The sequence below is a fragment of the Miscanthus floridulus genome, chromosome 10 (assembly GCF_019320115.1).
Source record: "Miscanthus floridulus cultivar M001 chromosome 10, ASM1932011v1, whole genome shotgun sequence".
Taxonomy (NCBI): domain Eukaryota; kingdom Viridiplantae; phylum Streptophyta; class Magnoliopsida; order Poales; family Poaceae; genus Miscanthus; species Miscanthus floridulus.
The window spans coordinates 98,619,641-98,691,729 of NC_089589.1; the positions used below are offsets into that span (position 1 = coordinate 98,619,641).

General features: G+C 43.7%; 1 pseudogene; it reads right to left on the bottom strand.

Annotated features, from left to right (window-relative positions):
* Positions 1 to 27,867: 27,867 nt before the first annotated feature.
* LOC136487353 (extensin-2-like) lies at positions 27,868 to 36,313 on the bottom strand (annotated as a pseudogene).
* Between the last annotated feature and the right edge of the window lie 35,776 nt (positions 36,314 to 72,089).

The window sequence follows — 72,089 nt, forward strand, 5'->3', positions numbered from 1 at the left end:
AAGATGCTGACTGAAACTAAGGATGTGCTTTCGCTAGCTCCTTACGTAGCCGATACAACGTCTTGTACTATCTATGTGATTGTCCAAGATGGAATTGACTTGATAGCACAGGTTTTGGAAAACAAGGTAGTAGTTGCATTGCTAAACGGCTTGTTGTTTCATTGCTTAACATTGCTCTGCGAGACATAGCCTTCGTAATTAGCAAAAAGTTGTCACCTAGTTGGAGGTTAAGCTTCCTACTAGTAACTAATCAGTTGTCTCTCAACACTAAAAGTTCTCAATCTTCACTGTTGCCAACAATAGTTGTGATTGACGCATAACAGATGGTCGCCATCGAAGTCAGCAGACAAGGGGTCACAATAGAGATGGTTGATCTCGACTGTGCGATCCGCATGCACATAATGATCTAGACTTGGATAGCCTAGGTCATAATCATAATGTGACGTTCAATTCTTATCTGACTAACCATTTTTCCAACATTAAGTGTTGTGTGCCTTTCTGATCCAATGACAATGACATAAGTTTTTCACTAGATGACCGATGTCATTATAGGGATAGCCAAGTAGAGTCACTTGTCTACCATCTCTTCTAGTCTATTATTGTTTATGTCAGTGACCTGTTCTTCAAAGGTTATCCTTTGGACTGACTCCAGAAGGAAGTCCTATGGTATCTAGTTCGACGTACAGATCTTCTGACATGATAAGGAGAGATAACCAAGGAAGAGCTCACATGAAAATAACACATCGGTGCTAGTTTCGGCAATGGATCCTGACTAGGAACCTCGATACTAGCGCGTGCCGAGCAGCACACCCTTGTGTGTGCACCCACAGGAGGCTCTCGGTTTCGTCATGGCACCGTAGATCGCTAATCATGGCACCATTACTGAACATACAACCCACAAGAATTCTCACGGAGCATAAATTTCATGGCATAGAAGCAAGCACCATGCTAAGGAGGAATAGCAAACCAAGATAGTCACAAGGTTAGGAGTCAACAAGGAGGCGTTCTGAAGATCAAAACACAGTGCAAGAGAACATAACTTAATTGCCGAAGATAACTGAGCAGGGGACTCCTACATAATTTCATATATGCCTTGGGTCCACCAACGTGACTACCAGATAAAGATTAACATGAGATTTGGTCTTGCCTGAGGAGCAACATGAGATTAAGACTAATAAACATCCAGAGACTTGAAAGAGTTGGAGACAAAACAAACGAGGCTCGGGGGACAGAGCCAATGCACTGACTAGAGATTCAGTTGATAAAGCAATGACATGATCTGCGAGGAAAAGGTTCCAAAGCCAGGGTAGATAGCGATTAGCATTGCACCAGATCATCTGTAAAAGAAGGAGCAATGAGATCTAACAAGGATTTTTGCAGCAGGGTCCTCCCACACAGGAGCGGGACATCCACGAACATGCAAGCAATTAAGGAAACTAAGCTTGGGCCTAAGGTCAAGCAAAGGCATGGATAAAGGTCTTCGTAGCACAACATCCAAGGGCTACACTAGTAGAGAACAAACCTTTGATCCTCGACCAAAATGGGCTCTAGTCCCGGAATTTTTTGCACCCGGGACTAGAGATACCTTTAGTCCCGGTTGGTGGCTCCGACCGGGACTAAAGGTCCCTGCCCAACGGCTACTACGCCAGACAAAGGTGGCAGGGACCATTAGTCCCAGTTGGAGCCACCAACCGGGACTAAAGGTATACTTTTACTCCTAGTTGGTGGCTCCAACCGGAAGTAAAGGTCTACTCCCTGGGCCGTGGCTGCGCCCAGGGTTGGAAAGTTACCTTTAGTCCCGGTTGGAGCCACCAATCGGGACTAAAGGTCCCTCCTTTACATATCCCAGGCCGTCTCCTTCTTCCCCGAGCCCAAGCTCAGCACATTTTGAAGCTCACTACAGTAGTGTTCTTGCTTCCTCCCTCCCTCCATTGTTCCTCCATCCATTCTTCGATTTCTTCGATTTCTCCATCGATTCTTCAGTTGTAAAGGTTACCAATCTCATACTCTCATTTTTCACCATTGTCTTATCTCATTTTGTTCACTATATATATATATATATATGGTTCTTTATTATGGTTTTTTTCATTTGTAAGCAATTTGAGCTCAAAATCACTTCAAGCTTGCATATTTACATGAAAGAAGGTTAAAGTACCTAGTTGAACTTGCGGACCGTGTTCATCTCGGTGACCTATACTTTTTATTTTAACTTTTTATGAAATGAAAAACTTAGAAAATAGTTAGAAAATTATAGAAAATCCGTACTAGTTGAACTTGCGGACCGTGTTCAGCTTGGCGAGCATGTTCTCTGTCGAGCAGGTAACAGGACATCAAGGAGGAGCTTTGATTCTACGAGGGAGAGCGACAACGGTCGTGGAAGACCGTGTTCCCTTCCTCGTAGAATCAGAGCTCTTCCTTGACCAAGTACGGTGCCGTCCGGTGGAGAAATGCTCGCCGAGATGATCACGTAAGCAAGTTCAACTAGTACGGATGGTTATTTATTCACATGTCCCGATATCGTCGCAGTAGTCTGTCAATCACCGTACTTTTTATTTTAACTTTTTATGAAATGAAAAACTTAGAAAATTATAGAAAATCCGTACTAGTTGAACTTGCGGACCGTGTTCAGCTCGGCGAGCATGTTCTCTATCGAGCGGTAACGGACATCAAGGAGGAGCTTTGATTCTACGAGGGAGAGCGACAACGGTCGTGGAAGACCGTGTTCCCTTCCTCGTAGAATCGGAGCTCTTCCTTGACCAAGTACGGTGCCGTCCGATGGAGAAATGCTCGTCGAGATGATCACGTAAGCAAGGTCAACTAGTACGGATGGTTATTTATTAAAACATGTTTTTGAGCTATAGTGTATTAAAAATGAGTATAGAGATATAGATAATTTTATAGTTTCATTAATTTTATTTGTTTATGAAATAAGAAATTTATAGTGTATTAAAAATGAGTATAGAGAGAAGATGGCAACTGCTTCATTGTTTAGAGATATAGATAATTTTATAGTTTCTTAATTTTATTTGTTTATAAAATGAGAAATTTATAGTGTATTAAAAAATGAGTTTAGAGAGTAGATGGCAACTGCTTCCGGGTCCTCGGCCTCTCATGGGTTTCCAAAGCGACTTAGGCCGGGCCTCCCTCTCATTCCATGCGGCAAGTGTCGTGATGAGACGAAGATTGTGATGGAGTACCGAGTGAAGAAGGAGGGTCCCAACAAGGATCGTATCTTCTACAAGTGTCCTGGATCGCAATGTGAGTTATTTTATCGTATTTAATGATTATGGTTAGTCTATACCTATTTTCATGATGGTTGTGATTAAAGTTCTATTTTTTTGTTTTAATTTCAGTGGGATGGCAAGTGGACGATGTTCAGGCTTCTACTGGGAGGAAGTGTATGTTGAACTCGTGCAAAAATATCTTGCACAACTAGGCAGATACGGCTGGCTAATGAGGCAGTGATCTAGCCGAAGAAGCCCAAAGATGTTGCACAATCAGGGGATCTGTCTGTTTTAGTTGAGATTGGTCGTGAAATCCTTGTGCTCCTGAAATGTATTTTAGCTTTAGTTCTTTTAGTTGTAGTTGGGATTGTCTACATTGTAGCGATGCTTTCATAAATTTGTACCTTTTGTGGCTGGCACACATGTTGTATAAATAATTAATTATGATCTAGGTTTTAATATGGTATTTATGTCATGTAATGCAGATGAGCCGGCATTAGGATGTACAATGCTGATCGCCGCTCCCAAGAGTTCATTGACGGTGTTCATTCTTTGTTACGTGTGGCCTGAGGCAAACAAACGCGACTGGTTTCATGTGCTACCCATGTGCCATATGTAAGAATACGGTGGAATATCCTTGCTCAAGGACTCTTCATTCACACTTGTTCAAGTTAGGGTTTCATGCCAAACTATATTTGTTGGACGAAGCACGGAGAAACCGGCGTTGTAATGGAAGAAGGTGAAGAAGAACAATGGGACGACAATGATATTATTCCCGATGGTGCGTGCTTCAATGATACTACAATGGGAGAAGCTGAAGAAGAGGTAGCCATAGAAGATGAGCCTGCTGATGATCTTTGTCAGGTCATTCAGTGACGCACAAAGAGAATGTGAAAGTGAAAAGGAGAAGATCAAGTTCGAGCGGATGCTAGAAGATCACAACAAATTGTTGTACCCAACTTGTGATGCAGGGCAGAAAAAGTTGGGAACCACACTAGAATTGCTGCAATGGAAGGCAAAGAATGGTGTATCTGACAAGGGATTTGGAGAGTTACTAAAAATCCAAAAGAAGATGCTTCCGAAGGACAATGAATTGCCCGCCACTACCTACGAAGCAAAACAAGTTGTCTGTCCTATGGGGCTAGAAATCGAGAAGATACATGCATGTCCTAATGACTGCATGTTGTACCATGGCAAAGAGTACGAGAAATTGGATGCATGCCCAGTATGCCATGCATCGCGGTATAAGATCAGACGAGATAACCCTGGTGATGTTGAGGGCAAACGTCCGTGGAAGAAAATCCCTGCCAAGGTTATGTGGTATGCTCCTATAATACCATGCTTGAAACATCTGTTCAGAAACAAAGAACATGCAAAATTGTTGCGATGGCATAAAGAAGACCGTAAGGTAGACAATATGTTGAGACACCCTGCTAATGGGTCCCAGTGGAGAGCAATCGACAGAGAATTCCCGGAGTTTGCAAATGACGCAAGAAACTTAAGGTTTGCTTTAAGTACAGATGGTATCAATCCTTTTGGAGAGTAGAACAGTAGTCATAGCACTTGGCCTATTACTCTAAGTATCTACAACCTTCCTCCTTGGTTATGCATGAAGCGAAAGTTCATTATGATGCCTGTGCTCATCCAAGGCCCGAAGCAACCTGGCAATGACATCGATTGTGTACCTGAGACCACTTATTGACTGAACTTCTCATTTTGTGGAATAAAGAAGGTGTACGTGTGTGGGATGAGTACAAACAGGAACACTTTGATCTGCGAGCATTGTTGTTCATAACAATCAATGATTGGCCTACTCTAAGTAATCTTTCAAGATAGTCAAACAAGGGATATAATGCATGCACACACTGCTTCGGTGATATAAGAGGTGTATTCTTGAAAAAAATGTCGAAAGGTCGTGTACCTTGGCCATCGTCGATTTCTTCCTGCAAATCACCCCGTAAGAAAGAAAGGCAAGCATTTTAAAGGGAAGGCAGACCACCTGACCAAGCCATCGCAACCTGAACTGGTGAGGATGTACTCGATATGGTCAATGATGTGAAAGTCGTCTTTGGAAAAGGACATGGCAGCCAACCTATTCCGAACGACGCTAACGATCACTGCACCCATGTGGAAGAAGAAGTCCATATTTTGGGACCTACCCTATTGGCAAGTTCTAGAGGTCCGTAGCTCGATCGATGTGATGCACCTGACGAAGAATCTTTGTGTGAACCTGCTAGGCTTTATGGGTGTGTATGGAAAGCCTAAGGACACATTTGAAGCACGACAGGACCTACGTTGTTTGAGAGAAAGAGACAACCTGCATCCAGAGAAGACAGATGATGGACACCATTACTTACGTCTTGCCAGCTACACTCTAAGCAAAGAGGAGAAGGAAATCATGTTTGAATGCTTAAACAACATCAAGGTACCATCTGGATTCTCCTCGAATATAAAGGGTATTATAAATGTGCCAGAGAAGAAATTCTGTAACTTAAAGTCCCATGACTGTCACGTTCTCATGACGCAATTACTTCCAGTTGCATTAAGAGGAATTCTACCTCCAAATGTACGTCTAGCCACCGTGAAGCTATGTGCATTCCTCAATGCAATTTCTTAGAAGGCAATTGATCCAACTGATCTAGCTAAACTATAGAATGATGTGGTTCAATGTCTCGTCAGCTTTGAGTTGGTGTTCCATCCTTCCTTCTTTGATATCATGACACACCTCCTAGTTCACCTAGTCAAGGAGATTTTCATTCTTGGTCCTATGTTCCTACACAACATGTTCCCCTTAGAGAGATTCATGGGAGTCCTAAAGAAATATGTTCACAACCGTGCTCGCCCAGAAGGAAAGCATCGCCAAGGGCTATGGAACAGAAGAGGTCATTGAGTTCTATGTTGACTTTATTCCCTGACCTTGACTCGTTTGGTGTTCCTGAATCGAGACATGAGGGGAGACTAAGCGAAAAGGGGACACTATGGAGGAAAACATATATTGGTACGGAGGATGATTATTTCAATAAAGCACACTACATAGTTCTACAGAACTCCTCTTTGGTAGATCTGTATATTGAAAGACACAAGGATCTCTTACGATCCGAGTTTCCAGGGAAGACTGAAGCTTGGATTACGCGTAAGCACATGGAAACTTTCGGCGGTTGGTTGCGAAAAAAATGTCAAGGTGATGAGAGCATCCATGAGCAACTGTATTTATTGGATATGCAACCATCATGGCATATCGTAACATACAAAGGGTACGAGATAAATGGGAACATATTCTACACAGTAGCCCAAGATAAAAGGAGTACCAACCAAAACAGTGGTGTCCGCATAGATGCCACAGACCTAAATGGGAATAAGCAGACATATTATGGCCGCATAGATGAAATATGGGAACTAGAATATGCACCTACTTTGAAGATCCCATTGTTCAAGCGCCAATGGGTCAAGGTGACCGGAGGCGGGGTAACAGTAGACAACGAGTATGGAATGACAACAGTAGACCTTAGTAATATTGGGTACAAAGACGAACCATTCGTCCTTGCCAAGGATGTGAATCAGGTGTTCTATGTCAATGATATGTCTACCAAACCAAAAAGTGGGAAAAATGATAATGACTCAACCAAAGAGTCAAAGAGCCAAAAAGTGGGAAAAATATTAGTTACATTATGTTTTACAATTATAACAAAAAATAAAAAAAGTTAGGTTATAGATTTTTCCTATGTGCAATAAAGAAAAAGAAAATCCATATTTTTAACAAAATAATTTTATGCCTTTTATTTAATTTACTATGTATTTAACAAGAAAATCCATATTTCTATTAAAAAGTCTGCTCAAAACAGGCAGGAAACGAAACTGCAGGCCACCTTTACTCCCGGGTGCCACCCGGGAGTAAAGGTGGGCTGTAGTTTCGTGGCCCGCCAAAAAAAACCCTTTACTCCCGGTTGGTAACACACACCGGGAGTAAAGGACTTTTACTCCCGGCTGGTGGCTGGCACCGGGAGTAAATCTCCCTGGTACATAACCTCCAGCGTCTGGCACAGATCGATTCGCTCCTCTTCTTCCTCGCGCCATCGTCCGTTCGCCTTCCGTGACACCGCCGCCCTCTTCTTCCTCGTGCGGCCTCCACCGTGCGCGCCCGTGGCCCTCCTCCACGCGCGCCCGTGGCCCTCCTCCACGCGCGCCCATGGCCCTCCACCACGCCCTCCTCCACGCGCGTCCGAGGCCCTCCACTGCCGAGGTGATCAGTTCGTCTCTCTGTACATTCTCAGACGGTGGAAAACTTCAAAAAATGTTATATTTTGTTGTGATACCGAATATAGATGTTTTAAAGTAAATTACAAATGTCCTAGATTTTATATACGCAAATATCATATAAAAATGAAGGAAAACTTCAATGTTTCTTCATTTGTGAACTTTGAATACAGATATAATATATTAATGTTGCTAAAGTAATATGAGCATTACATATTTTTTAGGAAGACTATCTTCAAACTTTATATCATAGCATCAGAGATGAAGTACTGTGCCTGTAGAAGAAGAAAATAAATTCTTATCATTTCGGAAATAGTAATGGTTATATTAGCAATAAGACACATATACTTACATTTCATAATGACTTATACTTACATTATCAGCATAGAATTTTCTCATATGATGAATGACTACATGGTTCACATGGTACATAGGATCACAACACGCACCGACATCAGCCTCGGCCCAGCCTCACGTCGTCGTCAGTCAGCACGCTGGCCCGCCTCACATCGTCGTCATCAGCACACCGGCCCCCTGCGCCGACATGTATATATACGTCATTTGTATTCATATGCATGTATATATACGTCGCGGAGCACCGCCTGCCCTCGTTCGCCCATGCAGTTTCTATGTATACGGCGGAGCACCGCCGCCCTCGTTCACCCATGTGTACAAACATATATACGGCGGAGTGGAGCACCGCCACTCTTGTCACACCGCCCTCTCTCGCGGCCTAGTCGATCAACATTCGTATTATCATTATCGTTAACGCTAAACAATCACACCAGGGCGAACCGCGCTGTTGATGTCACCGATGTGGATCGCCCTAGTCACCGACGCAATTTCGCCCTCGGCCATTTATGTATAGCCCTAATTCGCCCTAGTGTGGCGAATTGCAGTCCGTGACCGAGGGGCAAGATTTAATAATGCATATTGTTCAGTAGATTTTACGCATGTAAGCAAAGATTTGACGTACTATATATTGGTTTTGTTTTTTGAAGCTAGATGGCCTGACCCGAGAAACATGGATGAGGAGGAGTTGATGATGAATTTGATCAACATTGGCACTCAAGTTGCCGGTGATGATGGTGCTAACAATAACGTGCAAGAGGATGTAGATGACGGGAGTCCAGTACTTAGCTCTTGAACAAAATGAGCAACAACATATTGGCCAAGTATATATTTTTTTATTATTAGCTATATATATTATCATATGTCTTATGTGTGCTCATGACATTAAAAATAATGTTTATGTTTTGTAGCCCTCTGGATCGACATCAGCAACTACAACGAAGAGTAAAAATGTTCGAGGTCCCAAAAAGCCATTGGAGGGCCGCTTCATCATCTCGGAGTTCAATGTGGATATAGGCGAACCGGGGGGCCAAATAAAACGAAATTCGTGCACCACTATGGTTATCTTGTACGGGACCGGCTCTCGATCAGTACCCGCGAATGGAAGAAGAAGACCAATGCTCTTCATATCAGTTTTGTCTCTGATCGTGACAAGACGTTAATTTGGAATGATGTCTTGGAACATTTCACGCTCCAAATAGATGGTTATGGTGATATAATAGATGGTGATGAATTGAAGGAGCGAGTTAGGGATTGAGCAATGAAGAAGATGGCCACCCTAGTTTTCAGACTTGGAAGAAACACTTATACACGACGTATGTCAAGAAGAACATAGCACCAGATTTTACTGTCCTAGGCCCGAATCTCAAAGCAGAGGCCCTATTAGGGATGAGTTTGTACAGTACAAGACTGTCGGAAGAGGGTGTGAGTCAGGGTGATAAAGAACCAATGTAATGCCCAACAGAAGACATACCACCATAACTTGGGATCAGGTGGCTACCCGACTGTCCATGAAGAAGTGGAACAAAATGGAAGCAGACCTTCTTGCCAAGGGTATCACACCAGAATCACTCGAGTGGGGAGAGTGTGCAAAGAATTGGTTTTTCGCTCATGGGGGAACACTGGACCAGGAGATAGGGAAGTGCATTTATGGTGCAAGACTGCAAGAAGCAGCAGAAAGATTGTTTTATGCTCAGAGAGCTACTGCTAGTGGTGCGTTCAGGCCCAACAGAGAGAAGGATGAACTCACATACGCAATCGGGGACTATTGAACATGGTGGTCGAACTAGAGGCAAAGGAAGTGTCTCGTGGGAGCATGGATTCCCTCAGGATAGACCTTCCTACAGAAGCCGCCAGAGAAAGAAGGAAGAAGAGGCACAGCGGCTCCAGAGGTTGGAGGAAGCGGTGCGTGAAGCATAGGAGCGGGAAAAAAACCTTGAAGCGAGAATGCAGGAGGAAATCAGAAGGCAAGTGCAAATAGCAGTGAGTGCAAGCAAGCAGACATCAGAGCCAGGAATCAACATTAGCCAATCTGTTCAGTTGAAAAGTAGCTGCGCTTCCATAGAGATACCAAATCAAGGGGACACAGGACTGTGCTTCCCTATGGATGACAGTCACTTAACCTTTTACATCGTGTGAGCTACACATTTCGAAGGGGAATTCCACAATCAAGGTGGCTATCGGTCTTGTTAATCCTATTGACCGAACCAAGACACCAAGGATTCATGGGAATATAATCCAAGAAGGATATGCTACCATCTCGGTAGATAAAGCTGAAAAAGGTTTTAGTGATTTGCCTCTTGACATTCCTGGAGGTGATGGCGAGAAGACTCTAGGAGAAGCAGAGAAGACATTCATTCTATGGCGCAAGCGCTACATCATCATTCCCGGGATGTCGCCTCCACCTCCTCCTGAACTACCTCACCATAGGTGCGGATGAAAACACTACATCATTAATTTATAATGGCTTAAATAATTAACAATCTGCTCATAATAATATGTCATTCCTTTTTTTTGTAGCAGATCCTCCCCCAACCTAAATCCAATTGTTCAATCGCCAGATCATCATAGTGCTCTGTACGATGACAATGTGTTGGAAGGCGAGGCTGCATCCACACCATCTCCAAGGAGGTCTCCAACTGCCGCAGCCGCCACCTCCAAGGAGGTCTCCAACGCCGCTACCACCACCTCCAAGGAGGTCTCCAACGCCTCCCCCGCCCCTCGCCTACCAAGAAGCCAAGTACCAAGAGGCCTAGCCCCGCAAACGAAGAACCAGTCCCCACCAGTAAAGAAAGCCACCGTGAAACCAAGGGCTATTCCCAAAATAATATCTGAACAGAAGGAAGAAGTAACTGATGCATATAAAAAAGATATGTCTAGATTCTATGACAAACTTAAAAAGAATCAAGAAGCAAGGAGAAACCCGAAGAAACCGTACTTCTTCGTAGCTCTAGATATTCTAAGAAAAAAGGTGGCTTCTTACCAGCAACAACAGCGAGAATCTCGTAAGCCGTCCAAATCAACGTTAATGAACTATGACCTGCACTCTCACCAAGTCAATTGATGCGGCACAGAAAAAGAAGCAAGGCAGGGAAAGGAGTTGCCCAACTCGGACAACAAGCACACCAATCAGTCCCCCCGCTAGTTGTTGGTAATGAATATGGTTCGAAATTTAGGATTAATGCATCAGGCAAACATACCTCCGGAATGTTGATTTGGATCACCTTGGTGAATTTATTGATGAGACTGGTCTCGACCTTTACCAGATGTTTGGTGATGGAAACATTGAGAGTGCGGCGGAGGTTGATATTTGGAAGAAAAAATTTGTACTAGGCCAGAGTCTATACAACCCTCAAGCCTTATCTGATCTAGGGGACTGCAAATGTACCTGCTAAATAAGTGGTACATGCAGGCAGTCTACCGGTGGAGACTTCTGCAGTTGGTGTCAGAATTAGAGACTGAACATTGGTTCCAGTGGCGATGATGTTATGTATGTTGACTTTGCAGAATTTCATCAACTATGCCACCTGACCTCTCTAGGACAAAGTTATCATTAGCTGCTATTGCCTGTAAGTAATAATTCTTTAGATCTATTATTAAACTCATCATATGTGTGTCTATGCATATAAATTATCCTAACAAGTACTATATATATGCAGATTTATAATGACAGAGCTCAGAAAAGGAAGGCTGCAATGAAATTGGTTTTGTTGATCCCCATATAGTATTCAAAGACCTAGTTACTCCAAAGACTAATTGGAAGTCTGAGTCAGAGAGTAACCTCATGAACTTCTTAGTGAACCAATGCCACAAGAAGGATATACTCTTTCCCTACAACTTCAAGTGAGTGTTAATAATGTCGATCATCCTTAATGGCTCATATGTTGATTCTAGTTAATTAATGAGTGTTATGCGTTATATCCTATAAACACATGCAGCAATCACTGGATATTGATGGACATCGATCTGGTGAAAAGTCACTTGATAATCTATGACTTCGATGAGAAAACCACAACAAGACTACCAAGATATGATAGATATTATCCAGAGGTAATTTCGGTATCTCTAGCAACTATATATACACACAAACATGATGATTAACTATATCTGATGACAGTGGCAAATTTTTTATTGGGCAGTGTTTGGAAAAGCCTTTATTGAGAAGCAACACATGGAAAAATGCAAAGCGCCACTGAATGTAATCCCTTTGAAAGTAAGTCCCCTGAATCGCATCATCTTTATTAATTAAACATATAGCTTTCACCAGATCACCAGATTGGATGACAAATCTTTTTCTCGTAAAGTGGTGTCTGAGGCAGGAACAGGGGAACAACTACTGTGGTTACTATGTTTGCAAGTTTATCAAGGTAGGTCTCCCAAAGAACTCCTACAGAGAGACTCAAAGTACTGTTAAAAATAAACTATATATTCATTTAATTATTATTATTGATTGTGTTACTATGTCTTTATATATATATATATCTTTTTTGTACATATATTAATTTATTTTCCTTTAATTCAAACCTGTAGGCTCGATGGTTGGAGGAAAAGGTCATACTGGCAAGACCAAATCAAAGCAATTCAAGAGTCTATAGCCGGATTTTTTAATGAGCAGGTCATCGATTCCAAGGGCGAGTTCTACTTCGACCCAACACTGCCATTGAAGCCAAGCTAGAGGATGAGAGGAAACTTGTTATATCACAACAACTGTAATGCAATCTTTTGTAATATATGCACATGAAATAATATAATGTAAAATACACATATGCATGCATGCATGTAAATATATATATGATACATGCATGCATATATATATATATATATATATATATATATATATATATATATATATATATATATATATATATATTTCTATGCTTGAATTGTGTAATTTAATACGTTCATTGTGCTTGAACCGAAACATACTATGCGTGCGTATAAATGTATAATTAGCAGTGTACAATACGACTTCGAAAACCTATTTTGAAAAGAAAACAAAAAAATGAAAAGAAAAGAAAAAAGAAAAAAACCTTTAGCCCTGGTTCGTATTACCAACCGGGACTAAAGGGTGCCGGCCATCGTGGCATGTCAGGAGGCACCTTTAGTCCTGGTTGGTGTTACCCACCGGGACTAAAGGTCCCCCTTTAGTCCCGGTTCCTGACCCGGGACTAAAGGACCACCCTTTAGTCCCTGGATGCTTGCTCCTGGGTGGGGAACCGGGACTAGAGGGGGTTCCCCACCGGGAGTAAAGCTCTAGTTGTCTACTAGTGCTAGCAACCTCGTGTACATGATCAGGCTCCTAAAAGAGAACTTAATTGGAGATGACAACCATGAGATCATCAAAACTTGGACGTTGTTCTAGGATAGCACTCTTCAACACTCAGTATGCTTACCGAGGACAAAAGGGGTGACAACTACAGCACTACCTAGATAATGAGCATCCACACATACATCATGGTCTTAAGCAAGCATTTCAAATATACTCAATCCGATTAGCTTAAGCGACTATTACTAAGCACAAAGCTCGCACATAACAAGTAGTCACCTACAGCAACACCACTACACATAAACTTGGTAGTAAGGTGCTGTTATCTTTTATTTCCTTTTTACTGAGTAGGTGGATATCTCTACAAAACAAGTCTTACATTTAGCAATTTAGTCTTCCAAGGGGTGAAGTTTTTACTAATTAATAACTTGTCATCTATTTCCTTTGGAAGCAAACATACAAGATGAGCTAATCACACACTATCTTCAAGCATAGCTATTCAAGCAGCATGGGACAAGACATTTTATCTAGCATCACACAGGGAAGATAGCAACATCACATTGATCACAAGTTACTTAGTATTAGAACAAGGTGAGGGAAGCATATTTATGCACAAGCACAATCATGATGCATGCTCGTCCTATTCGTCCTCACGAAATTGCTAGCCTAAGGTGGCAATCACGTTCTATGTCGGTGGCATAACACGTACTCTCTCGATATATAGCTAGTCAGTCAGCTGCATTCAATCTACGCATTCGTGGTTAGCGTACCTATAGGCAAATTCATTGCAGCCCATCCCCACAAGAGATAAATAAGCACACAATGAAAGCAGTAAACTAAGATACTCTTCATATATATATCCCCAGATATATATACTTCAGTATCCATAGCTACACAATAGATATACCCACAATTAACTACCTTCATATATACATGTGTGTAACATGTAAATATTCCAGTCACCAAAGCTAACTCTCCCCTAGACCGACAGTTGGACTGGTCATGCTCTCACAACTCACACTTACCTGGGCGTAGAGGCAATTGATCCTATACATTACCATTCAAGCGAATGGCATCCATACAATAGCACGCCGTATGGACGACGAAAGTAAAAACCCCCATGTTAGTACTTAGATAGCTACCTAATAGTCCTTAACTGGGCATAAAGGAGGATGTCGCTAGCATAGTTTTGCAAATTAATTTTTGACAAATTTGTTAGTAGCTAAAGTTTTAGTCAAAATAGGCTTTTTAAAACCAAAACTTCATTTTTAAAATGACGTACATGACAGTATTATGCTTAATCTTGATCTGATGCCAGCTGTGACAGAACCACCCAATTTATACAAGATCAAGTACGGCTAGTCCCCGCTAACACGTTGACACGTGCATACTTTCACTTATATAAACCCGGTAAATCAACATCACAACCAAGATCGCGTGATTAAGCAAATACACATCACATACACAGGGTTGCAGCGGAAATAATATTACAAATGGGTTCACAAATAATAGTACAAGTTTGGGTTTCAAAACCTGATGATTGAAAACAACATAGCTTTCAAATGATTACATTAATATAAGTTCTAAATACATTGCTAGCATAAGTGACATCATCAGACAAAAGCATATATATAAGAAGTAACTATAGAATCACCGAGCCCACCGGCGGTTATCCACCATCATCAGCAGGCCAATAACCTCACCTGCAACAAGGTGGGATAAACCCTGAGTACTCGAATATACTCAGCCAGACTTACCCGTCGGAAACCAAAACAAATGACACCAAGGATTATGCAAGGCTTTATCAGTGGATCTGGCTGGACAACCTTTTTGCATAAAAGCTTGAGTAACCATTAGCATTATTCACCTGTACTAGCAGTGACTTTTAGCCATTGCCTACCATCTATATTAGCACCTGTACTAATCAATCACTTGATTAAGTTGCAAACAATAATAATCATATCAGGTATTTCTTAGCTCATTGTCATTATCATTATCATCATCATCATTTAACCATATCTTTAAATTTAGTGAATCTACGTTGCCGCTGCTCAGTCAAGTTCTCACTATCCGGGAGAGACGGCGATTCGAATCAATTCCTATCCAGCTGGAGGGGTATTCCTAACATAGACCCTGCTTCCCCCGTCAGGGTCGCAATCAAGTCACCTTTGCCACAACTCCGGAGTCGTGAGTCTAAACAGATCAGCATTCTCAGAGAACCACTCTACCAAGGTTGCTCAGGACTCTAACCCACCTTGGACTTATGCCAATGGCTCTCCGCACATCCTTACTACCTCTAGAATGCGCGCCACTGCTCGCGTCCCTGGCCTAAGTCAAGCTACTAGGCTTCGCGGTTGGAACGAGTTATCCGGCCAGCTAAGTGTTAGGCTGCGTTCAACATGACATGAGGACGTACAATGTATCAGTCCTAAAAAGACATAGATGGGGATAGATTCACACCCGACCTCCATGCCTTGTTGCGACACTACCATCATCCCGTCCGGTCTCCATTCATTATTAACACATGGTTCTTTTCCCACGATAGCAAATATAGCCAACCTGTGACCAGAGCTCATCCTACATCTCACAGGTGACAGGAAATCACCCGACTTCTACCGGTCTATGCATAGCTAAGCATCATTCGATCCTACACTTAATTAGGATTCATAGGATTTTATCTGGATAAGGTAAGGATATAATGCAACAATTGGTTCCAACCAATTCCTATACTTAATGCATCATCAACAATAAAAGATACTCAAGATATTTGTAAAAACATGGGAGACTTAGAATGCTCCGGGGCTTGCCTGGGATCCAACACTAGGTTAGTGTTTGTTAGACGACACTCGCTTGTTGAGCATCTCCCGTCCTAGCACTTGTCCAGTCCTTCCACCTTTGGGATAGGTCCACAATACACCGTCTTCGGGTTCGTCTCCAACATCACGTCCTTCACGTGGTTCATCTAGCGCACCTAGATGAGATGCAAGATGCAAGTGCATGAATATGAAGAATGATAATACAAGATGCAACACATAAACATACAATACAAACACAAGATTATGCAACACCAATAGCTATTTAACTAACATCACACAACTAACTATAGAGAGCAAGCACATCAAGCATGACACAAGTTTAATAAGGTCACAAGTATCATAACTTGACCATCAACAAGGGCATAAGCCACACTTAGCAACACATGGTGTAAACAACCACAACTAGCATATGTCTATTTCTGGACTAGAAACAATAGCTTCATGTTTGGATCATAACTAGAGTTATACAAATCCAATAGCCATGCAACTAGACATTCAGGAAAGCTTATGAAATTCTCTTCATTTCATCTATAACCATCACAGCATCATTCACAAGTTAAGTGGGTCGAAATTATATATTTACATAAACTGGTCTAAACAAGACAGAGAGCAATCAATTCTGTAACCCAACTTTAAACAGCTGTAACTCTTAAAGTACTTGACCAAATGACACCAAATTTTAACAACAGCTAGATAAATGAATTATCTACAACTTTTGTATAAACAAGTTTCACAACAAAGCACATTATCATGAAGAACTTTGCTAAGTTCCCAGATCTGTCCATAAACCACATCCGCAAGAAAATAATTATTGACTTATAGTTGCAAACACATAATTAGGCAAAACCAACTTTACCAACATTTCACACATGACTAAAGAACACCAGAAAGCATGGTGCTCACCTCTAAATAAATTTTCTTAAAGCATTTCTTAATTTATTTAGACATCAAGGTGTATTTATGAACATATACCAAAAATACACAATCAATTCTACAAATATTACAGTAGCTCACCTATCCTCTTAATAGTCTACTGTACAAATTTCATACCATTTTCATAAGTATAGCTGCCTCTACGAAAAAGACAATTTGCTATTGCAAGAAATCATGTGAGAGCGAGATAAACCAATAACTCACTCATACTTCATCCAATACTCATGAAATTTTTACCACACATCAACTATCACATGAGTAGCATGCCACAAAAATTTTACTTCATTTGGAGGCCTAGATCTACAGTTATGGAAAATAACATATTCAACTAGCATTACAACCTTACTGCACAAATCTATTTTTTTGCAGCTAAAACTTTAACTAAAACATGCCATATTATAGATCAACTGCATAGAGAATTTCACAAGGATTCGAAAAAGTCCATCATTTTCTATTTTACGATTTTTCTATGATTTTTTATGGATTTTCCAAATTGCAGCTAATTTCCTGCAAATAGGTCCTTATTGGCACTATTCATCTAAGTCTACTGTTGCAGTTAGGCCCCTTCCCTTTGTTGAATTCTTGCATGGGGTCCCTGAACGCGAACTTGAAACAAGGGACGTCGGGGAATTGGACGGTGGCGGCCGGAGAAGGGCCGGCGGCGGCGGGGGAATGGTGGGGAAGCCCTAGGAGGTTGGTGCGCACTCGTAGGTGGCCGCAGCTTGCTCCGCGGAGGCCCAACGCGGCCTGGCCACGCACGCCGGCAGCCTAGGCGACGGCGGCAGGCGGCAACAGCACTGCGGGGCATAGCATGGCCAACGGGGTGTGGGAGGGGCGGCGTGGTGAGAGGAAGATGATGGTGCAGTCGGCTTGGACAGAGGAAGGGCCAAACAGCGGGGAGACGACGAGGCCGAGCTCAGCCATGGCGGACGCGGCGCTCCGGTGGTTCGCCGCGCACGTGGGTGAGAACGGCGGTGGCGCGAGGCGGCTATGAGGCCAGGGAGGCCGAGCTAGTGGCGACTCCTGACTTGAGGCATGCAGCACAGCAACGGCAGCGAGCTCTGCTCGCTTCCATGGTGGACGTGCGCCCCGGCGCGAAACGGAGTGAGGCGAGGGAGCGGCAGGTAATTAGAGCTCTTTATCAGCAGGTAATTAAGCCACAAACTGCTAGTGTCAAGACATTGATAACGGTCATGAAAATTCGCTTTCGGAGGTCAAAACTCGGTCAAACTCAGTGCAACTTTTTGCATGCTCTTCTCCATAATATAACCTTCAACTTTCATTTTTGGACCAACTCAAGTTGCTTAACGAATTTCAGAGAACGCGAGACGCCAATGCTGCTGTCAATGAAATTTGAGACTTAGAATATTTCCAAGCGCTGAAAACTGCAGTAGATTCAATCTTGTGACCTCTGTTTGAATTATTTTCAAGCTGCTCTAGGTCTTAGTGCAAAAACAAAGTTTCTTTTACATAATATGAACTACAACTTTTATTTAAGGTCCAACATCAAAGCTTGTATAGAACCTACAGTTCTACTTTGACCAAAGTAGGATCACGATAAAGCTTAGATTATCCTTTTTGATCCATTGGAGCATTTTCTTGGCATTTTTCCAACATGAACCTTTCATGACTTTTATTGTAGAGTTCATCTAGAGTCATTTGGGCAAGGTTGCAAGGTTTGGTTGATGAACTACATTTCCATTCACTTAATAGTGCAATTCAAGCACTTAGTAAAGCCATTCCAATAAGGATATAACTTATCATTTCGTATGACTTTTTTATTCCAAACTTCATTGGAACTTTTCCAGGGATCAATATAGATGGATATTGATGTGAGACACATGAAAGAAGCACCTTCAACATTACTTAGGTATATATCTGAAAATGGCCAATATACAAGCAAAGGTGTGTTGCCCAAGTTTAAGTTGGAGCTCACTCTTGTAGATTTGATCTTGACACCTTCATCACCACTTAACATGCCATGTTTGAGCTCAAACACATTGCTTAACTGGTGGCAAACACCTGGGGTGTTACAGCACCCAATTATAGCTAGGTAGCATTAATGATAGATTGTATTATCCCCTGCAGTAGTCGTTGTTTACCAAACTTGGTATTTTTTAGGTAAAGGAATAAAAATATTCCGGTCTCCCCCATCCACGAATGAATGAGTATAACCGTCCTGAAACAGAAAAGCGGGTTCTTAGACCAAGTTCCACTGAGCAGAAACAATATTAAACAAAACTACCAATACAAGTTTTAGGGTGGTTGGAAAAAATGTGGACCTTCCTTTGGTTCAGATCAGGACTGGTGGAAAAATACGAAGTACTAGACAAACAGTACGGAAAAGTACCGGGATGTACCAAAACACGAGGGACGAGTACCAAAACATGTGGGACCGGTACCTATCAATCATCCGAGAGTTAATTACTTTTAGATGTAAAAAATTCAGACTGCAGAACAAGCAGTAGTGTTTCTTTCTGGAACCTGCATATTCTACTGATTGCGTAGTGTGGACTAGTCTTCTTTTTTTCAGGACGTGTGTGGACGTCGGGTCGTGCGGTCAAAGGTTCTCCATAAGAAAAGGTACCTACACATTATTCTCCGTTAAAGCTCGCCTATTACTAATCTACGCTTCACTTCCCTTAATTTATTTTTACTGATTTTATTTCTTAAAATAATTGTTTGTCAAAATAAAAATACAAAGTACCCAAAAGTACTAGCAGTACTTTACAACCACAGAAACAACCCTCAACTACCAAACTTGACCAGGTCCAAACTAAACCGAATCATCTGAGACCAAACAGCAAAGAGGCACAGTCCTTATTCATTCTCTGATGACGCCAACCATGTTCCCCAAACACTTGTAACACCAGTATTTCCCAGCGCTTGCACCCATCCTTCAATGCTCTTCTCGCTTCCTCTTTAGACAGCAGCGAACAATGTCTGATCCAGTTGGCCCCACATGAAGATTACCTGCAAGCAAGAATTAAAAAAATTTCTGTTGAACACTACATCATTTCTATTCAACCACAAAACCCTGCAAATTGCTGCTAGCCCCACTATGATCAGATCCCTCAAACTTGGAGGAAAGCTCCTTATCCAAACACAAAACATACGAGGCGTCCCAATAGGTGGTTGAAGAATTAAAAGCGATTAGCAAGGAATTCCGCACAGATCTCGCCAAGAGAGAATCAAAAAAGAGATGTTGCACGGTCTCCTCCAAACTGCAGAAGTTACAACTAGTATCCCCTTTACACATCTCTTTACAAGATTATCCGTCGTGAGGAATACGCCACTCTTTAAATACCAGAGAAAAATCTTTACCTTCAGAGGTATCTTCGCCTTCTAGAACACTACTTTCCCAGAGATTTTTTCTTTCTTCATTACTTCCCTATATAACGTTTGTGTTGGGAACACTCCATTCTTCTTTTACTAACCATATGAAACTATCTGTAACACCGCCGTGCATGCATCTAAGTCCCAAGCCCATCATGCTTGACAGAAATGATTAGACACCTGTAAAGAAATAAAGGGGTGAGATAAACTCAGCAAGCAAAGGCTATGAATATAGGCGCATCTCACAAATTTTGAGTTATTAGATTTGAAAAACATATGAACATCCATAATGATGAGAAAGGTAACAAACAAATAAATTATGCAACTCCATATTGAAGCCACATCCAAACATTATCATAGGACTAGAGTATCACAACGTCCAGATATTGATATTCTCCAGAACATCAAGTAAATGATGTATGCATGCTAGGATGCAACTCCATTGAGAGTTTTACGTTGGACGGTGCCAACCTCTCATGCAACTCCAAGTACCAGTACTAGTCATTGCACGATGGCGGTGGCCAGCCATTAACTAAATATGAAATGCATATATATGCATTTTCACTTGGAGCTCGGGTATTCATGAGGATTGGTCTTTACTTTGAGCTATCATCCTTTTGGTGTTCAGGCTTGTACTCAAGAACTATCTCTATCCATCTTGTCATCGCTTGTGTATCCCCGATCCTTGTTTTTACATCTCATGAATCGCCAATCAAAGGAGTGTGGAGGCATGAAGATCCGTCCTATCTTTCTCTCTAGTCTCTTCGAATCTCGGGACGAGATTCCTGTTAAGTGGGGTAGAATTGTCACACCCCAAAATTTCTAATTTTGGGTTGTGCATAGAAAACACTAATTAAAATAAATGTTTTGATATTTGGATAAAATTTACCAATCTTAGTTTGAACTAGCGTAAATTGAGTTATAGGAAAAATGTGAATTTTCAAGCTTTTCCAAATTAATTTGACGGGCTATTGCTTGATGTGATGCTTGGTTGTTGATTTATTTCATGTTGTGAGAAAAGATTTTAAAAATGCGTTTAGTAAGTCGATCATCTTTCTCCAGCAATTCTTAGTCTTTCTCACCGATCAAATTCCTTGTTTCCCAACTTAATATCTGCTTGAGAAGTATCCCAAAATTCTTTTCATAAAATCCAATTCACTTCTTTCTGCTCACCATTCATCAACCTATCTCCACGAACACCTCGGGAATTTCTTCGGCTTTTTCCGGAACTTGTTTCCACTTGTTTGTGAGCATAATCTAATTTTTAAATGCTCCAAAATATCTTTTCATAAGCTCCAAATACTTTATTTGGGTTCGTCTTGTTCTAAAATATCTCTGAGAATTTTCCCTGAATTTTCGAAGCCTTCAGAGTATTTTTCGTGGCTTAAAATTCAATTCTGGACTTTTCTAGAATTATTTTATCCATAAAATTAATTAATTCCGAAATAATAAAATATCTCAGATTTCCTCATGCCCAAAGGCCCTTGTCTTTATTTACTAATGGGCTTTAATAATTAATTAGGCCTATTAGTAAAGGTGGAGGGTGCAACATCAATTAGTACCATATTGCTAGTTGATGTAGATGTGGGGAGTTCTCCGCCCTATATATATATGTACCAATACCTTGAGCAAAACACCTCATAACCATTGTAAAAGGAGCCCCTAGTTTGGGAATTCCTGAAAAGTCTTTTCTCTATACTACGTCGTCTCCAACGCCTTGCAACTAATAAACGTTGGTCACCGTCAGGTCGCCATGGCAGCCTCCGTGTCGTTCGCTGACACCTCAGTTGGCTCTGTAGCCGCTACCACCTCTTAAGGAGCCAACGTTGCTGCCATCACCACATCATCTACATGCATCTTGGTGCGAACCATGCTGCTGGTCTCCATCACGTGAGGAGAAGGCACTTGGTTGCCGCCTCTATGTTCCACCCTGCCACCTGACGTCGTTGTACGTCCTTTGTCTTTGAGACATGGTGAGCTCTTGCACACAAACCCTCTTTATCTTGTCTGTTCGCTTGTCCGGTCGCTGATTCTCTTGATCACGTATGCTAACCATGTAGCCTATGTATTATGCAAGCTCTCTTTATCCACGTACGTGACTTATATGCTGAATGTTTGGCAACATCCCTTGCGTCTTATATCCAATCTGCAGTATGCACGCACCTACCACGTGCTTGTCGCCATGTCTGGCTGTGTGCTCTCCCTGCCCGAGCAGGTGAGGAAGCCAAGTTTGCTGACTATCGAGCTCCAATGGAAATCTGCCGACGTACATCCATCGCCCCAAGGAAGCCAGAAAGAATGCCACTTGTCATCTTGCCTCGGCTTGATCGAGTGTATGTACTAGTCATCCGTCATCGTCTGCTCGCAGCTGGATCTCCGTGCTCCAAGAATGCTCCAGCTCGATCGTGTGACCTTCACCACGTCCAGCCATTGGTGATTCCATCAGTTCTGTTGCTGAGAATTCGAAGTCCAGCATCCTTTCTTGTTTTGCCTTTATGTTAACCCTGCTTTCTCACGATCCTGTTTCAGTTAATTATTTTTCATACATCCTATGCCCACCGCCGCGGCGTGTCATACTATCTTCCTGCCGCCCAGGATTGCTGCCGCCTGACATGCCTGGACGTGTACATACATCTCCACAGGTAGCACGTTGCCGAGGCCGTTGTTTAGCTGTCTAACATGTCCATCGCTGATTGATGCCGGTTCGTCCCGCTCTCTGATCGATGTCACAATTTTGCTGCCCGGCCACACGGTAGGCTACTAAACTCCTCCCTTTTTGTACGTATATCTGTGAATGTCATCTCCGATCATCACTAGTGTTCGCTTGACTGCATGCCTCCGTATGTCAAGCTGTCAGCCGAGTCCAGCCCTGTAACAGTCCATCTGCTTTCAGAAGTTAAACAAGCAAGCAATTGGCCAATGGGAGAATACCTGTCCACACTTATACTTTCTTGTAAGCCTTTATCTATCATCCTTTAATCCTTCGTTTTCACATCTAACTTTCATTTTAGTTCAATCTTGTTGCGCTAGTCTTGACGTGAATCGGTTTGTTAGTGTCAACATTTTTCATGTCACATGTTTTTAAAAGTTTTATAAATTAAATACTAATTTGATTAGTGTGCATGCTACCAATATTCTGAAATAAGAGCAAACATAGGTTCTGCACCATGGCATTTCATAAACAAAATATTAATTTGCTTAATTGCTAATAAAAATATGTTTTTTAATTCTTCTTAGCTCAAAAATGCATTACATATAATCGGAACAGATGTTCTCACGTGTCCTTTCATCTTTGAAAATTTAAGTATACTTTGACTTAAATTATACTGTCTATATTTATTAATAAAAAAATGACTAATCCTAACTCGACTTTTGGATTAAACATGATTTGACTAATCTGAATTAATAAACTTCACATGGTTTTGTTTAGCTAAAATAAATCAAGCATGGAGGTCCTTCTTTTCTTTTATAATATAAAACTCCCGGACGTCGTTTCTTGTTCATCGTAGTTCCGATTAGAGTGTTTCTCGCAGTTTGTGTGATCATAGCAACGCGTAGGTTGGTTTTCAAACCTTTTTATTGATTGGTGCATTGCTCTAATCTACTATGTTTGCAATGCATGTTTGTTCGGATGCTTGTGTGGTGCTTTATGATCATATGTCCAGTCGGTGAGCTTTGCGTGATGATCGAGAAGAAGTTTGTGATCTAGAAGCTGCTGGTTAGGAAGGAAGAAGTTCTTTGAAGATTTAGACTTGAAGAAGGATCTATATTTGAGGCAAGTATAGCATGGGAACATCCTTGATGTCCTATTCACTTTAACCACTAAATTTCATATGTATGTGTCCACCTTGATACCCTTTATAGGATTCCCTAGAAATTGTTTACTGAATACCTTGAAACCTCGAGATCTGTGCATTTGGGTATTACTTTTGCTAGCGCTTAACATTGACCATGATCTTGATACTTGATTAATAATTGAGCTATAAACTATAAAAGATGACTTGTTAGCAACAACAGGAGGGTTAAATTCCCTCTCCATGAGGACTCATTTGTAAGTGATCATCCGGAACTTACAGTACATCTGTGAGAGCTACATGGCTCTGGCTCTAGTTGCTTAGAAGACCTTTTCTAGCCGGCTTAGAGGATACTGCGAGTTGGGTATAGGACAGCCTCTGTCCTATTGAGCCTAGCTATGGAAGCGGCCTTTTATTTTTGGAAGGGGGTTCCTATATCCGATGACCCTGCGGACCCTTCCCTGTTAGACGAACTTTTGAGTGGCTTTATATGGTTCTCTGTGTTTTGGGCCTAGCTAACCCGGGCATTTGAGAATCATGACTCACAGTGAAAGTGTACACCTCTGCGCAGAGTTAATAAACTGGTATACTAGCCGTGCTCACTGGTCACGAGCGGCCAAGGGATTCTTACACCATAAATGAGCTCTTGTTTAATTGTGCTTAACTAAGTTGTCTTTGAGCTGTTTATTGTTCTTGTATAATGATCATGTGTTATGGGAACTATGGTGCTACCTTGTTGCTAATAAATGCTAAAACTTGATCATACACTTAAAAGCTACTTGCAGTTCAACCAGTGTCAGCTATTTGAACCTCATAAACCCCATGTTATATTTGCTGAGTTCGACATGGACTCACCCTTGTAATTTCCCCCACACCTCAGGCTGGATATCAGTTTGCTAGAGTCTGAAGGAGTTAGGCTTGTGATCAACCAGTCAGTTGGATCCAGTGGAGTGAAGTCTGCACCCGGAGATCAGAGTTGTCTATCCATTGATTGCTTTCTAAGGTTATCTCTTTTGCTAAGTTCGCTATATACTAAGCATTATGAATTGATACTGCCCCTTCATTTGTAGCTATATGTGAGATTCGATTTCCAGGGCTCACATATGGTGTGCATTCGGCTTTGTCCTGGAAACCGGGTGTTACAATCATCTCATAGCGACAACCGACATCGACATTATAAATAAATCCATGAACAATGTATATTATTGGTCTTCCTGTATTTTATTTGAAAAGAATGCAAGACATGAATATAAACATAGCATGAGCCACACCCCTACGTTACTTGCCTTTTCACCGAAGAAAATGATCTTGACGAGCGTGTCTAAGAACGGTAAAGACAAATATTTGTAACTAGTCAATAAAGAACACATATGTCATGTAAAGAATAAATACACGTCCCTACGTTTAGTCGATCATACTCCTCACCTTTTCTAGTTGCAAAAGAAAACCTTAAAATAAGAATATATATTGCCAAACAGCCACATGTCTATTTTCAGGGCAGATACCTTGTTATTTTCATAACTATTTTTATATGGCAGCAAAATTTAATTCGGCCTTATACTATTTTTAGTCTAGGACACAAAGTAACTGTGCCGTTTCCTAACTAGTGTGAAAAGGTGTGAAAACAGCCGGACCTCAAATGCATAGTTCCCTGTTCCATCGGCCAATTTCAAAGTTTGTGTAACCTTTGGAGAGATAAAATAAATTTCCCCTCAAATAATCATACTGCTTACTTTATCTGGATTTAGATTTTTGGCACCCTAAAGAAAAGAAAACAGAGATCTGACCTGCAATACACTAGACGAGAGAAACTGCAACTCATCCACATGACCAGTACGAGATCTCCAGATGATTAGCCCTAATCATCATCCTAAGGCGGCAAAGATACAGGATCCCACATTTTTATTCATACCTCTCACGATCTGGCAGAGCTCTCTTTCCTGCCAGCTTTGTTGCCACGACTGCTGCTTGCTTCCAACGCGGCAGCAAGGGTCTGCACTCATTGAACGACAGATGGACTTGAGGCAGAAGCAAACAGCAGGGAAAAGGATTACAGACAACCTGAGGTGCTTCCCCACCGATCGATTCGCACCAACCAAGATGAACCTCGCGACGGCGGCCACAGATGCTCCTCTTGGGGAACGATCCAAAAATAATGTTGGTAATGGCGACCCCGTCAGTTTCGTTTTTGTTTCTCCCTTTCCTCTTCTCTAGGTTGGACTCTAATTAGGCCTTTATTTTCTCCCACTCTAAGCCCATTAGGCCCAAAGACAGGTTAATTATTTTTTTTTCTGGATGTTACACTATCATTGTTATTATTTAACGCAACTGGCAACACTAAAGAAACCAGCTTGAGCCATTCCCTTAGCCTGTTACCTACTATTGCCCTCCTAAACGTCTTAGCCTGTCACCGACTATCGCCCTCCTAAACAAAACGTTCAGAGGTGTAGAACCTAGTACTTTTGCTACAAAAACATTTTTTGTCCTCAGAATTCTGTATAGGTCTGGAAACCTCATCCTTAACTGCATTTGCTCTATCCATGTGTGCTCCCAAAATATAGTTTGGTGTGCACTGTTAACCATAAATATAACATACCTTGAAGCACGAGGTCCTTCACCTCTATCAGACCCGCCCCAAAAATAAGAATCCCCCGGACTCCACACTATGTGGGTAAAAACTCTTGTCCTTTACGTACGTAGTTTCTTTTCGGAACATCCAGCCAAAGGCCCTCTTCGTTCTAAAAGCTTAAACAACCATTTGCTAAGCAGGCACTTGTTTTGAACATCCAAATTTAGAATCCCTAAACCCTTCATACTTTTCAGCTTGCAAAGGATACTCCATTTAGCTAGTCTATCTTTTATTATGCTCATCACATTGCCAGAAAAAACTAGATCGATAATAATCTAACCTTTCTTGCTAGGCGTTGTATATCTGCCCGTTCTATTTTAGTGTGCGAGGAGTGCTTGTATGGAAGCACAAGCAGATCTCAAGTAATGATGTTGGTTTACTTTTTACATGATGTTAGATCAAGAAAAACTTTGTATCCAAATTGTTGACTCCTAACAAAATTTTAATTTGAGATGGTTTACATGTCCAAGTATTCAATACTAGTTTTCGGATAAGATTTGAGATGGTTACCAATATTGAATGGAGACAGAATCAACATCAAAGTTGTAATGCTTGACAAGATCTACATCTTTGCAATTAATAACTTTTTCATTAGAGCTCTTATAGTGTCAAATATGCAAATAAGATTCAAAATTGTATAGCTAAAAGAATAGTATCAATTGTATAATTATAAGTTTTGCATAGCTCAGATGGTACGGATGCTTGAGACAACGTGAACATTGAGGTTTTAGTTTGAATCGTGTAAATACATATTTTGATTTTTTTTTATCACTTACCATTGCTGTGGTTTTTATACATGTTTTGCATGAAACGACGTGCCCTTGTATAATCACCACAAGTCGTTATATGCCTAGTATGTCTAGTTCCAGATGAATGTGCGATCCATGAGTTTTGGCTTTCAGACATTTCCTAATTATAATCGGTGTAATCGTATAATTGTAGACCTATTAATTAGATTATGGTTACAAATCCAGATAATATTAGTGATCTAAATAGGTTAGTGTATCATGTGCATCTGGAACGAAATATAGCAGCATGTATGCAACAAAAACAACCATCTTTTATTGAGTCCGCATCAAACAAATCCTCATTACCGTGCTTAATGTGGGCAACAGCATGTATGCAACAAAAAGTAGCTTGTTTGAGTTCAATGTCGTTTATCGTGCACATGTCTTGTAATCATGAGTCAAAAACAAATCTGTTATTGTAGCGGTACCATGTTACAGACTTTAGCTTTATTTGACTTTAGTTTGGTGATAACGTCTTAGACACTATGTGGTGGTTGCTGATGGGACTGGCGGTGGTGGAGGCGACCAGTGGTGATGATGGTGGGATGTCTCAAATAAGCGACATGGTGGTGAAGATGGCATCGGCGGTGGTGGCGGAGTCAACTCGTGGCGATGATGGTGCTTCGTCTCAGACAAATAGCGTGGTGGTGACAACGACACTAGTGGTGGTAGCAGTGACCTATGGTGATGATGGCGTGATGTCTCAGACAAACTACGTGGTGGTGACAACGGCACTGGTGGCGGCGGCGGTGACCTGTGGTGATGCCAGTGTGACGTCTCGGACAAAATGTGTGGTGGTGATGACGTCCCTAGCGATGGTGGAGGCAAACTGTGGTGATGATGGTGCGACATCTCAGACAAATGGCGTGGTGTTGACAACACTGGTGGTGGCGAAGACGACCTATGGTGATGATGGTGTGATTTCTCAAACATATGGCATGGTGACGATGGCATTGGTGGCAGAGGTGGTGGCCTATGGCGATGATGATGGTGTGATGTCTTAGACAAACGGCATGGTAGTGACAGCGCCAAAGGTGGTGGTGGTGGCGACTTGTGGTGATGATGATGGTGAGATTTCTCAGACAAAGGACGTGGTTGTGACAACAGCATAGGCAGTGGTAGTGGTGGTGACCTATGGTGATGATTGTGTGATGTCTCAGCAAATGGTGTGGTGGGGAGAATGGCACCAGGTGGTGGTGGTGGTGACCTGTGGTGGTGCCAATGTGATGTCTCAAACAAACTTCTTGGTGGCAATGACGTTACTGGCAGTGGCGGAGGTGACTTGTGGTGATGATGGTGCGACTTCTCAAACAAATGGCGTGGTGGTGACGATGGCACTCATTGCGGCGGTGGCGACCTGTGGTAATGATGGTGTAATGTCTCTGTCAAACTGCGTAGGTGGTGATGATCGCATTGGCAGTGGCAGAGGTGACCCATGGTGGTGATGGTGCGACATTTTAGACAAACTACGTGGTGGTGATTATACCAGTGGTGGCGGTGGTGGCGACCTATGGTGATGATGCCATGCCTTGAGCTAGGTCTTGGCCTAGAAATGCATGCAACATAATTGTTGATATTTATTAAGGCACATAGAAAAGATCCGCAAGCGCACTGGATACCACTAGTAGCTTTCACCTGGAAGTATTCCATGTATCGTATCCACAGGAAAACATGTGAGATTAACTACAATCTAACTTAACCAGGGGTAGCAACAAGGCTAAGGATAAACAGGAGCGTACAGAGGATAACTAGGGTTCTCTAGTTCTGACTTGGGTAAGCTATGTCTTCTACTATTCAACTAAGAACATTACTAAGGAAAGACACCATCAGAGGATGCTTTTTGTACTAACCGGGTACTACTTGGCCTACAGACGGGAGGTGGACTATGAAGGACTCAACGAGAGTGTCACACTAGCGATCTACCACCGGTCTGGAATGCAGGGTGCATCCACGAGTAACGAATGTCTAAGCACCATACTTACACCACAATTACTACCTTTCTCCCTCTAGAACAGGAATAAAGAACTCAATAGAGTCGCGAACCTGATGAACAATATAAACAAATTACTTACTTGAATTAGAAGTTTATTACTAGAGAAATCTTAGTAGCAAGCTGAAGTAGAACTTGGATCCGCTAAGGTACAAGCCATAGAGAGAGCACCGACAGGCCGGCACTTCCTACAAACTCTTCTCTCACTATTTCTATTTACAAGACTAGATCCTATAGGGGACTAATCTTCTCTTAATAGCTAGCTCTGATCCAGATGAGGAGGATATGAATTAGGGTTTTAGGATGGCTTTAGGGAGGGGGGTCGGGGCTGCTATATATATGGGGAACCATCAATTCTGAGCCATCGTATCAAGCCGACCATGAGCAACGACGTACATTTGATCTTTAAGGCAGTGGAAAACTGACGTAGAAAGGGTAGGCTAACATGTGGGCCCCATAGGCCGACCGGCCTAAAGGTGGAGCCGACCGGCCTGTCTCTGTGATAGGTGGGCCCCTCCTTCCGGTGGAAGCTTTTGGAATCTGTCTTGAGTTGTTTTCCGCAGGTTTCGCGAGTCGATTTACTTGTTGATGTCAGTTTGCCTATTTGGAGTGTATGACGGTGGTCCCAGGGTCTGTTTTCTGGATAGATCCTCCTGCATTTACATATTCACCAAAGTTAAGGGAATTCATTAGTTTAAACCCCTTTATCTATGTTTGGTGATGGAATTAAATATATATATAGGATATGTTGACGGTTTATAATTGATATTAGTGACCGTCAACAATAATACAAAATAATCAAAATAACAAGTTTAGAGAAAAATTCTCGAACATTTAAACCTTCGTATTACTTTTATTAAATTTTTAGGGCATATGGTTTGATAGTGTATTTTATTTGGACTTGTACTAGTTTATATTTTTTCATAACAAACTTGGACCAAGTTAGTAGAGTCGTTTACCTATTAGAGTCATTCATAACTTATAACGCAAAGCCAAAGCGAACTATTATTTGAACAAAGGGAGTAATATCGAAGTATAAGTAATTATATCTGTCTATATATATACCCTGGCATGATGGAGTGGTTGAATAAATGATCATAAGTATCAGGAAAATAGCACTTGTCAGGTATAAGTTCCTCATTGTCTAGCACTTGGTGACTGACGCCAAAGGACAATACTACTCTTTTCTTTTTTCCTCCTTATTTTCCTGTTTCACCTTTTTTAGGGATCAGGAGTGGTGTGCATTGTATCTTTATTTCTTTTTTTTGCTAGTGTGCAGGTGTTTATGTAGGAGTACCCCAAAACATGTAGTAAGATTTATTGTCCAAATTTATTTATTTCTACCACCATCTACTACTATGTCTATTTATTTTTATATCTGTATCTATATCTATATCTATATTTATATCTCTAACTCCATTTTTATCTCAATCTCTATCTCTACTACCTAATTAACTATTTGTTGTGACTATCTATCGCTCTGTTTATTTGTCTGTCTATCTATCTATTTCTCCAAAAATAATAAAAATAAAAAATCTATTTATATCTATATCTCTGCTCTATGTCTATCTATCAGTACCTAATTAGCAATTTGTTTTTTGTATGTATATATGTATTTATTTATTTATTTAGCATGTATCTAGATGGCACTAGCCTTCAATGTGCCAACGGCACTAGTCTATCTTATGTACTAAATTACAGTAAGACCCTGAAGAGTAATTTTGTTGCAATAACCAATAGCGCAGGCATAAAGCCATAATTTTACTACCTTGTTCATCCACAGCCATAAATATACTACTTTGTTCACCTACCACCGTAGGACCTAATGTGGATGTCTAGAACGTATGAATTTTGGCTCTCGTAATAGTAAAACCAAATAGACTTATCTAGGGCAACCATAAAATAAGTTATGATCGAGCTAGAGAAGTAGAAAATCAACTATTTTCTTCTGCAACCATATAACTTATTTAGCATTAATAGATTGTCCGACTATGTAGCGGTAAATTCAGAACTTGTCGCCAAATGCTGATTGATGGAAGTTAAATGCCAACTTCCATGTAATCGAATGTGTTTCCTCACTAGTCCCAAACGATTAGATAGCTTAAGCTGGCCCAATCACCACAAGCGAAAAGTATCCTAAAACTGTGATACGCGACTATCCAGAAACGGCCACGGAACTCAAGCGAGCTTCTAATCGATCCTGTGAGCATGCCCACGAGGGAACCCAAAAAGCGATCGATCAATTTGGACAAGTACACTACTTGATAATTGACTTGAGTTTGATGGTGTGCCACAACTAGGACTCCTGAGCTAGATACCCGATGTTAAGTACCCAGGCGCCACTGTTCATCACGTTCTTAGATCGACAAGTGGTAGGCCTCGCTGCATGTTTCGCAAAATGCTACATGTCAATTGACGATTCCTCTAAGGGTACCATCTGACCCATCTTTTATTTGAAATGCAACCTAAGTCGATAAAGATCTTATGACCCGTTTGTAAGTTAACTCTACTGATAAGCCCCAACCCAGGTCTAGGAGGTACTCGATGTACCAGACAAAAGGTATCCTCGATGTGTGTCACTCAAATGAAGTTGTACTCGATGTATGGCATTTTGACTCTGTCGGTCTGCGACTGAGCCACGACCCAAACGACGTTATCGACTAACGCTGCTTTTACCCAATCTATGTACTTGATCTACTCAAAGAAATACTACATAGATTCAAGGAAACACTAGAGCCATTCGGATAAAGGTTCACCAATCAGAACTTCATTTATTCGATATAAATTATTGTGCTCAATGTACAATAACAAAGACCTTCGATGGGTCACAAGGTGTAAAATAACAAAGGCCTTCCATGTATAGGGCTGCCTGACACTCGGTTTCATTTCAATCATGTGCTTTGCCTACACCTATGGTTGAAGAGAGCACGGAGGCTTGAGGGGCTAGTCAGGACCGAGAATGTGGGGGACAATTTGCATATATGCAAGCACACCTAGATCCCCACCGGGTCTTCGGACCATGACTGGGAAGCAAGAACACAAGGTCATGCACGACACATTGGATGCTCGATATATCCATTCAACACAAGGACTTCAAAGAGGAAGAAAGAATTGTGTGTTTGGAGAAGAACTCCACCGCATCCGATTCTATAGGCGAACCACAAAGATCGGGTAAGTGGATTGGATGGTGCTGATCTACACATCCTGGAATCACTAGCAGAACAGGAAGGCTAAGGAAGACGAGGTGGCTTGGATTCCTTTCCCCACTGAACCCTTATCTAACATCAAATTGAAAACAAGGTACCGATGGAGGAGGCTTGGAAGCCAAGATTTTAATGTTGGTCCAATAGGATCCGACAGATTTCCTTGTAATAAATTAGGAAACCATGCATGTAACCGGTTGCAATTCTGTTTGTAGCCCTACCTCCTGGACAATATAAGGTGAGGTTGGGAGACTCGATCAGTATCTCGTTAGATCTAGTTAGTAGTCGAAATTCTCATTAGCGTCCATATAAGCACTCGAGCATATGAGGTAGGAGATCGATTCTCCACTAGACATAGGGTATCCTGTACTTAAACTAGTATGCATATGTGTTCCGTGTGCTACACTTCCTATTCCCTGCCTGCAAAACAGTCATCTACATTGCGAGGTAAAAACCTAAGACACATAGTGAGAAGAACATGTGACATTCTCTAGAAAAAACCAACATACATATACATACACACATCATACGTGTTTTTAATTTGAAATTTGAACTTTTAATTTTGGCAGGAATATACTGTAGAGGTAGCTGGGAACCATTGGCGTCTCTAGAAATTCATTTTTAGAGGCGGCTCATGTTCCCGGCCAGTTATAAAAACCTATTTCTTGGGACAACTAGAAAACTGACTCTAGAAGTAACTGACTTTTAGTGACACATGGATAAATGCAGATGAAGCATCCACATCTATAAAACCTTTCTAGTCACCTAGAAAGACTATTTCCATAGTAGTTTAGGTGCATGGAAGTGGCATGGTGCTCTCAGGGGCAAGCGTGGGCATCGAGTCAGCATGGTGATGAGTGGCTCACACTAGCACACAGAAGACTATCGAAGACTATCAAAAAATCATTTACAGAGGCAGGCAAGGTGCCTCCACCCAAGGGTCACTATTAATCACGACCAACAAAGGTGGTGCTTCGTGCCTGTCTCTCAAAATCCATTGAAAAAAATTAGCAGCGGAGCCCAACACGAAGCCCAAATAGAGCCTTCCACCGAGCCGAACTGAGCCCACAGTCAAGCCACCGCCACCACCATACTTGCCCCTAGTGCTCTCCATCGAGCTGCTGCCTGCAGTTGCCTAGATCCACCAACGCCACCTTTTCCCAGCCCGCACCCTCTCCTAATGCGGCTGTCGTTGACAGGGGAGCGCTCAGGCCAAGTGATGCACCTTCCTTGGCAGATCTAGCCATGTGCGCCACCGGAGGAGTGCTCAGGCCATGCGTTGGACCCTCATCAGTGGATCTGACCATGGGCGGCGCTGGAGGAGTGCTTGGGCCGCGCGATAGACCCTTCTAGGCTGATATGGCCCTGGGCGCCACCGGAGGGCAGCCGGGCTGCGCGCTGCCTCTAGAGGAGCACGCCTTGGACACGTGCCACCGTTGGAGGAGCGCCAAAACTCTAAGTGCTATATATAAAAGAATCTAGTAATGTATTTTTGGGTTTCAAGCATATTATCTAAAATGGGCTTCCTAAAAGGTCTTCCTCTAAAAATGGACACATTTTCAAAGGCGGGCCTCTGTTAATCAATTTTTGGAGGCAGACTCGAAGTCGTGTTCGACGTCCTTGCTGGTCATCTTCGCCTCCACCTCTTCCTCCAAGTTCCTCATGACCCTCTCCAATGTTCCTAAGTAATATAACATCGTTAGGTAGTAGTATATTCTTAAAAGTATGAAAAGGATCGCCTAAGAACGAGCTCACCTCAAAATTTAGTTGGCGCATTCAAGCTCGGGTCGTTGGACCTTGCGTAATGGTTGGAGAATCAGCGGGTACATCCGAAGATGTCCTCATCATAGGTGGTGTGAGAGCCCCAAAACCCTAAGTGCTATATATAAATGAATCTAGTAATGTATTTTTGGGTTTCAAGCCTATTATCTAAAACGGGCTTCCTAAAAGGTCTTCCTCTAAAAATGGACACGTTTTCAAAGGCAGGCCACTGTTAATCAATTTTTGGAGGCTGTCATTTTTCAAAGTGTCTTAAAAAATGAGTAGACCATCTCTGATGTCGAGAGTCCATTTGTGGTGATGCCATGAAATTTTGCCCACATCGGTAAATAGAACAGCCAGTCTTCAAAAAACGTTTTTTAATAGTAGTCATATGAGACCACAACAGTTATTGGGCTCGAGCATTGGTGAGCAGAATGGCACGCGGAAGGTCTAGCATGGCTGCATTCACAGCAGAGCAATTGCCAAGGGTGACTTTGAGTGGCAGCTGTGCACGCATGCCCGAGGTGGAGCTTTGGCAGGCAACAAGCTGCAGCATTTCCACTGGCATCACAAGCGAGCACGGTCGTAGCAGCATCCTAATGGCAGCAAGGGGGCAGCGGGGCCTATGGATGAGAATGAGTCCATATGGCTCAACATGCAAGGTTTCTTTGGCCTTTTAGAGCCGAAATAATCATTTGTCCATTGAGAAATCATTTCCGTCTCTCTTCTTATTTGGTTATCTCTTGCTGTAATGGCATCCTCATTAACGGCAAGAAACCCCTTGTGGTAGGAGTGCCCTTAGTTCGTTGTTACATGGATCCATTGTTTTTACTAGTACAAATTAACATTAGGGTGCGAGTTGCATGGCGTCCACTTTCCCGCACCATTCCCTGTTTAGTTTTAGAAATTGATGAGTTCGCTCATTGTCGAGCTATGGCGCCCATAGCCCTTGTGTTTGTATGCAGCAGGAACGAGTTAAATATAGCATCATGTGCATCTAGGCAACAAAAACAACCATTTTTATTGTTTTTCCATCAAACAGATGCTTGCGGTTACAATGCTTAATGTGGGCAGCAGCATTCCCATTTAGCATCCTGTCTCTCGATGTAGTAGCTGTGTTTGGTTTCCAAGCCATTTTTCTTGCACATCTGCACGCAGCCAGTCGGAGAGAGTTTGTTATTGTTATGGTAGCACGTCTCTGACTTTGCCTCTGCCTCCAACAAACTGTGTGGAGGTGGTCGAGGTGGATGAGGCGGCATTGGCGGCTTAGGAGGCATAGGAGGCCTGGGGGCAGGCCCATAACCTCCTACCATGTGGGGCTGCTCTGCCTGCAACAAACTGTGTGGGGGTATCCACCCAGGTGGATGCGGCACTGGCGTAAAAGGAGGCCCAGGAGGACTGGGGGGAGCAGGCACTGGCGTAAAAGGAGGCCTAGGAGGCTTTGGGGGATGAGGCACTGGCGTAAAAGGTGGCTCAGGAGGCCTGGCGGGACGAGGACCGTGTGCCACCTGAGGCTGGTCTTGGCCTACACATGCATCCAACATATTACAAAATAATCAAAACATGTTGATTGGTACTCCATCAGTTCCAAATTATAGCTCCATCAAGATTTGTTGAAAGTAAAATTTCTCTAGTTTTGACGAAGTTTAGAGAAAAAAATGATTGAACATCTAAACCTTCAAATTACTTTTATTAAATTCTTCATGACATATGTTTGTATTGTGTGTTTTATTTGGACTTGTGCTGGTTTAGATTTTTTTTCATAACAAACTTGGACAAAGTTATTAGAGTCGTTTGACTTATAACACCAAGACAAAGCGAGCTATTATTTGAACGAAGGGAGTAATATATGACAATGCAAAGTGTAAGTAATTATATCTCTCTATATATACCTTGGCATGATGGAGTGGTTGAACAAATGATCATAAGTATCAGGAAAATAGCACTTGTCAGGTATACATTCCTCATTGTATAGCACTTGGTGACTCAGGCCAGAGGACAATACTACTCTTTTCCTCTTTTCCTCTTTATTTTCCTGTTTCACCTTGTTTAGGGATGAGTGGTGTGCCTTGTATCTGTATTTGTTTTCTGCGTTAGTGTGCAGGTGTTTATATAGGAGTACCCGAAAACATCGAGTAAGATTTATTGTCAAAACATATTTATTTCTACCTCTATCTATATCTATATATTTATGTTTATATTTACATCCATATCTATCTATCAATCAATCAATCTATCTATCTATCTATCTATCTATCTATCTATCTATCTATCTGTCTGTCTGTCTGTCTGTCTGTCTGTCTGTCTGTCTGTCTGTCTGTCTGTCCGTCCGTCTGTCTGTCAGCCTACCTACCTAACTATTAGTTATGACTATCTATCTCTCTGTTTATGTGTCTGTTTGTCTGTCTATCTATCTCTTTGTCCAAAAAAATAATAAAAATGAAAATCTATTTATATCTATATCTCTGCGCTATCTCTATCCATCGGTACCAACCTAGCAACTTGTTTTGTACATGTATATATGTATTTATTTACTTATCATCTATCTGAATGGCACTAGCCTTCAATGCGCCAACGGAACTAGTCTATCTGATGTATTAAATTACAGTAAAATGCTCAAGAGTAATTTTGTTCACAATAACCAATAGCGCAAGCATCAATAAAACAATAAATTAACTACTCTCTCGAGACACAAATTGTTAAACTTTTGACCAATTCCCATGATTTTATGTAGGTGTATAACAAATTTTTGCATACTAAAAAGCAAATGGGATAACATAGGCTTCTTGGACCCCTTGCGAGTCAATGAGAAGACATGTTTAGGCCTCCATGGAAGTGACGTGAAAGACTTGTAGGAGAGATTGATTGCTGTTTTTGATGAATTCAAGATGAAGAACAAAACCCACATACTTCTAGCCTACAACTACGAGTATGTGTTCTCTACTTTTAATTTTATGCTTCTTTTTTCATTAAGATTATTCGATAATTAGGATTATGTGATTCCAGCAACCATTTCGTCTTCATTTGTGTCAATCTTGCTAAAAATCTAATCGAGGTATGGGACTCGAAGAAAAAACCATTTCATCAACTGGATGCACTGGTGACAGTGCTGAATTAGTAAGCGATTCTAATAACATATTATTTTCTAGTCACACATACCGCTTTCTAATGTTTCTCCTTTTAATGTTGCATAGTGTCCAAAGAAGACATACCAGTGGGACGCAGGTCCCATTCAAGGTTGTCGAAATAGAGGGGAAGTACCTAAAACAGTCCGCGGGAAACAATGAATGCGGGTTTTATGTAATGTGGGCAATGCTTCACTACATCGGTGGGAAATCGGAAGAAGCGAATAAGTTGGTGTGTATAATCCTCATTTCATTTGTGTCTGTTAATAATTCAACAAAATGATTTACTGATTCCACTTTGGATATCATCTTTTTTGAACGACAGCGCAAGAAATATAACCACGAAAGGCAGTTAGATATGGAGATCGTCCCACTACAATCGGAGATGGCAAAATTCATCTTAGCCAAGGTATTGGAAAAAGATGGAGTATTTTCCATTGCACAATCCATGAAGTTCAAGGACCAGTATGGCCTAGAGCGGCTCGCTAGATTATTGTAAGAAGTCCGAGAAGCATGCACCATCTTATTGAATAATTTCTTTTTTATTTTGAGGGATCGAGTCTTGATAAGAACATTTGAACTGTAACTATAACATTTGTAATGTTTAATATTGATGGACCTATCGTCTACGTAGCGTAGATAAAGCAAAACCTGATTCCAAAAAAAAATATAAATTAAAATAAATTATAAAACAATAAAATGCCAACGGGCCATCATTGCCGGTTAGCAAGAAACCGATAGTGTTGTTGTAACCATCACTGCCGGTTAGCAACAAACCAGTAGTGTTGCCGTAACCATCACTATTGGTTAGAAACAAATCGATAGTGTTTGCTTTCTCAACACTGTCGGCTTGAACCATGAACCGACAGTGATGGTTACGACAACACTGTCGGTTTGAGCCATGAACCGACAATGTTGGCTTGTTCAACACTGCTGGCTTGAGCCAAGAATCGACACTATTGAAGCAACCATCACTGTCGGTTGGGACTACAAACCGGTAGTGTTGTTCAACTGGACACTGTCGGGTGGAGCTAGGAATCGACATCATTCCTTGTAGATCAGTGTCGGTTTTTAAGAACCGGCAATGATGTCAACCCCCCATCATTGCTTGTAAGCCATTGTCGGTTCAAAATCCGGCAGTGAACGGGGTTTTTGAACCGACAGTGATGTCTAGATCTGGGGTAGTGTCATCACACAAAAAGGTCAACAATGAGACCTTAGGATAGTCTCCAGTCTATAAGCATGGCTCCTGCTTAGCTAGCAACCGCAACATGACTGCTATGTTTGTAGCCTGCTAACTGTTCCACTTCTCTACTCCAAAACTACACAAAAACTAAACTTAGTCGTTAAAGAGATTAAAACAAATACGACCATCAAAGAAAAAAAACTCTTAGGCATCAAGAAAACACTTTAAGCATCTAAACCAACATAGATCATAAGCTGAGGATCATACACTATATGTCCAAATTAACAAGACCTCACTCCACAATATGTTTGCAACACTACTAGGTAGAACCTCATACTTTATTTGCTACATCCTACTCCCTTCACACCTCTAGTTGTTAGCATAAAGATACATTTACACTAGTGTAGAACCTGATAGCATACCAATTCACAAGCAAAAAAAACTACTCACTCAACCCCATATGAAAAGGTGCACCAAGGTCCTAGGCTCCAATATAACAAAAGTAATTAGGTAGAATTCATAGTAGGGGCAAAGTCCACCTGCCACTCAACTGTTAGCTTTTGATAATGGATATATAGTTGGGTCAACCTGACAGCACACCAATTCACAAGCAAAAAAAAGTACTCACTCAATCCCATTTGAAAAGGTGCACCAAGGTCCCCGGCTCCAATATAACAAAAGCAATTAGGTAGAATTCACGGTAGGGACCAAGTCCAGCCGCCACTCAACTGTTTGCTTTGATAATGGATATATAGTTGGGTCACAACCCAAAAACTAGATCAAGTGTCATTTAGCAATGTACAAAATGGTATTTTGGTGGACCTCCACTCAACCCAATAGCATTGCCAGACTACGCGTCGAGGATTATGATGCTGATGCCGGGGTATTTGAAAGTCAATTGACATTATCACCACTTAAACATTGCTAAGTAGCATGAAACACCATGGTGAAAAGTTAATCAAGCAAGCATACACATAAAAGGACATCTAGATGGAGAGGTCAGTGGATTCGGCTAGGGAGAGACTCTCTGTTTCACAGGCGTAGGGCGATGGAGAGGTTGGCCCACAGGGCTAGAACTCCTGCAGGTGAAGGCATCTTCAACAACAGATAGGCATAGTGCGGTATGGCCATGAACTTGGCCAGAGCTGGCCGACCAAGTATGGCATGGTAGGCGGTGTTGAAGTCAGCGATGTAGAAGTTGATGTGCTAGGACACGGAAGTTGCTAGCTGTAACAACCTAGATTTTTCTGGAAACCAAAAATACGAGCTTTCAAAAATTTTCTTGCAATTGAGTGAAACATGTAATTACTAGGTCAAACATGAGTCCAACTCAGCTAACAAGACGTTGCATACATGTAGATGGTTTGTAGGTGATTGCCGGAGTTTTTCGAGTTGTCCTGTGTTTGAGCCTCGTTTTGTGTTTGAGAGCACAAGTCCGTAGCGAATCCTTTTGACTCCTTCTGGAATCTCTCATGAACCTGTTGACCTAATTTCTATAGTCAACCAACTATCTTTATCAAATCAATGCATGAGTTGTCAACCCATGGCATAGAGTAAGATAGAAATAAGAAATAGAAAAGGAAAAGAAGACATAGGAAAAAGAAAAGGGGCATCTGGCCCTGAGTAACCGAACCAGCCCAACTTGGCCCTCCCTGCTTTTGGCCCACGCAGGCAGCAACAGCAGCAGCATAGCCCGCCAACCACCGCTGCTGGCCTACTGCTTGCGCCCACAGACCGCACGGCACAGCCAGCCGCCCAGCCCAGCACGCGGAATGCAGTAGCACAGCCCAGCCCAGGAAGAAGGCCTAGCCGCGCGCCTAATCCGGGATGGCTTTGCCTTCCTCCCACGGCCGCTGATAGCACGACCCCACTGGTCATCCCCTTCCTCCAACACTCCCCCGCTCCTCTGCTTTCCGTCAGGAGCCACGACGTCTACTTTGGATGCCCCTACGAGACCCCAGCTACGGGCCCCGCTGAGCCATGCCTTGCGCCGTGAACTGCGGAAGCGACTGCACTGAGCCTGGACGCCCCTTCTTGAAGCTTCACGAGTCGCTCACCTACCCATGGCCTTGGATGCACGCCACGTCGCGCCGACCGTCAAATCAACGGCACGGACGCCGACGCCCCACCGCGAAGCCCTAGCCTTTGGGCTATAAAACCCCCAGCCAAGGCCTCGCCCTCACCAACTCCCTCCACCGTGCTGCCATAGCCCATCTCACACCTCTCGGCCTCGCTTAGCCTCTGACGCCATGCCCCTCCTCTGCTGCACGACCGTGACCCTGGTGTCGTCGCCGCGCTGATCCACTCCATCACCGCTCGCGTCAGCTAGCTGCCGGAACCGATCGCTGCGGTGGAGCCGAGCAGCACGTCCACGCCGGAGCAGCTGCTCATCGACCGCCATGGATGTGACCCCGAGCTGCTCGCCACGGCCAGGAATAGCGCCGACCGTTCGCAAAGCTGACGTCCTCATCCACATCCAAGCTGCTGCCTTCCCGACCTCGGACCCTGCCGATGCCGTCCGCGACGTCACACGCTGGTCTCACCATGAAGGTGCCATCGGCTGTCCCTGATGCCAAGCTGGCACCTTACCATGACCTCGCCACCCTGATGTACCAGTGACCCTGCTGCACACCCTTCGGCGACTACCAGCAAGGCTGGAGCCCACCGTCGTAGCCCGCTAGAGCTGGAGCCTGTGCCGTCACCCTTACAACTACGTCGATGTAGCGGCTCGGCACAGCACGGCCTCGAATCGTCACTGCAGCACCTCGCCACTGCACTGCCATCCCTTCGCCTTTGACACCGACGATGAGCCCATGCACCGCCCTCTGCTCAGCATCACTGTGTGCACCATGGTCGTGACATCGATGCCGTCCGCGACGTCATGCTCTGCTCCGAGCTACACCGGCACTAGCAGCCCACCTCTACGACCGCGAGCTCCCTGGACACGCGCACGCACGCACCTACGTACATGGCCAAGGCCCTGCCTTGCCAAGCCGATGGCGCTCGTGAACACAGCCGCCACCATGCCCTGCCGTAGCCATTTTGGCCATCTCCGGCCACCTCGTGTCGTGAGGATGCGTTGTCAAGCTTCACCGTGACCCAGCGCACCCTGCCGACTCACCGGATGGGGAGGAAGCCCTCGCCTTGCCCTGCGATGCACCGTGGCCACCGCTGTGATCCGCCACGTCGCTGTTGCTAGCCACCTGGAGCCCCAGCTGCTGTCTTCTAGCCATTGGAGTACTCGCCACTGACCCACGAACCCTTAGCGCCCTATGTCCATGCCTCTGAGCCACCAAGTCGCCCGGGGGCATCAGCTCGCCGCTGGTGAGAGCCTTGCCGCAGGGGAACAGAGGAGGGGGAAGGAGGAACCTGACATGGCATTGCGAACGCATTCTACCATGAGCCGGGAAAGAGAAATGAAGAAGTGGACTTGGTCCACCATGGACTCTGTCTTAGGTCCATGGACCTAGCGCATCTTGGTCTACCATGAGCCACGCTCACGCCCATAGCCTAGAACCGAGCCCGTATGGAGCCCTAGATGAGCCACGTGGATGGCCTCCCCGCGCGACACGTGTCCGGGTCAGCCCAGCCCAAATCCATCCCTGTCCAGGCCCACCAAAGCCCAGTCAGGACCCAAACCGGATGACCGTTGATCGGTCAGCATTGACCATTGACCGGACCCACATGACAGTGACCCAAGAGCCCCGGTCCCACCTGTCAGCTACAGTTTAGCTCTAATAATGCCATGCTGACGTCATGCCAAAAATGAGACCACTCCGACCACCTCGGAGACCACTCCGACCACCTCTGCGATCACTCCGACCACCTCCGGCGACCACTCCGACCACCTCGGCGACCACTCCGACCACCTCGGCGACCACTCCGACCACCTCCGCGACCTCTCTGACCACTTCACCAGCTGGTACACCACTCCAAGTCCCTTCATGCCGCATGAACCAGTCACAGTGTGACACGTGTCAGTCCTGAAATAATCAGCCTTTATTATTTTCAGAAATGGATTTAATCTTTAGAAAGTCATAACAAATTCATACGACCTCAGAAAAATGTGAAACTAGTTCCCACATTTTTCTAAAATAAAGCTATACGCCATGGACATGTTCTCGCCTGCCCGATTTACGCCGCACAATACGAGACCGAGACCTGCCTCTCCTTTAGACCAGCAGGAAGGCCCCACCGTCTTGCCGGACGCTTTCTTCACTAACCCTTGCGGTGTTTGACAGCAGTAGGCACATCTTAGCCAGTCGCTGCCATGCCCGGCTAGCCAAAGCCAGCCTTTCGCCAACCATAGCCACTTGTAGCCAGCTGCAGCCAGCCACAGCGAGCCGTAGCAAGCCACAGCTAGCCACAGCAGGCCGTAGCTGGCCTCAGCTGGCCAGAAGAAGCCACCACCCTCCGAGACAAGTTACAACTGCCCCTGGCCATCCACATCTTTGCCGCTGAAGTCTAATCCTAGTCAAACGCCATTCCCGAACATCGACGAAAGCCCCTTCCTGCTCATTCTTATACTCGTTCGTACACTTACAATACGTGATCTTGATCTATTTATATCTAGTCTGCGACGTGCCCTTATGCAGGTCTACCCATCCCCCCCTAGCTATGGAATGTGCTACTCCGCTAGTCGTGTCGAGTTGTTGCGTCTTTCGATCATGTTTGGTTCTTATCGCGGTGTTGTCGCCTGTGTGTCGAGCCTTCGAGCCGGCTGAGGGATCGTACCTCATTCAGACGCTACGATCGTGGGATCCTGTCTCGCCATGACCAGTGATGCCGAGTGTAACTCGACGCCCTCACTTTTTAGTTGACTTCATAATACCACGAATGTTAGCTCCTGTCTTCGACCCTAGAACATGGTCGTGATGGATTCGATGTCGATACTAACATCGATGCGGATATCACCCACACGCTTTGAGCCCTCCATGACCAAGTCCTGTGGGAGATGACCTGGGAGATAACAATCATGGAACGATGGATGCCAACTCGTTGGTGTAGCTCGTGGCCACGAGTTTGCCTCGCCATGACCATGGAGCTACGCCACTCTTTTGCTTTTTACTTGCCTCTTCGTGCTCAAACCACCGTATGCTTGTACCTTGTATGACCATCACATTTCTTTGATTTCCCGCGGTAACAACCGCACCGCTATGAATTAGAGAGATGTCTTAGTGCCAGTGCACCTAAGTCGGGTACCCTACGAGTGGTTTGCGCACTTGGTGTTTGTCGCTTCCTTCCAATGCCCCGTCTTTCATCGTGGCATGAGTGTTGGAAGAAGTAGACCTTGTCCCTTGTTGTTCTTGCTCTTGTTGCACCAGTTAGCCCGCTCTGTTCGATTCTGTCTTGCCCATGACGATTGGATCAAAGACCGGACTATTCCCTTTGGGTTAGCGAAGCTATGGTCTATGTCATACCTTGGACCCGTGCGTGTCGACCCGATCGACCAGTCTAAAACCATCTTTCCCGAAGATGTGTTTGAGAACATGACATGGATGTGCCTAGCCAACCCCCGCATCTTTTGCCGTGTTGAGCGACCCTCTTCTCGGCTCCCGACGTTATTGTGTCGTGTGGATCGAGGGGAAGCATTGATGTCCAATCTCTTTGCCCTACCGCATTCTACCATAGCGGGCGAGCCAAAGTACATTGGAGCCAAGTCACAGTAGTGTTAATTGTTCTTGTTTGCTACTCGTGTCCAATTGTGACTTGCGTGATAAGGCTATAAGAGCCGAACCCCATCGTTCTTCTTTCTTGGGGCCTGACTTCCAATCCCCGTCAATTCAATGACACCAGATCGAAAGATCGTGAGCCATGGTGTTTGCTCTGGATAAGCTCTGGCTTAAACCATTTATCGTAAAGCCATACTGGCTTGGCCATGACTTAAGCTTGTGCTCAGCATACCACCACTCATGTTTCTTTGGCCCGAGGGAATCGGACAACCGCCGAGAGGGTTAAGCCGTGTATCTTTTATTGTCTCGTTGGTGTTATTGGATCTTTGTGCGCCTTGTCGTCTTTTCGGGTGGCGAGTGTTCTCTTGCCTTGCATGACACTTAGCGGATTAGCTGGCGATTGGACCAAGAGAACGTGGACGACGACAAGGACTGCAGAATGGAGTCGACGCAGGAGGAGGTGACCCCGCTAATGGAACACCAACAAATGGAGAATTGTACCACTACTACCTCTACATCGCAGGTGTCATGGCAGCACCCTCTTTTAGAGAATCCTATTAGACATTACATAATATCTAGAATTGCTAGCGCTTTATAATTATTCCTTTGATAGTACTTTGATGCATGCTACTACCCGAGCCATTGTTACCCTGATGCAACCCACTCTACCACGTCACCCTACTTTGCGCATTCGCTCGCTTATATATGCCTACTTGCCTACTTGCTTGCATATTACACCACTATACTTATTATTAACTCCACTTCGCATTATATCGGGGATGTGATGCTGGTGGTGAACCCCCTGGGGAATGGTTTGGCTATGGGTGCCGGACTTCGTTGTGTGTGAGCATGCTGCTGTGTGTCTTGGGTGCGTGGAGAGTGAGGGTTGTGTCGATCGAGCTGGAATAACGACCAGCCTAGGGCGAATCTTGCTATGTGGTGCTACCTGGTAACTTGGATATGGAATACCTGTGGCGGGTAAATGGTAATTGGAGGTGTCCTTGGGTGTGAACCTCAGAGAGGTGGAGCCTGGGGTAGAGGTGCTGTGGTGGCATGTAAAATGGAAACCCTGATGAAGACATTTTGGCTTGGTCAATCCCTAAGGACTTACTAGTACTCAGACTCACCGGGAATCCTTACATCCCACTTCGCCCTATATGGTGCGGGACGGTCGGACTACTTGGTAGAACAATGCCACTACTGCTAGGCGAATGTGTGCAAGGAGGTACAGGGCGTGCGGTTTCCCCCACACCCTTCCGAGACTTTAGGAGGCCTTGTGGACCCAACTCTTGACATCCGGAGAGCCCCGGCTCTATCTATGACTCACATTATCAGCCATCCCAGACTAGACTTGGGATGTTCCAAGGCTGAGAGGTAGGGTGGCATCGTTCCAGGCTAGCAAGCGACCGAAATTCTGCCTAGGAGATACATGGCTCCGAGGATGGCTAATCTTGTGGGTATGTAAAACCTCTACAAAGTGTTTGGTTGATCGATCGATACATATGCCGACTTGTTGGCTATGGACCTTTCCTAGGTTTTCGCTTAAACTAGATAGGAGATGAGTCCTTCTTTCCTCCCTCCAGGGTTTGGGGTATTACCCGGTCATGAGCCTTGGGGCTGCGGGCCGTTGGGACAAGTGCCGAGAGGGAGTCGACCTGTCGACCTGAGTGTGTGAGATGAGATATGGTGTGGTGGTGTGGAGATGGTTTGGGATGGATGGTTGGTGGATGGATATGGATGGTGTGGTGGTGAATGTGTTAAAAATTGGACATTATTATTATATTACTAATGTTATTTACTTCCCATGAGCTAAGGATGCAAACCACAGCCAAATATTAGGATCGCCAGATCCCTTGTTTATCTTTTCAACTAAAGCTCATCAGTGCTGACCATGGCCTGCACACATCTGGCGGTGTGCAGATTTCCTGCTTCTCAGAGATGCTGACTTTAGAAGGATTAGAAGGTCTCGTGCCTATGCTCAAGTTTGGTTCGGAGATGAAATCTACGCTGCACTACGCCAACTCTGATGATGCCCATGATGGTGGAGCCTTCACTCGATAGTCTTCCGCTAGATTAACTCTGTAATAGGTGTGTTCCCCAATGATGTAATATCTTGTGTCCTTGTAATCTTACAATATATGACTGTGACATCGACTGAAATATGATAATATGATGGAATCAGTTCTTGGTTTTATCATATTAAAATTCATTCTGTGGATTTTCCCTTCAAGGAAAATTGAGGATGTTTCAGTTGGTATCAGAGCCATACTTGACCTTAGGACAAGACCTTTAGGACCAAACACTAGTATAATAGCTAACCAACCTGTCTGCCATAGAGTTATAGTTGATAACACTTATTTCCCCTTCTATGCCTTGAATTTTGAATCTAACTGACCTTCCCTTTTCTGAAAAGTTGACCTTAGGTAATATACCACTTTTTCCGCCCACGTTAGAACGATAGATGTGTGAGACTCAAAGGCTTAGGAGTCGCCTCAAGTCAACACTATGCATATAGGAGTTGTAATGCTGCCTGATTGCCTGGATCTTATGTTGTTGTGTTTCTTGTGCTTCTTGTGAATTTTATTATCTGAGTGTAGGTTATAGAAGCTATTTTATTTACATGTGACTCCAGGACCCTGGCTAACCTAGCAGGCTATGAACCAAGACCACCATATGACTAGACAAAACCTCTAGAGATCCTTGGACACCCCATACAAATTTGGATTGAGTTATCGAAGAAAACAAAAGGACGACAATTCCTTTTGCAAGGTTCTATGGAACAACTACCCCGATCAAGAAGCAACACCCTGCCTCTTCACTGACCGAGCAACACCTTAATCTCGAGGATGAGATTCTTGTAAGGGGGTGGACTGTAACAACCCAGATTTTTCTAGAAACCAAAAATACGAGCTTTCAAAAATTTTCTTGCAATTGAGTGAAACATGTAATTGCTAGGTCAAACATGAGTCCAACTCGCTAACAAGACGTTGCATACATGTAGATGGTTTGTAGGTGATTGCCGGAGTTTTTCGAGTTGTCCCGTGTTTGAGCCTCGTTTTGTGTTGGACAGCACAAGTCCGTAGTGAATCCTTTTGACTCCTTCTGGAATCTCTCATGAACCCATTGACCTAATTTCTATAGTCAACCAACTATCTTTATCAAATCAATGCACGAGTTGTCAACCCATGGCATAGAGTAAGATAGAAATAAGAAATAGAAAAGGAAAAGAAGACAGAGGAAAAAGAAAAGGGGCATCTGGCCCGAGTAACCGAACCAGCCCAACTTGGCCCACCCTGCTTCTTGCCCACGTAGGCAGCAACAGCAGCAGCATAGCCGCCAACCACCGCTACCGACCTGCTGCTTGCGCCCACAGATCGCACGACCCAGCCAGCCGGCCAGCCCAGCACACGAATGCAGTAGCACAGCCCAGCCCAGCAAGAAGGCCCAGTCGCGCGCCTGATTCGGGACGGCTTCACCTTCCTCCCACGACCGCTGACAGCACGACCCCGCCGATCATCCCCTTCCTCCAACCACTCCCCCGCTCCTCTGCTTTCCATCAGGAGCCATGGCGTCTACCTTGGATGCCCCTGCGAGACCCCAGCTACAGGCCCCGCTGAGCCACGCCTTGCGCCACAAACTGCGGAAGCGACCGCACCGAGCCTAGACGCCCCCTTCTCGAAGCTTCATGCATCGCTCACCTGCCCGTGGCCTTAGATGCACGCCACATCGCACCGACCATCAAATCAGCGGCACGAACGCCGGCACCACACCGCAAAGCCCTAGCCTTTGGGCTATAAAACCCCCGGCCAAGGCCTCGCCCTCACCAACTCCCTCCACCACGCCGCCATAGCCCATCTCACACCTCTCGACCTCGCTTAGCCTTTGACGCCATGCCCCTCCTCTGCTGCATGACCACGACCTCGGTGTCGTCGCCGCGCCGATCCACTCCTTCACCGCTCGCGTCAGCTAGCTGCCGGAACCGATCGCTGCGGTGGAGCCGAGCAGCATGTCCACGCCGGAGCAGCTGCTCATCGACCGCCATGGACGTGACCCCGAGCTGCTCGCCATGGCTAGGAATAGCGCCGACCGTCCGCAAAGCCAACGTCCTCATCCACATCCAAGCTGCTGCCTTCCTGGCCTTCGACCCTGCCGATGCCGTCCACGACGTCGCGCGCTGGCCTCACCACGAAGGTGCCATCGGCCGTCCCTAACGCCAAGCTGGCACCTTACCATGATGTTGCCACCCTAGTGTACCCGTGACCCTGCTACAAACCCTTCGGCGACTACCAGCAAGGTCGGAGCCCACCGTCGCAGCCCGCCGGAGCCGGAGCCTGTGCCGTCGCCCTTACGACTACGTCGACATAGCGGATCGGCACAGCACGGCCTTGAATCGTCACTGCAGCACCTCGCCACTGCACCACCATCCCTTTGCCTTCGACACCGACGGTGAGCCCATGCACCGCCCTCTGCTCACCGTCACCGTGTGCACCATGGCCGCGACGCCGATGCCGTCCGCAACGTCATGCTCTGCTCCGAGCTGCACCGGCGCTGGCAACCCACCTCTACGACCGTGAGCCCCCTGGACACGCGCACACATGCACCTACGTACATGGCCGAGGCCCTGCCTTGCCGGGCCGATGGCGCCCGGGAACACAGCCGCCAACATGCCCTGCCGTAGCCGTTTCGGCCATCTCCGGCCACCTCATGTCGCAAGGATGTGTCGTCGAGCTTCACCGTGACCCAGCGCACCCTGCCAACTCACCGGATGGGGAGGAAGCCCTCGCCTTGCCCTGCGAGGCACCGCGGCCGCCGCCGTGATTCGCCATGTCACTATCGCCGGCCACCTGGAGCCCCAGCTACCGTCTTCTAGCCACCGGAGTACTAGCCACTGACCCACGAACCCTTAGCACCCTATGTCCATGCCTCCGAGCCACCAAGTCGCCCGGGGGCGTCAGCTTGCCGCCGGCGAGAGCCCTGCCACGGGGGAATAGAGGAGGGGAAAGGAGGAACCTAACATGGCATTGCGAACCCATTCTACCATGAGCTGGGAAAGAGAAACGAAGAAGTGGACTTGGTCCACCATGGACCCTGTCTTAGGTCCATGGACTAGCGCATCTTGGTCTACCATGAGCCACGCTCACGCCCACAGCCTGGAACCGAGCCCGTATGGAGCCCAGATGAGCCACGTGGATGGCCTCCCCGCACGACATGTGTCCAGGTCGGCCCGGCCCAAATCCAGCCCTATCCAGGCCCACCAAAGCCCAGTCGGGACCGAAACCGGATGACCGTTGACCGGTCAGCATTGACTGTTGACCGGACCCACATGACAGTGACCCAAAAGCCCCGGTCCCACCTATTAGCCACAGTTTAGCTCTAATAATGCCATGCTGACGTCATGCCGAAAATGAGACCGCTCCGACCACCTCGGCGACCACTCCGACCACTTCACCAGCTGGTACACCACTCCAAGCCCCTTCATGCCGCGTGAACCAGTCACAGTGTGACACATGTCAACCCTGAAATAATCAGCCTTTATTATTTTCAGAAATGGATTTAATCTTCGGAAAGTCATAACAAATTCATATGACCTCAGAAAAATGTGAAACCAGTTCCCACATTTTTCTAAAATCAAGCTCTACGCCATGGACATGTTCTCGCCTGCCCAATTTATGCCGCACAATACGAGACCGAGACCTGTCTCTCCTTTAGACCAGTAGGAAGGCCCCACCGTCTTGCCAGACGCTTTCTTCACTAACCCTTGCTGTGTTTGACAGTAGTAGGCACATCTTAGCCAGTCGCTGCCATGCCCGGCCAGCCAAAGCCAGCCTTTGGCCAACCATAGCCACTTGTAGCTAGCCGCAGCCAGCCATAGCGAGCCGTAGCAAGCCACAGCTAGCCACAGTAGGCTGTAGCTGGCCTCAGCTGGCCAGATCAAGCCACCACCCTCCAGGACAAGTTACAACCACCCCTAGCCATCAACATCTTTGCCGCGAAGTCGAATCCTAGTCAAACGCCATTCCCGACACCGACGAAAGCCCCTTCCTGCTCCTTCTTATACTCGTTCGTACACTTACAATATGTGATCTTGATCTATTTATATCTGTCTGCGCCGTGCCCTTGTGCAGGTCTACCCATCCCCCCCCAGCTATGGAATGTGCTACTCCGCAGTTGTGTTGAGTTGTTGCGTCTTTCGGTCATGTTTGGTTCTTATCACAGTGTTGTTGCCTGTGTGCCGAGCCTTCGAGCCGGCTGAGGGATCGTACCTCGTTCGGATGCTACGATCATGGGATCCGTCTCCCATGACCATGATGCCAAGTGTAACTCGACCCCTCGCTTTTTAGTTGACTTCATAGTACCACGAGTGTTAGCTCCTGTTTCGGCCCTAAAACATGGTCGTGATGGATTCGATGTCGATACTAACATCGATGCGGATATCACCCACACGCTTTGAGCCCTCCATGACCAAGTCCTGTGGGAGATGACCTGGGAGATAACAATCATGGAACGATGGATGCCAACTCATTGTTGTAGCTTGTGGCTGTGAGTTCGCCTCGCCATGACCATGGAGCTACACCACACTTTTGCTTTTTACTTGCCTCTTCGTGCTCAAACCCCCGTATGCTTGAACCTTGTATGACCATCGGATTTCTTTGATTCCCGCAGTGACAACCGCACCGCTATGAATTAGCGAGATGTCTTAGTTCCAGTGCACCTAAGTCGGATACCCTACGAGAGGTTTGTGCACTTGGTGTTTGTCGCTTCCTTCCAATGCCCCATCTTTCGTCGTGGCGTGAGTGTTGGAAGAAGTAGACCTTGTCCCTTGTCGTTCTTGCTCTTGTTGCACCGTTAGCCCGCTCTGTTCGATTCTGTCTTGCCCATGACGATTGGATCAAAGACCGGACTATTCCCTTTGGGTTAGCGAAGCTATGGTCTATGTCGTACCTCGGACCCGTGTGTGTCGACCCGATCGACCGTCTAAAACCATCTTTCCCGAAGATGTGTCTGAGAACATGACATGGATGTGCCTAGCCAACCCACGCATCTTTTGCCGTGTTGAGCGACCCTCTTCTCGGCTCCCGACGTTATTGTGTCATGTGGATCGAGGGGAACCGTTGATGTCCAATCTCTTTGTGCTACCGCATTCTACCATAGCGGGCGAGCCGAAGTACGTTGGAGCCAAGTCACAATAGTGTTAATTGTTCTTGTTTGCTACTCGTGTCCAATTGCGACTTGCGGGATAAGGCTATAAGAGCCGAACCCCGTCGTTCTTCTTTCTTGGGGCCCAACTTCCAATCCCTGTCAATTCAATGACACCGAATTGAAAGATCATGAGCCGTGGTGTTTGCTCTGGATAAGCTCCGGCTTAAACCGTTTATCGTAAAGCCAAACTGGCTTGGCCATGACTTAAGCTTGTGCTCAGCATACCACCACTCGTGTTTCTTTGGCCCGAGGGAATCGGACAACTGCCGAGAGGGTTAAGCCGTGTATCTTTTATTGTCTCGTTGGTGTTATTAGGTCTTCGTGCGCCTTGTCGTCTTTTTGGGTGGCGAGTGTTCTCTTGCCTTGCATGACGCTTAGCGGATTAGCTAGCGATCGGACCAAGAGAACGTGGATGATGACAAGGACGGCGGAATGGAGTCGACGCAGGAGGAGGTGACCCCGCTAATGGAACACCAACAAATGGAGAATTGTACCACTACTACCTCTACATCACAGGTGTCATGGCAGCACCCTCTTTTAGAGAATCCTATTAGACATTGCATAATATCTAGAACTGCTAGCGCTTTATAATTATTCCTTTGATAGTACTTTGATGCATGCTACTACCCGAGCCATTGTTACCCTGATGCAACCCACTCTACCACGTCACCCTGCTTTGCGCATTCGCTCACTTATATATGCCTACTTGCCTGCTTGCTTGCATATTACACCACTATACTTATTATTAACTCCACTTCGCATTATATCGGGGATGTGATGCTAGTGGTGAACCCCCTGGGAATGGTTTGGCTATGGGTGCCGGACTTGGTGGTGTGTGAGCGTGCTGCGTGTGTCTTGGGTGCGTGGAGAGTGAGGGTTGTGTCGACCGAGTTGGAATAACGACGAGCCTAGGGCGAATCTTGCTATGTGGTGCTACCTGGGCACTTGGATATGGAATACCTGTGGCGGGTAAATGGTAATTGGAGGTGTCCTTGGGTGTGAACCTCAGGAGAGGTGGAGCCCAGGGGTAGAGGTGCTAGTGGTGGCACATAAAAATGGAAACCCTGATGAAGATATTTTGGCTTGGTCAATCCCTAAGGACTTACTAGTACTCAGACTCACCGGGAATCCTTACATCCCACTCGCCCTATATGGTGCGGGACGGTCGGACTACTTGGTAGAACAATGCCACTACTGCTAGGCGAACGTGTGCAAGGAGGTATGGGGCGCGCGGTTTTCCCCCACACCCTTCCGAGACTTCAGGAGGCCTTGTGGACCCGACTCTTGACATCCAGGAGAGCCCCAGGCTCTATCTACGACTCACAGTATCAGCCATCCCAGACTAGACTTGGGATGTTCCAGGGCTGAGAGGTAGGGTGGCATCATTCTAGGCTAGCAAGCGACCAGAATTCTACCTAGGAGATACATGGCTCCGAGGATGGCTAATCTTGTGGGTATGTAAAACCTCTGCTAGAGTGTTTGGTTGATCGATCGATACATATGCCTGACTTGTCGGCTATGGACCTTTCCTGGGTTTCGCTTAAACTAGATAGGAGATGAGTCCTTCTTTCCTCCCTCCTAGGGTTTAGGGTATTACCCTGGTCGTGAGCCTTGGGGCTGCGAGCCGTTGAGACAAGTGCCGAGAGGGAGTCAGCCTGTCGACCTGAGTGTGTGAGATGAGATATGGTGTGGTGGTGTGGAGATGGTTTGGGATGGATGGTTGGTGGATGGATATGGATGGTGTGGTGGTGAATGTGTTAAAAATTGGACATTATTATTATATTACTAATGTTATTTACTTCCCATGCGCTAAGGATGCAAACCACAGCCAAATATTAGGATCGCCAGATCCCTTGTTTATCTTTTCCACTAAAGCTCATCGGTGCTGACCATGGCCTGCACACATCTAGGCGGTGTGCAGATTTCATGCTTCTCAGAGATGCTGACTTTAGAAGGATTAGAAGGTCTCATGCCTACGCTCAAGTTTGGTTCGGAGATGGAATCTACGCTGCACTACGCCAACTCTGATGATGCCCGTGAAGGAGGAGCCTTCACTCGATAGTCTTCCGCTAGATTAACTCTGTAATAGGTGTGTTCCCTAGTGATGTAATATCTTGTGTTCTTGTAATCTTACGATGTATGATAGTGACATCGACTGAAATATGATAATATGATGGAATCAGTTCTTAGGTTTTATCATATTAAAATTCATTTTGTGGATTTTCCCTTCAAGGAAAATTGAGGATGTTTCACTAGCCATGCTGAATTGTACCGAGAGGGTGATCTCTCCAAGCAGTTTTGGATGCCCTGCCAGGTACCACACCCCAGAAGGAGTCAGAGGAAGTGAGGTCTTCTATTCCAAGGCCCAGCTCCTTTAGGGCTCCGACGAAGAGGAGGTTTAGAGCACTTCCATCGTCGATGAGTACTTTCCTAAAGAGTACTTTCTTGACTGGTTGCATCGAGAACGAGGGGAAACAGCCTTATGTAAGGGATGTCCGCCTACTGGTCAGCCCTGCTGAAGGTGATGGGGACCTTAGACCAGGGGCGATAGCTAGGGGTTGGTGATAGCGTCTTCTGTGTTGACGGCGAGCACCCGGCGGGCGGTGAGCTTTCGATCTCTTCTGCTCTCGACGGCGGTGAGGCCCCAAAGATAGTGGCGACCACTTTGTCAGTGATCCTGGAAGGCAGTTGTTGTTGTCCCTAGGTGGTCGGCGACCTCTGGTTCCATCATCATTGTTGTCATCCTTCTTTTTGGTCTAGAACTCCTTAGCCAAGCCAAGGCAGTCCTTCATCTTGTTCTTGTGGAGGGGGCATGGGCCTTCGAGGATTACCTCGTAGTTACATCAATACGTTATGTTTGGCGTGAGGTTCGTCAATGGTGGTGACATTGTTGTCTTGTCGGTGGCAGCGATATTGGCCAACTCTAGACCCTTCCTGTCAATCGCGGCCACTATCCTGATGGTGGCCGCAGTCCTCGTGGCGGCGATCACTATGGCGTCATTCATCGGTGCGTTCGTCGCTGTGGCGAGTTGGGCGGTGAGTGCCCGCATCCTCATTGAAGCAAACTTTAGCCTCTTCAGCGTCGGCGTATTGATCGGCGGTCGTGATCATCTCACCAATCCTCTTTGGCGGCTTACGATTCAATTTGGAGCGGAGGATCACGGTGATGGAGTCCTCTAACAAAGGTGGTGAAGACTTCTGCTTCTGTGATGTTGGGAATAGAATTCCTCATCTCGGAAAAACATTTGATGTAACTACGAGGAGCTTGAACGGTTTCTTATAGATGCAATTTAGATCATGCTTGGTGCCCGGCCGAGTACATGTAGCCATGTAATTGTCGGTGAGGCTCATGACCTAGTTCATTGCAGTTGGCGTTAGCATGACGGGAAGATAGTTTGCCCTGACACTGGTATCTCCCCAGGTGGCGCACACAACAGTGGCATAGGCTTGTAGCCACTGTGTGGGGTTCATCCGCCCCTCGAAGGGCTCGACCCCAGTGATTTTGAAACCACGGGGCCATTGGAGTGTTTGGAGTGCTCTCGTGAATGCTCGGGGCCCTTCGGGATCGTCACCATCGAGATCTGTAGCATTGCCGGCGTTAAGTGGCAAGAGGGCTGCATCCGGATTACCAAACTCTTGCTCGTATTCTTGACGCTGGCATACTTCCTCTTCATGCCGAGAGAAATGGCACCCGTCGATATTACGTCGTGCAATCCAGAGGTTGTTGATGTGTGCTCGGACATCTTGGTCGACTTCTTGGTCGTGCTGGCGAGGGTAGTCGATACGATTCCCCCTAGCTCCCCCCTGGAGGGGTTGTCCATCATCACGATGCTGATTGGCGAAATGGCTTCTGCCGGGGTGGCTATTGGATCTTGGCGCGGTGGATCGGCGATTTGAGCTTGTCGAGTAGGAAGGTCCCTGATCCTGGTGAATCTCGTTGATCTGGCAGTGTGCAGCTTTAAGCATTGCGGCGACCTTGGTGACTTCTGGCGTTTGCTCGAGCCGAGCGAGCTCATTAGCAGCCACAGCCAAGTTAGCACTTGGGGTCTTGTAGACATCGTGGCCGTCGACACGGACGAATTCGTCGTTGAGATTGCTTGCAGAGTGGGCGTGGCCTCCCTTGCGAGTCGAGCTGTTCTCTGTTAGCGAGCAGCCTCCTGTGGTCTGTTAGTTTGTATTGGCTATCATATGATATTGCGTGTGTTTTGAGGGGGTCCCCTACCCGCCTTATATAGCTGGGGGTAGGGTTACAAGTTGGTTAGATCTGGGAGATAACCGGTAAGTAATAACAAATTACAGGAATCATGAGATCGAACATATCCTAACAGATCTCGTAGCATCTTCAGGATATCGCCCTTATGTCTTGCGGTACACGACGAGCAGTACCGTCTACTGTAAGTCTTCGTCTTGTGGGCTGGATCACCCCTGGCAGCGCAGCCCATATAGTTTGCCATGGATATCTGGGGTCAGTACCCCCACAAGTACCTAGTTGAGAGAGTGGAGAGGCAGACCTGAATGTAACCAGTTGTTCATTTTTACAATTAAGCACTTACAGTATCGTTAATACTTTCAGCTATACATTCAGTTCGTCGTACTCCCTGTTCTTCTTCCCCATCAAGGCATCCCTTGCTCACACAACATTTCTAGAAAAGCCCCAAAATTTATAGGGATCTAGCTCGGCTAAACAACCATCCAAAATATATCACTCCGTTTCAGGATTTGTATGGATCAACATATGTTTGTTTTACCAGCAATGTAACAACTACGTTTGTTAAGCTGACAGCTCAATGCCAGGTTTATATTTTTATCCCTGATGCAAAAAAAAAATATATTTATTTACAGCTGACTTGTCTAATACATTAGCCGTTCGTGAAATAGACATTAACATGACAGGTTGAAAATTCATTTAAGTCATCCATAAAACAGGGAAATAAAACACATGACAGGGTGGAAAGGTTACTATGTTTCATGGGAAGAAGACGATTCATACAAAAAGTAATTAATTTCTTTGGCACCAGGAATAATGGCAATTTTCAGATACAATCCCAATATATATATATATATATATATATATATATATATATATATATATATATATATATTCTTTCCCTATGTGAACTAGAAACTATTTTAATTTTTTGGGATAGTGCATTTTGTTCCTGAATGTAGACCATGTATTTAGTTGAGTCCTTAGCTTGAGATATGCGGTAAACAACAAAATCAATATGGCCATCTCTTTCTTCATGGTAACCCCACATCATGTATTTATATCTTGGGTTATGCTGTTAGACTAACAATGACTTAGGTGAGTAAGTTATATACAGAAAACAATGGATGCATTGACTACAACTATGAAGTCTAACAGCCGAATGTTCTTTTTGAAATTTCTAGGATTCATCCTTTTAGCACATCTTAATTAGGATTCATATGAAAGCCTCTAAATTGAGCCTCAAATTAGTAATAATAAGTTAAAAGTGAAATTATATGCTTATGAATACATAATTATTTTGTTAATTTATTTTTGAAATGCATTATGTAAAATGACTTTTGAAGGTTACAAATTAGTGATACCTAAACTACAATAGAACCTATATTTAGAGGTGGTAGTTTTCGATTTAAAAAAGCCAGCGGCTCAGTCTATCTCTGTAAAATGGTCTACGTTAAATGGTTATTTGCAGATGCAGTTGGCCAGCTTGTTGCGCCACATAAAAATGTGCGCCTATCAGGGGGCATGTCTCCTAGGAGCACTTTTTGTACTAGTCTCTACTATAATAGGACCAATCAAAATTATACTAGATCTACCCACGAAAACGTCCCTTGCTGAGAGCCTCCAACCTATTGTGCATCAAAAAAATACACACAGAAATTCATCGCTATTAAAATCAAGGGCTAATAAGACGCTATACATTCAGTTCGTCGTACTCCCTGTTCTTCTTCCCGATCAAGGCATCCCTTGCTCACACAACATTTCTAGAAAAGCCCCAAAATTTATAGGGATCTAACTCGGCTCAACAACCATCCAAAATATATCACTCCGTTTCAGGATTTATATGGATCAACATATTTTTTTTACCAGCACTGTAACAACTACGTTTGTTAAGCTGACAGCTCAATGCCAGGTTTATATTTTTATCCCTGATGCAAAAAAAAACTATATATATTTACAGCTGACTTGTCTAATACATTAGCCGTTCGTGAAATAGACATTAACATGACAGAGGTTGAAAATTAATTTAAATCAACCAGAAAACTGGGAAATAATACACATGACAGGGAGGAAAGGTTACTATGTTTCATGGGAAGAAGACGATTCATACAAAAAGTAATTAATTTCTTTGGCACCACGAATAATGGCAATTTGCAGATACAATCCTAATATATATATATATATATATATATATATATATATTCTATCCCTATGCGAACTGGAAACTATTTTAATTTTTTGGGATAGTGCATTTTGTTCCTGAATGTAGACCATGTATTTAGTTGAGTCCTTAGCTTGAGATATGCGGTAAACAACAAAATCAATACGGTCATCTCTTTCTTCATGGTAACCCCACATCATGTATTTATATCTTGGGTTATGCTGTTAGACTAACAATGACTTAGGTGAGTAAGTTATATACAGAAAACAATGGATGCATTGACTACAACTATGAAGTCTAATAGCCGAATGTTCTTCTTGAAATTTCTAGGATTCATCCTTTTAGCACATCTTAATTAGGATTAATATGAAAGCCTCTAAATTGAGCCTCAAATTAGTAATAATAAGTTAAAAGTGAGATTATATGCTTATGAATACATAATTATTTTGTTAATTTATTTTTGAAATGCATTATGTAAAATGACTTTTGAAGGTTACTAATTAGTGATACCTAAACTACAATAGAACCTATAATTAGAGGTGGTAGTTTTCGATTTAAAAAAGCCAGCTGCTCAGTCTGCCTCTGTAAAATGGTCTATGTTAAATGGTTATTTGTTGATGCAGTTGGCCAGCTGGTTGTGCCACATAAAAATGTGCGCCTATCTGGGGGCATGTTTCCTAGGAGCGTTTTTGGTACTAGTTGTATTAGGTTCCGAGCAGGATGTCCACCGTACTAGTAGCATTAATGATAGAATGTATTATCCCCTGCAGTAGTCGTTGTTTACCAAACTTGGTATTTTTTAGGTAAAGGAATAAAAATATTCCGGTCTCCCCCATCCACGCATGAATGAGTATAACCATCCGAAACAGAAAAGCAGGTTCTTAGACCAAGTTCCACTGAGCAGAAACAATATTAAACAAAACTACCAATACAAGTTTTAGGGTGGTTGGAAAAAAATGTGGACCTTCCTTCGGTTCAGATCGGACGGTGGAAAAACACGAGGGACGAGTACCAAAACATGTGGGACCGGTACCTATCAATCATCCGAGAGTTAATTACTTTTAGATGTAAAAAATTCAGACTGCAGAACAAGCGGTAGTGTTTCTTTCCGGAACCTGCATATTCTACTGATTGCAGAGTGTGGACTAGTCTTCTTTTTTTCACGACGTGTGTGGACGTCGGGTCGTGCGGTCAAAGGTTCTCCATAAGAAAAGGTACCTACACATTATTCTCCGTTAAAGCTCGCCTATTACTAATCTACCCTTCACTCCCTTAATTTATTTTTACTGATTTTATTTCTTAAAATAATTGTTTGTCAAAATAAAAATACAAAGTACCCAAAAGTACTAGCCGTACTTTACAACCACAGAAACAACCCTCAACTACCAAACTTGACCGGTCCAAACTAAACCGAATCATCTGAGACCAAACAGCAAAGAGGCACAGTCCTTATTCATTCTCTGATGACGCCAACCATGTTCCCCAAACACTTGTAACACCAGTATTTCCCAGCGCTTGCACCCATCCTTCAATGCTCTTCTCGCTTCCTCTTTAGACAGCAGCGAACAATGTCTGATCCAGTTGGCCCCACATGAAGATTACCTGCAAGCAAGAATTAAAAAAATTTCTGTTGAACACTACATCATTTCTATTCAACCACAAAACCCTGCAAATTGCTGCTAGCCCCACTATGATCAGATCCCTCAAACTTGGAGGAAAGCTCCTTATCCAAACACAAAACATACGAGGCGTCCCAATAGGTGGTTGAAGAATAAAAGCGATTAGCAAGGAATTCCGCACAGATCTCGCCAAGAGAGAATCAAAAAAGGGATGTTGCACGGTCTCCTCCAAACTGCAGAAGTTACAACTAGTATCCCCTTTACACATCTCTTTACAAGATTATCCGTCGTGAGGATTACGCCACTCTTTAAATACCAGAGAAAAATCTTTACCTTCAGAGGTATCTTCGCCTTCTAGAACACTACTTTCCCAGGGATTTTTTCTTTCTTCATTACTTCCCTATATAACGTTTGTGTTGGGAACACTCCATTCTTCTTTTACTAACCATATGAAACTATCTGTAACACCCTACTCCTACCAACTTAATATTATAGCGAAAATAGAAAATTTGGGCAGCATCCTATTTGAAAACGCAGCAAGAACAAAGAATACATGTCTCAAGCAAAATAGAAGAAAACATCAACAAATATAGATAAACCAATTAAACATCAACTTCATGAGGGTGCCACGTTGTGAACTAAATTCTTAAAACATGAACATTTTATTCTGGTGGTGATGAAGTGACACGTGCATGCATCTAAGTCCCAAGCCATCATGCTTGACAGAAATGATTAAACACCTGTAAAGAATTAAAGGGGTGAGATAAACTCAGCAAGCAAAGGCTATGAATATAGGCACATCTCACAAATTTTGAGTTATTAGATTTGAAAAACATATGAACATCCATAATGATGAGAAAGGTAACAAACAAATAAATTATGCAACTCCATATTGAAGCCACATCCAAACATTATCATATGACTAGAGTATCACAACGTCCAGATATTGATATTCTCCAGAACATCAAGTAAATGATGTATGCATGCTAGGAATGCAACTCCATTGAGAGTTTTACGTTGGACGGTGCCAACCTCTCATGCAACTCCAAGTACCGGTACTAGTCATTGCACGATGGCGGTGGCCAGCCATTAACTAAATATGAAATGCATATATATGCATTTGAATGATCATGTATGCATAACTTCATAGTGAAACAATTATAATATAATAACCCGCAACCATCATCTCATAGCGACAACCGACATCGACATTATAAATAAATCCATGAACAATGCATATTATTGGTCTTGCTGTATTTTATTTGAAAAGAATGCAAGACATGAATATAATCATAGCATGAGCCACACCCCTACGTTACTTGCCTTTTCACTGAAGAAAATGATCTTGACGAGCGCGTCTAAGAACGGTAAAGACAAATATTCGTAACTAGTCAATAAAGAACACATATGTCATGTAAAGAATAAATACACGTCCCTACGTTTATTCGATCATACTCCTCACCTTTTCTAGTTGCAAAAGAAAACCTTAAAATAAGAATATATATTGCCAAACAGCCACATGTCTATTTTCAGGGCAGATACCTTGTTATTTTCATAACTATTTTTATATGGCAGCAAACTTTAATTCGGCCTTCTACTATTTTTAGTCTAGGACACAAAGTAACTGTGCCGTTTCCTACTAGTGTGAAAAGGTGTGAAAACAGCCGGACCTCAAATGCATAGTTCCCTGTTCCATCGGCCAATTTCAAAGTTTGTGTAACCTTTGGAGAGATAAAATAAATTTCCCCTCAAATCGTCATACTGCTTACTTTATCTGGATTTAGATTTTTGGCACCCTAAAGAAAAGAAAACAGAGATCTGACCTGCAATACACTAGACGAGAGAAACTGCAACTCATCCACATGACCAGTACGAGATCTCCAGATGATTAGCCCTAATCATCATCCTAAAGCAGCAAAGGTACAGGATCCCACATTTTTATTCATACCTCTCACGATCTGGCAGAGCTCTCTTTCCTGCCAGCTTTGTTGCCACGACTGCTGCTTGCTTCCAACGCGGCAGCAAGGGTCTGCACTCAATGAACGACAGATGGACTTGAGGCAGAAGCAAACAGCAGGGAAAAGGATTACAGACAACCTGAAGTGCTTCCCCACCGATCGATTCGCACCAACCAAGATGAACCTCAGCGACGGCGGCCACAGATGCTCCTCTTGAGGAACGATCCACAAATAACGTTGGTAGTGGCGACCCCGTCAGTTTCGTTTTTGTTTCTCCCTTTCCTCTTCTCTAGGTTGGACTCTAATTAGGCCTTTGTTTTCTCCCACTCTAAGCCCATTAGGCCTAAAGACAGGTTAATTACTTTTTTTCTGGATGTTACACTATCATTGTTATTATTTAACGCAATTGGCAACACTAAAGAAACCAGCTTGAGCCATTCCCTTAGCCTGTTACCTACTATTGCCCTCCTAAACGTCTTAGCCTGTCATTGACTATCGCCCTCCTAAACGAAACGTTCAGAGGTGTAGAACCTAGTACTTTTGCTACAAAAACATTTTTTGTCCTCACAATTCTGTATAGGTCTGGAAACCTCATCTATAACTGCATTTGCTCTATCCTTGTGTGCTCCCAAAATCTAGTTTTGTGTGCACTGTTAACCATAAATAACATACCTTGAAGCACTAGGTCCTTCACCTCTATCAGACCCGCCCCAAAAATAAAAATCCCCCGGCCTCCACACTATGTGGGTAAAAACTCTCATCCTTTACGTACATAGTTTCTTTTCGGAATATCCTGCCAAAGGCCCTCTTCGTTCTAAAGCTTAAACAACCATTTGCTAAGCAGGCACTTGTTTTGAGCATCCAAATTTAGAAATCCCTAAACCCTTCATACTTTTCAGCTTGCAAAGGATACTCCATTTAGCTAGTCTATCTTTTATTATGCTCATCACATTGCCAGAAAAAACTAGATCGATAATAATCTAACCTTTCTTGCTAGGCGTTGTATATCTGCCCATTCTATTTTAGTGTGTGAGGAGTGCTTGTATGGAAGCACAAGCAGATCTCAAGTAATGATGTTGGATTACTTTTTACATGATGTTAGATCAAGAAAAACTGTGTATCCAAATTGTTGACTTCTAACAAATTTTTAATTTGAGATGGTTTACATGTCCAAGTATTCAATACTAGTTTTGGGATCAGATTTGAGATGGTTACCAATATTGAATGGAGACAGAATCAACATCAAAGTTGTCATACTTGACAAGATCTACAACTTTGCAAATAATAACTTTTTCTTTAGAGCTCTTATAGTGTGAAATATGCAAATAAGATTCAAAATTGTATAGTTAAAAGAATAGTATCAATTGTATAATTATAAGTTTTGCATAGCTCAGATGGTACGGATGCTTGAGACAGCATGAACATTGAGGTTTTAGTTTGAATCATGTAAACACATATTTTGATTTTTTTATCACTTACCATTTCTGTGGTTTTTATACATGTTTTGCATGAAACGACGTGCCCTTGTATAATCACCACAAGTCGTTATATGCCTAGTATGTGTAGTTCCAGATGAATGTACGATCCATGAGTTTTGGCTTTCAGACGTTTCCTAATTATAATCGGCGTAATCGTATAATTGTAGACGTATTAATTAGATTATGGTTACAAATCCAGATAATATTAGTGATCCACTAACCCTAGTTTAGCTTTGGTTGTATCACCTGAGCACCGTGATGCTGTAGAGCCTCTCGCCTGGCCCTGCCATGACCGAAGACGGCCGGCGCACAGCCGCGCAGCGCCACCGTGCCACCATGGCCGGCGATGAGCCAGCTCCGGTGTGCCCGTGCCCTAACCACCTACCTCTGTCAACGTGGGAGAGTGTGAGGAACATCATGGTGGTGTCGGTTTCGCCGAAGAGTTCGCTGTCAATGAGCTAGCGCCGGTCAACTGCCATCCCCTATCTCGGTTTGACTGACCTATGGGGTCCCCTGACTTGTGGGTCCCTCGTGTCAGTGACTGCTGTATTAGGTTTTGTGTATTCTTTTCTTGATTTTTATGCTAACTTTGGAAAATGATATCTCGGGCTAGGAGTATCCTATTTGAGTGAACCAAATTTTGTTGGGTTCCTCATGAAGTGTAGTATTTGATAAAAATATAAAATGCACTATTTCTTATATTTTTCTAGGAGAATAAAATAGAGTTTGATAAATGCTTTTAAATGGTTTCAATCTTGTAAAAATGTGATTCCAATTTTGTTGGTCTTGTATTGTCATGTACTACCTGGGAGAAATATTGGTTGCACTGTGATCTTGCTGGAAATAGGAGATTGCTATTTATCTTAAATAAATGCTAGATTCTTGTGCTATTTTTCATGGTAAAAATATGTATCCATTGAGCAAGAAACTTTTTGTACAGTGCTCTTGTGATGTGATGAAGCTAAGAAAAATATGAATACTGTAGTTTAACACTTTGAAATAGGATTTCCTATTTATGCTATTTTAAGCCCTGCTGGCTTGTCATTTTGGTGTAGGATGCTATACTTCTTCAAATGTTGTGAAATTTATACAGTAGCCTATTGGAGACAAGTACATGCTACTGTAATTTTTGTGGAATTTTCCGTACACTTTTCCAAGATGTTTATTAATTCACCTAATTATCTAAATAAATTAATAAACGCATGAAAAGAATTTATTTAGGAACGGCCACTATGTTTTATAGTACTCATTTGATGTATGTTAACTGTTGGTAACATTGCTAGTGCTCAAAGTACTATTCTCGTATGTAGTGAAATATTATTTTCACTATAATACACTTATAGCGACTTTCTGGATAGATTTTAGAGTTAAGCAAATTACATGGTGAAGATGATGTTTGCTATAAATCTTGTCTATAACAAAGTTGTAAATAATTCACTTAACTAGCTTGTGTTAAATTTTCAGGGCATTTGGCCAAATAGTTTGTGAGTTATGACTGTTCAAAGTTGGTCTTCAGAACTTACAGTTCTTTGGAATTTCAGGACCAGATTTGATAAATGTGCCTGTTTGACCTTGTTAACTTGGGAATCATGCTGAGATGTCTAAATATTAATTGTAGACAATTTCATGATCTTTCCAGATTGCCTTGTTACATGTGTTTTGGGTCAGTGCAACTCCAGTTATGGGTTAAACTACCAGCTGCTGTCTGCAGCCCTAAATCTGTGAATGAAGTGAATAACTTGATTGCTTTATATGAGTTGATGTGATGATTTAGATGCTTAGGTGAATTAAAATAAATTGTGAGTTGCAGGTGCTAGACCTCTTATGGAAGATGAACAACTTTATCTTAGGTTTTTAGAGCTTAGTGAGTGTGTAGTTCTTCCTTTCATGAAAAGATATGCATCTACTCAGTAAAATAAATGTTAATCTTGAATCATCATGTCATTCATGTGTCCGTCTATACATGTGTAACACCCCATATGTTTGTCACCAGTTAAGCAATGGGATTTTAGCTCAAACATGACATGTTAAGTGGTGATGAAGGTGTCAAGATCAAATCTACAAGAGTGAGCTTCAACTGAAACTTGGACAACGCACCTTTGCTTACATGTGGACCCTAGTTAAGATTATGCAAGAGTAAGGTTAAACATGCTCACTCCATGTACATTACATCAACATGCATCCATCTAGACCAATGGAAAAGTTTCAAAGAGTTTGGAATCAAGAAGTCACATGAAATGATAAGTTATAATCTTTCTTGGATTGCTTTATTAAGTGAATGGAATTATACGTCATCAACCAAACCTTGCTACCTTGCCCAAACGACTCTAATTGAACTCTACAACAAAAGTCATGAAGGGTTCATGTTGAGCACATGTCAAGAAAAGGCCTCAATTGGTCGAAAACCCGAATTCCAGGGTTAATGAGATGCTGCTTTGACCAAGATGAAGAATTGGTTCAAGTACCAGATATGAAGTTTGACCTTTAATAAAAGTTGAAGTTTGAGTGGAGTAGAACAAACTTTGTTTTTGGACCATGAGCTAGATCAGCATGTAAGAAAGTCAAACGGAGACTCAAACTTTGAATCAGCAGCTATTTTTAGTACTTAGAATTTTTCTAAGTCTGGAATTCATAGTCATTGACATTGGCATCTCGCGTTCTCATGATTTTGTTAAGCAACGTGATCGGGTCCCAAAATAAAAGTTGGAGTATAGATTGTGGAGAAGAGCGTGCAAAAGGAGGGCACTCGTTGGACCTTGTCTTGACCATCTATTTTTGGAGTTTGTTAATCGTTGTCAATGCGTTGGCACTTGCTAGTTGACACTAATTATCCGCTGATCCAGAGCTCTAGTGACTTGGCACCTTAAATAAGAAATGTAGAGCAGTAGGAGAGCAGCAAACTTCATTTTGGGCCCATTGTCAAATTCGGCCCGTAAACTTCCTAAAGACGCGTTCCACGCCGGCCACTCCGTCGCCCACTAGGTGTTCATGGAAACGCCCTAAAGAAAGCCGCATGGCCTGTGTGTGGCAACCATGCATGAGCTCGCCCCCGCCATTGCCGATGTGTGCACCTGTGCCCCTGCGCCCTGCGTCGATGGGGAGGTGCTCTCTGTCCTCTCTGGCACTCTCTCTCACTCTCAACCCTCTCCCTCTCGCTCCGACCTCGCACCTGTGCGCGCGTGCTAGAGCACGGCCGCCATGGCTACCGCCGCTAAACTCCCTTGCTGCCGTAGCTCCCTCTCCCACAGCCCCTCCAGCGCTGCCACCGGGTATGCCTATGGCTCCACGACAGCCTCCCCAAGCCCTAGGCAGAGCCGAGACCCACCGTGCGCTTGCCGTTGCTGAAGCTACCGCTGTGGGCAGTGCCATCCTAGCGTTGTTCAGCTGCTGCGCTGTTGCTGCTTATAGCTTGGCTAGCTAGGGCCAGGCGTGGCCCCTCCTTGCCACCGCCGGCTGCTGCCCCGTCGGCTAGCCCTCCCCGCCGTCCTCCCCTTGCTCTCTTCGTATTGAGAAAGAAGAAGGACCACGGGCTTGAATAAGGGAGAATAGAGGGGGTTAAGTGAAGAATCCGTGACTCTTTTGAATAGTGCCGAGAAGGGTCGATTCACTGAAGTTTAATTTATGTTTCCGACAGGGACCACATTGCAAAAGTGTTTTCCTTTTCTTTTTCATTATATGCATATAATCAGTTGAACTTTGGAAAATCATAGTAAATTGTAGAAAAATCAAAAAATAGCAAATGAGGACGTTTTGGAATCCTTGTGAAATTATTTATGTAGTAGATCTATAATATGGCATAATTTAGTTTAAAGTGTTTGTTGTAAAAATCAATTTATGTAGTTAGGTTTTTAATACTAGTTATGTCTTATCTTTTTCATAACTGCAGTTGTGGTACTCAAATAAATGTGAAATGTTTATGGAGTGCTACTAAGGTCATGGTTGATGTCTGGAAAAAAATAAGAAGTTTAGGTTTGATGGTTTAAGATTTATAAAAATAACAAATGTTGTGGTTGTAGTGAATACCAAAGTTGTAGCTAATTTCATAATCTAGCTTGTGATAAATTTTCATGACTATAGGCCTTATAATTTAGGAGTTATAGATTTTACAAGTTCATTGTCAGGTTTTGCAGGCACTCTATATAGATCTGAATGATTATGTTGTTTGACCCAACTAAGCTTTGAATCATGTCTTGGAGATAATAGAAGAAGTGTAGCGCTTTTCATGAGCTTTCGAAATTGTTAAAGATCACTCCTTTTGCTGGTCTAAATCTCTAGTTATAAGCTTGAGAAGTTGCATGGCGGAATCTATCCAAGTCTGGACAGAGGTACCCAATTGTGCTTGATTGACCTTGTTAATCGTGGAATCACCTTGTGATGATAATAAACATATTTTACATAATTTAATAAGCTTTCTATAAAGTAAAGGTTCATGCTTGTTTGATGTCTGTAACTCTAGTTATACATGTTTGAAAGTACTACTACTTTTTTATCCTAGTTCGGTGCCGATCTAAAACATTGGCATGTGTGACCTGGTTAGCATTGGAACAAGTTTTTGGTGATAATAACAATGTTGTAGGCAATTCCATTAGCTTTCCAGAAAGTCTAGGGTCACCCTAGTTGGATGCCTATGTCTCTAGTTATGGTTAAAACAAATGACTATTGTGTTGCTATCTAGATTTCTATACATGTGTTAGGTGATTGTTTTAGCTTGCTCTTGTTTTGACTAAATATGTTGGTTAGTACTTGATCAATGCATGTGTGAAAATATCTGAACCTAAGTTCACTTGTGTGCCATGTCTAATATGCTTGCTATCCCTTTATAAAAGGTTGTCTAATGTTTAGTTAAAAAACTCTAGGTGCCTATGTCTTGCATGATCTTAGGTTGCCTTGAATGCCATTATGTGATGCATCTCATATTACCATTCTTCATATTCATGCACTTGCATCTTGCATCTCATCTAGGTACGCTAGATGAACCACGTGAAGAACGTGATGTTGGAGCCGAACCCAAAGACGGTGTATGGTGGACCTATTCCAAAGATGGAAGGACTAGACAAGTGCTAGGATGGGAGATACTCGCCAAGCGAGTATCATCTAACAAACACTGACCTAGTGTTGGATTCTAGGCAAGCCCCGGAGCATTCTAAGCCTCCTATGTTTTTATAAATATTACTTGAGTCCTTTATGTTTGATGCATTAGGTTATAAGAGTTGGTTGAAAACACTTGATGCATGAAACTACCTTGTCCAAATACATATACCTTTAACCCTGTGTAGGTCAAGGATCAAATATATGCTTAGCCATGCTTAGATCGATAAAAGTCGGGTGATTTCCTATCACCTGCGAGATATAGGTGGATACCAAAGCACGGTTAGCTATATTTGCTATTGTGGAAAAGAACCATGGGGTAATGTAAATGGAGACCGGGCAGGATGTCGAAAGAGAAGCAACAAGACATGGAGGTCTTGGGTGTGGATCTATCCCCGTCTATGTCGATTAAGGACCGTACCATTGTTGGCACTTTTGTCAAGATTGAACGCATGCCTATCATTTAGCTAGTCGGATAACTCATTCTGACCGCGAAGCCGAGTAGCTCAACTCAGGCCGGGCCCCGCTCTAGCAAAGTGCACACTCTGGATGGAAGTAAGGATGTGTGGGGAGCAGATCAATAGACCGTGGGCAAGCATGACCTAAGCGACCTAGTTCAGGACTGTGGGCAGGCATGGCTTGAGCGACCTGGCTACTGTCAGTCCCTGATTGTGCGGCGCTGGGTGAGCCTGCGAAATGTGGACCTGAGTTGTACCAAAGGTGACCTAAGGCGACTAATGATTTGGTCTACCTGGGTTTGTGTTAGGAATAAATTCCTAGCTGGTTGAAATTGATTCGAATCGCTGTCTCTCCCGGATAGTTTGAAACTTGGCTAGCCCCAACATCGTAGTAATTATATTATGGAATATGATGGTTCAGATAAACATGGAATTACTACACCGGCTATGGTTACTATTGTATGCTATTAAATGATATACCACATGTTTGGCATAGGTTAGTTGCTAATCTAGAGATGAATAGCTATAATTAACTTGATGACCAAAGAATATTTGTACAACTGAATTAGTCGCTTTTTATGCAAAATATTGTCAAGCTAGCACCACCTATAAAGCCTTGCATACTCTTTGTTGTCACTTTATTTCTGGTTTATGATGGGTAAGTCTAGCTGAGTACATTCGAGTACTCAGGGTTTATCCCACCATGTTGCAGGTGAAGTTCTTGGCCTGCTGGAGATGGTGGCTAACCACCGGTGGGCTCGGTGACTCTATATTTATTTCTCATCTATATGCTTTTATCTGAGGATGTCACTCATGCTATCAATGTATTTGGAACTTATATTAATGTAATCATTTGAATGCTATATTGTTTTCACTAATCGGTTTTGAAACCCCAACTTGTACTATTATTTGTAAACCCATTTGTAATATTATTTCCGCTGCAACTCTGTGTATGTGATGTGTATTTGCTTAATCACGCAATCTTGGTTGTGATGTTGATTTATAGAGGTCCTTTGTGACACTCGGCAGACTACCAGATTTATATAAGTGAAAGTATGCGCGTGTCAATGTGTTAGCGGGAATAGCCATACTTGATCTTGTATAAATTAGGCGGTTCTGTCACAGCTGGTATCAGAGCAAGATTAAACATAATACTGTCATGTACATAGTTAAAAACAAAGTTTTGTTTTAAAAATCCTATTTTGACTAAAACTTTAGCTACAGGCAAATTTGTCAAAACTAATTTGCATCACTATCCTAGCGACAGCCTCCTTTAGGCCCAATTAAGGACTACTAGGTGGCAATAAGTAAACTAACTCTAACTATGGGGGGTTTACTTCTTGTAATTTTTATTTCGTCGTCCATACGGCGTGCTATTGTATGGATGTCATTCACTTGCATGGTAATGTATGGATCACTATACCTCTATGCCCAGGTAAGAAGGTAAGTGGATGAGTGGCATGACCGCAAATGTGAGCGTGCGTTCGGGGAGAGCTAACTTTGATACGACTGTATACGCATGCTTGTATGTGTGTATGGTGCATATTTAATTGTGGGTAGCAAATTTAATGATTGGGTAGCTTTGATATAGAAGTATATATATATGGGTATATATATGGAAGTATTTAGCTTGCAACCTAGAGCCCAGACTCTCATTTCTGCATATATAATTGTGGGGTTGGGTTGAAATGAAATCCTTCTGCAGGAACGCTAACCACGAATGCGTAGATTGAATATAGTTGATGACTAGCTATATATCAAGAGAGTACGTGTTATGCCACCGACATAGAACGTGATTGCCACCTTAGGCTGGCAATTTTGTGAGGCCGAATAGGATGGTCATGCATCATGATTGTTCTTGTGCATAAATATGCTTCCCTCACTTTGTTCTAATACTAAGTAACTTGTGATCAATGTGATGTCACTATCTTCCCTATGTGAAGCTAGACAAAATGCCTTGTCCCATGCTACTTGAATAGCTATGCTTGAAGATAGTGTGTGATTAACTTCGCCTTGTATATTTGCTTCCAAAGGAAATAGGTGATAAGTTAATAGTTAGCAAAAACTTCACCCCTTTGAAAACTAAATTGCTAAATGTAAGTAAAACTTGTTTTGTAGAGATATCCACCAACTCAGTAAAAAGGAAATAAAAGATAACAGTACCTTACCACCATATTTCACATGTTTATGTGCAGTGGTGTTGTTGTAGGTGACTGCTTTGTTGTGTGTGAGTTTTGTGCTTAATAATAGTCGCTTAAGCTAATTGGATTGAGTGTTTCAAAATACTCGCTTAAGACCATGATGAAGGTGTGGATGCTCGTTATCTAGGTAGTGCCATAGCTATCACCCCTTTTGTCCTCGGTAAGCATACGAATGTTGAAGAGTGCTATCCTGGCCGGAATAGCATCCAAGTTTCAATAATCTCATGGTTGTCATCTCCAATTAAGTTCTCTCTTAGGAGCCTAAGCCTGTTCACGTGGTTGCTAGCCCTTGAACGTTTGCGCTACGAAGACCTTTATCCATGCTTTTGCTTGACCTTAGGCCCAAGCTTATGTAACACCCTTGGTGTTACGAGCTCGTTTAGCACCGTGATTTAGGCCTAAGACAAATTTTTGAAAGGAGTTTCTCAGAATTTTTGATTTAATATACTTGATGTGATAAGTGAATCCGGTGACCCTGTTTTGTGGACTCGAATAAACGGCCAAGATAAATTACTCAGTGCGTAAAGATATTTAGGAATGTCGAACGATGATTCTAGCGAACGGTTTGTTCTGTTAGATTAAGCATGAAAAGCAACTTTTATATATAAAATAAAATCTATTAATAAATAGAATGATATATATATAGCTTTGGTCTAGTGACATGTTTACGTTTACATATAGACTCATTTTAGTCCCTAGGATAAATTGGTAACGTACCCGCGACGCAGCTGCCCGTCAGGCCGCTTCATAAATTCACGTGAGTGGTGTGAAAGCACATTGTAGACGAGAGGTAGCATAGCAACTCTACATGCTTCATTTACTTTTTTAGCGCGGCGTGCATTGTACTCGCCTGGCATTGCTATTGATCACTATCTCATTCTTGTCATGGCTCTGCATTGCAAAGCCTCCCATCTAATCGCATCTAAACTGGTCCACTGCGCTGGGCATCTAAAAATGAGCACATGGTTCTGCTCCCTGCCCACGCTGCATCCTCTCATGTCCCTATACGTGCGCTGGCGCGCCGCTACCAGCCATGCTACGCTGAGTTGCCACTGCCTCTATTGTCCCGTCGAAATTATGATCTTGTCGTGGCGTCACCGTTTGCCTCTGCTTATCTCTACTCCTCTTTTTCACTCTACCAGACAAGCAGGTCAGGGCCATTACCGACTGAGCAAAGCATGCACGCAAGCACCTTGTCACGTACGTCATGGCCCGCTGCTGTCGTGGCGCTCCAAGCCGGTCAAGCCTCGCGCTACTTTCCTTCCCTCTCTTTTTCTGCTGCTGAGGAAGTGGCGTCCTAGTTCCTGTCCGCTGTAGCCGCCCCTTCCCACCACACGCGAGGGCACATGCCCCTCGGCCCCATGCTGGGCCTACTCCTCCATAGTGCCGCT